The sequence below is a fragment of the Balaenoptera physalus genome, assembly GCF_965194825.1.
Source record: "Balaenoptera physalus genome assembly, chromosome: 1".
Classification (NCBI taxonomy): Eukaryota; Metazoa; Chordata; class Mammalia; order Artiodactyla; family Balaenopteridae; genus Balaenoptera; species Balaenoptera physalus.
In genome coordinates, this window is record NC_138882.1 from 73,309,039 (window position 1) to 73,381,127 (window position 72,089).

The following is a 72,089-nucleotide window of genomic DNA, read 5'->3' on the forward strand; positions in this document are numbered from 1 at the left end:
AGAACTGATAAACAAATTCAGCAAAGTAACAGGATACAAGATTAACATACATAAATTGGTTGCATTTCTTGGTTTTTCTTTCTTTTTTTTAAAATTTATTTTGGCTGCATTGGGTCTTCATTGCTGTGCACGGGCTTTCTCTAGTTGTGGCCAGTGGGGACTAGTCTTTCGTGTGGTGCACAGGCTTCTTATTGCAGTGGCTTCTCTTGTTGTGGAGCATGGGCTCTAGGCACGCAGGCTTAAGTAGTTGTGGCACACGGGCTCAGTAGTTGTGGCTCTCTGGCTCTAGAGTGCAGGCTAAGTAGTTGTGGCACACAGGTTTAGTTGCTCCACGGCATGTGAGATCTTCCTGCATCAGGGCTCAAACCCATGTCCCCTGTATTGGCAGGCAGATTCTCAACCACAGAGCCACCAGGGAAGTCCCTGGTTGCATTTCTTTATACTAACAATGAAATATCAGAAAGGAACTGTAAACAAGCAATCCTTTTTTAAATGGCATCAAAAAAATAAATTCTTAGGAATAAACCTCACCAAGGAGGTGAAAGACTTATATGCTGAGAACTACAAAACGTTAGTAAAGGAAACTGAAGATGATTCAAAGAAATGGAAAGACATCCCACGCTCTTGGATGGGAAGAATTAATACTGTTAAAATGGCTATACTACCCAAAGCAATCTACAGATTTAATGTGATCCCTATCAAATTACCCATGACATTTTCCCCAGAACTAGAACAAATAATCTTAAAATGTATCTGGAACCATAAAAAGTCAGAACTGTCAACACAATCCCCAGGAAAAAGAACAAAGCAGGAGGCATAACCCTCCTAAACTTCAGACAATACTACAGAGTTACAGTAATCAAAGCCGCATGGTATTGGCACAGAAAGAGACACATGGATCAATGGAATGGAATAGAGAGCTAAGAAATAAACCCACACACCTATGGTCAATTAACATTTGACAAAGGAGGCAAGAATATACAATGGGGAAAAGAGAGTCTCTTCAGCAAGTGGTGTTTTGAAAGTTGGAGAGCCGTATGCAAATCAGTGAAGTCAGAACATACCCTCACACCATACACAAAAATAAACTCAAAACGGCTTATATGCTTAAATATAAGATAGGACACCTTATAACTCCTAGAAGAGAACATAAGCAAAACATTCTCTGACATAAGTCATACCAAAGTTTTCCTAGGTAGTTCTCCTTAGGCAGTACGAATACGGTAAGTCACCTACATACGAACCTTCAAGTTGCAAACTTTCAAAGATGCAAACGTCCATTTGCATGTCAAATCATGTAAGTTAGTTCACGTGTCTGGCATACATTGTCACGTGCGTGCTTCCTCTATATGTGGTTGTGCTTTTGCGTACTTTACAGTACTGTATAGAGTACAGTAGTACAGTATCTTTATTTCAAGCCCAAGATGTCTGGAAGCAAGCGTAAAAGCAGAGGTGATGTAGCTGGTACTGTTAAGAAGCGCCAAGCGATAATGATGGAAACAAAAGTGAAAGTAATTGAGAGAGTGGAGCGAGGCAAAAAGATGTTAGACATCGCTCATTCTTATAACATGAATCATTCAATCATTGTCAGGAATCTAAAGAACAGGGACAAGATCATGGAACATGTGAAGTCTGCTGTGCCGATGATGTTGACAAAATATCAAAGAAGCATGGAAAAGTGATGGAGGAGATGGAGAAACTTCTCAGTGTGCGGATGCAGGATCAACATCAGCGCTGAGTCCTGCTCAACTTAACACTGATTCAAGAGAAAGCTAAAAGCCTGTATGAAGACTTGAAGAAGAAACACGGCAAAGAATCAGAGGGCACATCTTTTAATGCCAACCATGGCTGGTTTCATCGGTTCAAGGCTAGAGCCAACCTTCACAATGTAAAAGTAAGTGGAGAGACAGCAAGTGCAGATAGGGTAGCTGTCCAGGAACATCCAGAAACACTTTGAGAAATTATTGATGATGGTGTGTATTTACCCAACCAGGTTTTTAACGTGGATGAGACACAACTGTACTGGAAGAGGATGCCAGACCGACGTTACATCAGTAAGGAGGAAAAGTTGATGCCGGGCTGTAAAGCAGCAAAGGACAGGCTAACTGTTGTTTGGTGGCAATGCTTCCGGTGAATTGAAGCTGAAACCTCTCTCAGTTTATCATTCAGAGAACCCAAGAACCCTTCCTGTTGTGTGGAAGCGTAACCCCAAATCCTGGATTACACAGGCCACGTTCCAGGACTGGTTTTGCCACCACTTTATCCCAGATGTAGAGAAATATTACTTGGAGAAGGACGTTCCAGCAAAACATTCTGTTGCTGCTTGACTATGCTCTGGGCCACCCCCCATTCATGGATGACTTTCATCCCAACGTCAAAGTACTGCATCTGTCACCGAATACTACGTTGCTCATCCAACCTATGGACCAGGGAGTTATAACGACTTTCAAGAAATATTATTTATGTCACACTTTTTGTCAGGCAGTAAAGGTAAGTAACAAATCAGGAACAACCTAGGGACAACTTTGGAAAGACTATAACATCTACAAGACCATAAAAAACATTGACTTTGCATGGTGTGAGGCTATGGCGGTCACCATGAATAGGGTTTGGAAGAACTTTTGCCCACAGTTTGTTCATGATTTTTGTGGATTTGAGAAGGTAGATCAGAAGTCCAAAGAGGTCTTCAGCAACGCAGTGAACCTCAGTGAGAAGCTGGAGCTAGATCTGCAAGAGGATGATTCCATTGAACTCCTTGCTGTGCAACATGAGGAGCTTACTGATGGAATTGGAGGCCCAGAGAAAGGATGAAGAGGGACAGGAGAAAGAAGAAGTAACTGAAGAACTGAAGAGATTCACGACACAGAAAATGGCAAGGGAATCTTCGTTATTTGAGGAAACACTGTTAGTTTTTGAGGCACAGGACCCGAACCTAGAATGGGACCCAAAGGTGGCAGCAGCCATTCAGAATGCAATCCAGTGCTACCTTGTCATCTATGATGAGAAAAAAAGAGCTACTACTCAGACATCAATGGATCATTCTTTCAAGAGGGTAGATAGAATTAAATCCAACAAGGAACCAGAACATTTGCCATCAACGTCAGGTATGAGTGAAATTGAAGCTTGCCCTCTGTCTCCTACTACTGATAATCCTTCACCTCTACCATCTCCCACCTCCTCTCCCTCTTGAATCAGTAACTCTTCTCGCCTATTCCCTCGATGCCAGCCCGAGTATGCCAGCTGTTGTACTGTATTACTGTAATTTTCAAGTTACTGTACTGTAAGATTAAAAATGTTTTCTTTGTTTTTGTGCTTGTTTTTAATGTATTGTTTGCATGAAAAGTATTATAAACCTATTACGGTACCATACCATATAGCCGACTGTGTAAGTTGTGTACCTAGGCGAACTTTGTTGGACTTACAAACAAATTGGACTTACAAACGCACTCTTGGAACGGAACTTGTTCATATGTAGGGGACTTACTGTAAAAGCAAAAAAGAAACAGGAACTAATCAAACTTATAAGCTTTTGCACAGCAAAGGAAACCATAATCAAAATGAAAATACAACCTATGGACTGGGAGAAAATATTAGCAAATGATGAGACTGACAAGGGCTTAATTTCCAAACTATACAAACAGCTGATACAACTCAATAACAAAATAACAAATAACTCAATGGAAAAATGGGTAGAAGATCTAAATAAACATTTCTCCAAAGAAGACATACAGATAGCCAATAGGCACATGAAAAGATGCTCATCATCACTAATTATTAGAGAAACGCAAATCCAAATTACAATGAGGTATCACTTCACACTGATCAGAATGGCCATCATTAAAAAAAATCTACAATTAACAAATGCTGGAGGGGATATGGAGAAGAGGGGACCCTTCTACACTGTCGGTGGCCATGTAACTTGGTGCAGCCACTGTGGAAAACAGTATGGATGTTCCTCAAAAAAACTATAAAGAGAGTTGCCATATGATCTAGCAATCCCACTTGTGGACAAATATCTAGACAAAACTATAATTCAAAAAGATACATGAAACCCTATGTTCATAGCAGCACTATTTATAATAGCCAAGACATGGAAACAACCTAAATGTTCATTGAAAAATGAATGTATAAAGAAGGTGTGATATACGTATACAATAGATATTACTCAGACATAAAAAAGAATGAAATAATGCCATTTGAAGCAACATGGATGGACCTAGAGATAATGATACTAAGTGAAGTAAGTCAGAGAGAGAAAGACAAATACCATATAATATCACTTATATGTGGAATCGAAAACAGGACACAAATGAACATGTCAGCGAAACAGAAACAAACACACAGATATAGAAAACACAGTTGTGGTTGCCAAGGAGAGAGTGAAGGAAAGATTGGGAGCTTTGGAATAGCAGAAGCAAACTATTCTACATAGGATGGACAACCCACAAAGACCTACTGTATAGCACAGGAAACTATATTCAATATCCTGTGATAAAACATAATGGAAAAGAATATATATAGATATATAGATATACATATATATAGATATAGATATATATAGAGAGATAGATATATATCTATATATCTATATATATATAAAACTGAATCACTTTGCTGCACAGCAGAAATTAATACAACAATGTATAAATGCTGCAGAGGGTGTGGAGAAAAGGGAACCCTCCTGAACTGTTGGTGGGAATGTAAACTGATACAGCCACTATGGAGAACAGTATGGAGATTCCTTAAAAGCTAAAAATACAACTACCATATGACACAGCAATCCCACTACTGGACATATACCTGGAGAAAACCATAATTCAAAAAGATACATGTACCACAATGTTCACTGTAGCACTATTTACAATAGCCAGGACATAGAAGCAACCTAAATGTCCATCGACAGATGAATATATAAAGAAGATGTGGCACATCTATACAATGGAGTATTACTCAGCCATAAAAAGGAACAAAATTGAGTTATTTGTAGTGAGGTGGTTGGACCTAGAGTCTGTCATACAGAGTGAAGTAAGTCAGAAAGAGAAAAACAAATACCGTATGCTAACACATATATATGGAATCTAGAAAAATGGTACTGACGAACCTAGTGACAGGGCAGGAATAAAGACACAGACGTAGAGAACGGACTTAAGGACACAGGGGGGAATGGGAGACAGGGACGTAGTGAGAGAGTAGCACTGACATATATACACTACCAAATGTAAAATAGCTAGTGGTAAGCTGCCTCATAGCACAGGGAGATCAGCTCGGTGCTTTATGTCCCCCAGAGGGGTGGGGTAGGGAGTGTGAGAGGGAGGCTCAAGAGGGAGGGATGTGGGGAATATATGTATACATATAGATGATTCACTTTGTTGTAAAGCAGAAGTTAATACAGTATTATAAAGCAATTATACTCCAATAAACATGTATTTTAAAAACCCACAACACTGTAAATCAACTACACTTGAAAATATTTCTTAACTGCAAAAAATTTTCTGAATGTAAGTTTTATTGTGTGTGTGTGTACCACAGGTTCAATATATGTGAATTATGTCAAATTGGTTACATTGCTTTGCAAAATAAAGAATTTTTGATACGTTACATCAGCTTCATATTATAAATGCAGAAAAACTATATTATTTGTTTCTAACGTTCAGAAATAGCCATTTTGCTCATTCGGTATACTATAAACCAATAACTATTAAAAAGGGATTCGTGACCTCTTCCTTCCAAAGAAATATTTCTCCACTCACACAAGTTTAATAGAATGTTCCGCCATGAACTGACTTCCCACCTTAGAGACACGAGATTTGCATCCTGAAATCTCTTTCTTGCAAAAATGTCCAATTAGCATCCTAGCATTACAGAAAAGAGATGCTTTTTTTTCCAGATCTCAAATTCCATACAACTTTAGTCAAGAAATCATGTATTTTTTTTTCACACACACACACTGTATTTTATTTTTACAAGAGATAAATCAACTGACACTAAGCATTGTAAATGGATGACCACAACAAAAGCAACAATGATTGCCATTACCAAAGACGAAACACACTCATACTGTGTCGTAATATTGACATTCAGTCCAGTAATCCTCCACTGTAACAGCTCCTTTACTTTGCAGTGAAAGACATCATGTGTTTTTAAATTATCAGCACTCACCTGAGGTCTTTAAAAATCAACAAAAACATAATTTTGTGTTCTCTTTCATTTATTCTGGTTCTAAGTGGTCATTTCTAAACGAAAGTATTTAAGTATGTTAACGTCATCTTATAACATCATATTTCCAATGACTACCATGTCTCCAAAGATGAAATATGAGGAACTCACAATTAGGCTCTACAAAGTTTTACTCTCTGAATCTGTATGACCCTTCTGCTGAACTCCACACTGTTCATTATTCTGTGAGAATATTCTTTTTCTTGTATGGCCATCTCACATGCTCTTTCATTTCATGAAGTTTTTTCCTACAGTTTTATGCCTAGTTTACTTCTGAGAAAATGCATTATTTCAGAGTGATATTTATAGACACAAAGACTTCTCTATAATTCCCTCAGAGTTTCAAGAACTCCTTCTTTTTTTTTTAATACCTAGATTCTGAAGCTCTCCACAAAGCATTACTAAACTTGCATTTACATAAGTATCTACATATTAATCACACATTAATGCATTTACAATTGTATTATGATTTATTGCTAATTTTGGAGCATAAATGTAGCTGTCTTATTTACCACCCTCTTGGAAATCACTTTAATATTTGCACTTAGGACTTGAAAGAGAATGGATAAATAAAAACCTGAAGAATATGCAAATACATTTTATATATTTGTCATAAAATTAGGTGATTATCTAACCTTTATCCAGAAAAAAAGAAGAGCCCAGATACTCGGCAGGCATGATACTCGAGAATGTGTGGTCTTCCAGCAGGAAAACATGCAGTAATCCATGTGGCAGAGTTTACCTGTGACCAGCTGGGATTAGTGACCTATGCATTCCTTACATGCAACATATCAGGAGTGGAAAAAGGGAATTTGTCAGTTGTGGCAATAAGTATAATGAAGATTTGTAGCAGGTCATGCTCATATATTCAACACAGGTATAATCAAAAATTTGCTCAATTCTGGTAGATCTAAGTCGATATCTGTTACCTTGTCTTTAACGAGGAAGTGTCAGAACTGACTTACAAAAAAAGTATTTTGTTTGTTTGTTTTAATTAGAGTCACGGTGAGTAAGACGTAGTTCAGAACAGCTAATGTGACTTAGTGATTCTCTCATCAGGAAATACAGTTTCTACTTCCCTGTTTATTCTCCACACCCTGTAGTCAGTAAAGTTTCAATGAAAGATAAATCTACGGGGTGAAAAGATAAGAAAACTTACATGTGTGGATAAGATCATTTTGACAGGTTGTACCACGTATGTCAGTGTTTCTGGGGATGGACACAAGCCAGAGCTCCCTACTCTGACATTTTCACTGATGACATTCCCCATGATCCTCAATTTGAAAGTGGATAAAAATGTTTTCTATGTTTTCTTCTTTAAGAAATTAAATAAGGAATGCTTTCTAGACATGATCCTCTAATGATTTTCAGTCAGTGGTCATCAACGGAGGAAAAGCACAGAATCTCATCCCCACAGAAGGGTGACATTCAGTCAGGTAAGAAAATTCTCCCCGAAATCAGAGCTTCATCTTTAACATGCAATCAAAGGCTTTCACAGGTTCTTCATTACTCTGCACTCAGCCCTACCATAAGGGATTGGCTCTCAGAATCTCACATCAGATGACTGACAAACATGTCATAGTACACTGATCTGGTACCAGATCCTGCCTCTCTTAATGATCTCCCGCAGGGACATTGGAATATTCTAGGATATTTCCTGGAGCCCTCTATTCTACACAGGTACACTTCCAAGTAGAAACAGAAGCTTGGATTCTCACTGGGACCCCTGCTCTGTCCAACCAACCTCTCTAGAAATATGATGTTCTAATCTCTCCTGATTAGAACATTTCAAGGTCTCTCCCTGTGCTAATTTAGTAAAGAGAAAAGAGAAACAAGAAAGAGCAAACTATGCAGGGAGCAATATATAAGATTCCTTTACTTAATGTATTTATCTGATATACCCAAATATTAAGAAATATAGATTCATTTCATAATGGTCAAGAAAAGAGGAGGAGGAACCTCCATGCCAACAGTATATATAAAATGGAATCAATATTGCATAAGCTCCAGCTTAAGCTTAGCTACGAGGTACTAACTCTTCTCATAAAGAAGCAATAGTTCTCCATCATTTGAAGCACACTGAGGACTCAGACAGCTGGACACTGAGGGTGTAGTCTCCTCACTCGAATTCTGTACCTGCATCACAGAGCCATGAAATATTCCCAAAGAATTATTAAGGATGAGGGGGGGAGCCGAAATGAAAACCATGAACCCATAGTCTGTTCTACCATCTGTTCTGCTGGATATTACCACCATCTTGGCCCAATATGACCTTCCCACTTCTCTCTGGGCCTCCCTACTTTCCACCTCCATCCTCTCATTATATCTTACCTACACTTGGGAACGATTCCAGTTGTTCCACTTATCTTTATCAACAAGTAATCCAAATAGCAACTGTGTATATAACTCCTTAGAAACCTCAGGTCTGACTCAGTAATAATACATGACCTTCGAAGTCCACAGTTTTCCTAATTCCTTTTATTTTTTTTTTCTAATTTCCATGTACTTACACTCTTAAGACCTCCACTGTTCTCAGGTTCGTCTTCCCTGCAAAATCTGTCAACCTAGACATAGACTTAAGTACCACCCTCTAATTATCTCCTAGGGAATCCAGTTTTTAAAAAAGCCTCAGCAAGCCTTATGGACTTTATTAAAGACTCTTTAAGATAACCCATGGGAGATAGCAGTGCACCCATAGATATCTATTTAATACACCCTCAGAGTAATTTTTTTTTAATAAAGATTCTTCTGGCCAATGAAGACTCTCAGTTCTTCTTCTTCAACATATGCAGGGTCTCACCCTTCTGATTACTCTCTGCTCTATCCCAGGTCCACTCCCTTTCCTGATATTACATTCTTTCCCAATTGTGTAAGTTGGTAAAATCAAATAACATAAAATATAACATGTTAATTATTATAATGTGCACCGTTCAGTGATATTAAATACATTCATATTATTGGGCAATCAACATCACCATTTATCTTTCTAATAATTTTCTACGTTTTAAAACTGTAACTCTGTATCCTTTAAACATAACTTTCCTTCTTGTTCCATAACCACCTGAAAAGCATCATTACCCTCCCAATTTCTATGGTTTTGACTACACTAAGTACGCCATATAATTGAAATAAGTAGTTGTATTGTTATGACTCACTAAAAGTCACAAAAATGGCATTTTTGGTAGCTCAATTTCCTCAAGATTCATCCATGTTGTAGCATATTCCTAGATCTTTTCCTTCTTAAGGCTGAATAATATTGTATTATATGGGTATACCACACTTTGCTTATCCAGGAACTAGTGGATGAACACTTAGGTTGCTTTCATATTTTAGCTACTGTGATTATTACTGCTCTAAACACTGGAGTACAAATATTTCTTTAAGACCCTGATTTCAATTCCTTTGGGTATACCTCATAGTAAAATTCTTGGATCATGTAGTAATTCTATTTTTCAATATCTGAAAAATTGCCATACTCTTTTGCAAAGCAGCTGTATCATACTACATTCCCACTGACATAGCACAATGGTTCCAACTCCCTCGCATCCTCACCAATACTTGTTTTCTGCTTGTGTATGTGTGTGTGTGCTTGTGTGTGTATGCATGCACACAAATATATAAACATGCATTTAGTGATATGGAGCATCTATTCAAGTGCTTAGTCATTTGTACATCTTTTTGAAGAACCATCTATTCAAGTCTTTTATCCATTTTTGAATCAGGGTGTTTGCTTTTTGTTGAGGTGTAGGAGTTCTCTGTATATTCTGAATAGACATCTCTTGTCAGATACATGGCTTTCAAATATTTTCTCCCATCTTGTGGGTTGCCATTTTATTCTGTTTACATTTCTTTGATACACATTTTTTTAAAATTATGTACTGCAAATTGTTAATTTTTTTGTCAGCTGTACCTTTGTTGTTCCTTCGTTTCATATTGAGGAAAACACTGCCAATCCAATGTCATGAAGCCCTTGTCCTGTGTCTTCTTCTAAGACTTTTTATTTTATTAGGTCTTATATTTAGTTTCTTGATACGTTTTCATTAATTTTTGCATATGATGTTAGGTAAGGGTCCATCTTCCTACTTTGCATGTCGATAACATGACTTCTCAGCACCATTTGTTGAAAATACTATCCTTTCTACTTTGAAAAGCCTTGGCAACTTGTCAAAAATCATTTGGCCATATATCAGGGTTTATTTCTAGGTGTTCTATTCTATTCTATTGGTCTTGAATAAGGGAGAAAATAGTATAACCTATCCAGGTTGATGAAGAACATAAAGAAAGACCAGGACTGAGAATTAGGAGGGCAATATAAAACAGCAGGGAGTAAAAGACAGTGTGAGAGAAGATCTTGTATTTGCGAGTTCATGGAAATAGGATCATGCTAAAACCACTAAACGCCTGACTTTGAACAATACGGTAAATGTGCTAGCAAGAAACGTAACACTTACCCATCTCTGGGAAATATAGTATGGGCATAAAGATAAACTACACACAAATATAGTAAACAGGGAAGGGTTTTCATGGTGTGAAAATATTGTGGGATTTGAAATACAATTTACTTCTGTTCTACCATTGTCTCTAAAATTTATCAAAGTGTGTATACAAGCAATTCCAATTCTGGTAATGTGCTTGACAGGTTTATATATGAACTTCAGCAGACCAGTAAATGTACATTCATAGTAGGACTGTTCCCTAAACCAAAAAACAAAACTCAAAAACTGGAAAGACTAGAGTTCACTTTGTCAACACACATAAAGATGCAATGATGGTTAACGGTCCGAAAACAGAAGGTGTGAGCATGGGTGTAAGAGGTTAATTGCCAAGCTGGGGTGGGGTGCAGAGTTTGAGGGTAACACAGGTCAAAAAGGCTTTTGTCCTATCCTTGATTTTTGAGGTATGGAAATTCACAGGTCACTACCTTCATTTCAAAATGAATGAATGCACTATTCAATTTCTTTAAACAGGCGAAGTAAACATGAGTGATAATAAATTTCAAACTGTCACTAATCAAATAAGATACTAAGAAAACTTAAATAATATGATTTAAGAGTGAAGTAGAGAGATTGTCCAACATGGTAGCATTCAAAGACCCGGAGCTTGATGCCTCTCATGGGCACACCAAAGTCACAACTGTTTACAGATCAGCAATTGATGAAACAGGCCGGGACCTACCGTAAAAGATGTTTTACAGCTAAAGATATAAGGAAGGCACCTCGACAAGACAGGAAAGAAGGGCAAAATCTCAATAGAGTCAAGACCCATACCACCAGGTGGGTGGCCCACAAATGTGAGAATAATTACAATTTCAGAGGTGCTCCCAGGTAGCAAGGGGTATGAAGCCAACATCAGGCTCCCAAGCCCAGGGATCCTGTTCTGGAAAGAAGAGTTCCTAGAAAGTTGGGCTTTGAAGACCAGTAGTGCTTATTTTCCAGAGAGCCAGAGGGTTGTGGGAAATAGAGATTCCACTCTTAAAAGATGCTCACAAAATCCCACATGATCCGAGAATCAGAACAGAAGCAGTCATTTGAAAGGATCCCGGGTCACACCTACCTCCTGATCTTGGAGAGTCTCCCAGAGAGGCAAGAGGCAACTACAGCACAGCCTCAGGGACAGAGACACTGGCAACAGCCATTCGGGGGAGCTCCTTCTACCTCGTGGACACTGGTACCAGCAAGCATAACTTGAGAATCCTCCCTCTATCTTTTTAGCCTCAGGACCTAGCCCTACCCAGTTCCACCAGACTAGAGACACAAGTACTAGGATGCTGCAGGGCAAGCAACTAACTGAGCAGGGGCATAGCCCCACCCACCGGCAAACAGGCTGCCTTCAGGCCCTCTCAATGCACAGCTGCCCCTGGACATGGGCCCAGCCACCAAAAGCCCCAGGACCAGCCTCCACACCTCAGTGGACAGGCACCAGCCCCAGAGTCCCTGGCCCCTCTGACAAGTGAGCCTACTCTGGCCTTGGAGTCAGCCTCACCATCGGCAGGTGATAACTGCACAGGGACTGGATGGAGCTTGGACCTACCCAACAGCAAACCTGCTCTAGCATTGGGATCAGCCTCATACACCAACAGGCACACACCAGCTCCAGGAATACCACAGCCCAGCAGCCTGTGTGACCAGAACACTCACTTGCAGGCCAGAAGCAGCCATGGACTCAGCTGGGTCCTGACCCTGCCCATCAGAATGCCAACACAAGATTAGGGACACCCCAGACCCTGCAGATAGCTGTGTCAGGAACAGTGATCCAACACCAACTCTGTGACTCCTGGGCCCTGCAGCCAGAACTCAGGACCTGTCTCTTCCTCCCAGTAGCCAGCATAGCCCCAGGACCAGTGACTGGGCACTAGCCCTGATTATCACCTGGACTGCAGTTCTACCCATAAGTGAACCAGCACTAGATTTGGTGTCCCCCAGAGTTGTGCAGCCAGCTGCCTTATGATTTAGTCTCACCAAGCAGCACAGACAGCCTCCATGCAAGGCAGAACCTGGCAAACAAGCAGTCTGGGGGCAGCCAAGCCTACCAGACCACCCACAGTAGTCAGCCCACCACAACAGAAGAGCCCAAGCAGCCCACATAGGGGGTACACCTAGAACATATAGTTCTAGTGACCAGGGGACACTGGGTTGCTGGGACACATAGGACCTCTCCTACAAAAGGCCACTTCTCCAAGGTCAGGAAATGTAACGAACCTACTACATACATAGCAATAAAAACAGCAAGTTAAGAAAAATGAGGTGACACAGAAACACGATCCAAATGAAGGAACAAGATAAGAACTCAGAAGAAGATCTAAGTGAAGTGGAGATAGCCAATCTACTCAAGAAAGAGTTCAAGGTAATGACGGTAAAGATGATCAGAGAACTCAGGAGAAGAATGGACGACCAGAGCAAGAAGTTAGAAGTTTTTTAAAAAGAGATAGACCATTAAAGAACAACAAAACAGAGATGAGGAATGCAATAACTGAAATGAAAAATACACTAAAAGGAAACTACGGTAGACTAAATGATACAGAGGAATGAATCAGAAAACTGAAGGACAGAGTACTGGCAATCACTGAAGATGAACGGTAAAACAATAGATTAAAAGGACATGAGGAAAGTTGAACAGACTTGTGAAATAACATCAAGTGTACTAATATTTGCATTATACTGGTCCCAGAAGCAAAAAGGAAAGAGAAAGCGGTTTAGAACAAACCTGAAGACATATGAGCTGAAAAGTTCCTTAATCTGGGAAAGAAAACAGACATCCAAGTCCAGTAAACACAGTAAGGCCAAAACAGGATCAACCCAAAGAGGACTACACCAAGACTCATTGTAATTAAAATGGAAAAAATGATTAAGATAAAAAGACACTATTAAAAGGAGAAAAGGAAAAGCAACAAGTTACAAACATGGGAAATTGCATAAAGTTATCTGCTGACTTTTCACAATAACCTCTGCATGCCAGAAGGGAGTGGCATGGTATATTTAAAGTCATGAAAGGGAAAAGCCGATAACCAAAAATACTCTACCTAGCGAGGCTCTCCTTCAGATTTGATGGTGATATCTAAAGTTTTACAGAGAAGCAAAACTAAAAGAGCTCAGCATCGCCAAACCAGCTTTATGAGAAATCTTAAAGGGGCTTTTCTAAGTGAAACAGAAATGGTCACGACTGAAACATAAAAATTAGGAAAGGAAACTTACTAAAGGAAAAAGCTCATTTGTTAAGGCAAATATTCAACAAAGGTAGTAAATCAACCATGTACACAGCTAATAGGAAGGATGAAAGAAAACGGTAATAAAATCATCTATATTCACAATAAGAAGTTAAGGCACACACAAACAAGTAGATGTAAAATATAAGGTCAAATTCAGTAACTGTGGGGGAGGAGAGTAACAATGCAGGGTTGGTAGTTTCCATGTGAAATTAAGAGCTCAGCAACTTAAATAATCACACACACACACACACACACGCAAATACACAAAACTGAAAGAAATCCAAACATAATATTAAAGATAGTCCTCACATCACAGATGAAGGGAATAAAAGGGGAAGAAAGGAACACTGAAGAAATTAAAGAGGGATTCCAAAAATACCAAAGACAAATGAAAACGAACACACAATGATCCAAAATCTATGGGACACAGCCAACACAGTTCACGGGGGGAAGTTATAATGATACAAGCTTATTCTTAGGAATCAAGAAAAATATCAAATAAACAACATAACATTACACCTGAAGGAATTAGAAAAAGAAGAAAAAAAAAACTCAAAGCTGTCAGAAAGAAAAATTAAGAAAACAACACCATATGCAATCACATCAAAAAGAATAAGATACTTACGAATAAACACACCTAAGCAGGTAAAAGACATGTGCTCAGAAATCTATCAGCCATTGGTGAAAGAAGTTGAAGACAACACAAAATGATGGGAAAATATAGCATGTGCATAGACTGGAAGAATTAATACTCTTAAAATAACCATACTACCAAAGACAATCTACAGATTTAATGCAATCCCTATCAGAATACCAAAGCATTTGCACAGAACTTGAAAAAGTAATTTTAAAATTTGTATAGAAACACAAAGATCCCAAATAGCCAAACAATCTTGAGAAAGAACAGAGCTGGAGGCATCACGCACCTTGACTTCAGACTATACTGCAAAGTGACAGTAATCAGAGAGAATCGTACCGGAGCAAAAACAGACACAAAGATCACTGGAAGAGAACAGAGATCCCAGAAATAAGCCCACACACTTATATTTAATTGATTTATGACAAAGCTGGCAATATGGAGAAAAAACTGTCTCTTCAATAAGTGGTACTGGGAAAACTGGACAGCTAGATGGAGAAGAATAAAATTAGATTATTTTAGCACAGCATATATAAAATAAATGCAAAACTGAATAAACACCTAAATGTAGGACCAGAAACCATAAAACCCCTAGAGGAAAGTATACAACATTCTTCAACATAAATGATAGCAACAGTTTTAGGTTCAGTCTACTAAGGCAAATGAAACAAAAGCAAAAATAAACAAATGGGACTTCACTAAACTTAAAAGATTTTGCACAGCAAAGGAAACCAAAGACAAAATGAAAAGACAACCTGCTGAAGGAGACACAATATTTGCACATGATAAGAGGTTAACACCAAAAAGATGACCAAGCAAGGGTTCATATCTAAACTACAGAAACAGCACATACAACTCAATATCAAAAAAACACCCAAAATCTTTTTTAAAAAAATGAGAAGACCTAAATAGACATTTTTCCAAGGAAAAAATACAGATAGACAGCCAGAACTCACAAAGATGCTAAACATAGCTAATCGGCAGTAAAATGCAAATCAAAACTACGAGATATATCACCTCAGTCTTGTCAGAAAGGCTGTCATCAAAAAGATCACAAATAACAAAGGTTAGTGAGGATGTGGAGAAAGGGAAACTCTTGTACACTCTTGATGTGAATGTGAAGTAGTGCAGCTACTGTGGAAGGCAGAATGGAGGTTCCACAAAAAACTAAAAATAGAACTACCATAATATCCAGCAATTTCACTGTTGGGTATATCAGAAGAAAACAAAAACACTATTTCAAAAAAATAACTGCACCCCAATGTTCATAACAGTGTTATTTGCCATAGCCAAGATATAGAGTCAAAATAAGTGTTCATCAATAGCTTAGTGGATAAAAAAGATTTTTTATGATGACCAGCAAAAAATGAAATTTTGCCATTTGCAAGAACATGGATGGACTTGGAGGGTATTATGCTTAGTAAAATAAGCTGCAGAGAAAACAAGCATGGTATGTTATGAGAAAAAAAGCATGGTATGTTATGAGAAAACAAGCATGGTATGTTATCACTTACACGTGGCATCTAAAAATTTGAATACAACACAAACAACAACAACAAAAAAACAGACTCACAGATTAAAGAACAGACTAGTGGTTACCAGCAGGGAGAGATAGGGTGGAGGAGCAAAATAGTGGTAGGAGATTTTGAGGTACAATCCACTATGTATAAAGTCAATAATCTACAGTGGTGTATTGTATAGCATGGGGAATATAGCCACTCTTTTATAATATCTATAAATGAAGAAGAACCTAAACATTTATGAATCACTGTTGTACCTCTGAAACTAATATAATAATGTAAATTAACTATAGATCAATAAAATATAAAGTAAGAAACAATAAAGGGGAGACAGATTATTAGATAGAAATCAATTAAATAAACACAAGTTTTGGAAATCAAGAATTAAAACACAACATGTAAGACACAACATTGGCATTTAAAGTGTACAAATCTATTCATTTAAAAGAAACTATTTAAGTGGTAAAAAAATGGTACCCATTCTCACAATTTTGTATATCTAGGATAAATTATTATCTACAAAAATATGTTACAAATATTCACTCAAAAAGAAAGAGAAAATTTGGATAAACCCATTTTAGTATACAAATTTAATATCAAAGTCTCTAGGTAAAATTGATTTGAATAAGTTCTGTTAGCCACTTCTAGTTTCTTTGTGATGTAAAATCTTTTAAAGCATAAAAATCAGCCTTTCTACATTATTCCGTTAGACATACATAGAAGTTAAAAGAAATGAGAAGACAGAACAATCAACCAGGAAGGTGAATTTACTGAGAAACAGTCATTCGTTCTCCCTCCTCCTTTTCTTTTCCTCCTTTTCCAGGTCTCTTTCGGTTCCAATTAAGAGAAGTCTTGAGAGTTCTGAGAATATTTCTTTGACGGCTTCAAATCACCATACCTACATCCTCTGACACAACTACACACACGGGAACAAAAATAAACCTCTGTTATCTACTCATGTAGGAGGGATTCATGCAAAATAAACTCCTACATGGAGACCAACAGGTGAGTTTTCTACTTGTTCTTTATAATGTCCTTCCATTATAGTAAATCTCACACATTATGAGGAAGAAGCGGTTATGTGAGCGTTTCCTTGAAGTCAAAAAACTTGCATTCATTTCAAGTACCTGGTGATCATAGGGTACAGCCAGGGAAGGTGTCATCCCCTTTGGAGGGGAGGGGCGGTGAATGGGCTCCCGCACCCATGAACCTCCTGATGTACAGATTCTGGAGAAACAAAGGGCGGTCACACTGCAGTCAGCCTGTCAGGCTGTCGGGTCACTGGGCAACCCGACCAGCCTGGAAGTGCCCATCAGTTGCTGAAAGCAAAACTCTGTCCCCCCTGTGAAGCCAGGCAATTTGGGTCAGAGAGTCAGAGGAGACCGGTAATCAACTCCTCCTCTCTGCTCACCTCCTTGGGGTTACAGCAACCCCATCTCCAAACCCAAATCTGACCCTGGAGTGCCAAACTGGGAGTGGCAGGTGGGCTCTGCTTGTGCTTCAGCGCCCTCTGGGGGTTGTCTGCTCTAAAGCCAACTCTCAGCCCTTCCTCCCCCTCCTTCCCTAATCCTGGGGGCTGCCTTGGCCTCCTGCAGCTGCTGGCCTGAATTCATTCTTCTTTTTTCTCCAATTACAATGACGTGTCTTACAGAGGTTTGGAATCTCTTGAAGAAGGAAGATCTTTTAGCCAATACACCTTAACCGTGAGAAGTTGGTTTCAAGAATGAACCTGAAATACTGTATTTTTCTCCTGATGATTCCAAGGAGAGACAGCTCAAGTTTTCTAAATCATAAGAAAAACCAAGGTAGGTAAATATGATATTCTGAGCCAGAGATGAAAAAGCAGTTTTTAGCACCCCCTTCTCATGTCATATGACCGGGACTTAAATCAATCAACTGCCACTGGTTTTTAAATCACATGACCCAACTTTAAATCAATCAGCTGTTTCCCTGTAACTCACGTGACTTGGCTTTGAATAGTAAGAAATGCAGAGGTATAAAAAGGATGTTCTGAACAATAAATGGAAAAACAACATTTTAGAAAGTTTTTTTCTTTTCGAATGGACCATTCATTGCCTACAGAATAAAGGATTCTCTTGTGGATTTCTTGAACTGTAAACACATACATTGTCTGCGTTGGCTTGATTGACTTAGATTTTGGGGTTCTTTTGTTGTTGTTGTTAACATCTTTATTGGAGTATAATTGCTTTACCTTTTTGTGTTAGCTTCTGCTGTATAACACAGTGAATCAACTATTCGTATACATATATTCCCATATCCTCTCCCTCTTGTGTGTCCCTCCCACCCTCCCTATCCCACCCCTCTAGGTGGTCACAAAGCACTGAGCTGATCTCCCTGTGCTATATGCAGCTGCTTCCCAATAGCTATCTATTTCACCTTTGGTAGTGTATATATGTCCATGCCACTCTCTCACTTCATCCCAGCTTACCCTTGCCCCTCCTCAAGTCCATTCTCTACATCTACGTCATTATTCCTCTGCAGCGACTCCTGCTAGGGATGGACACTTCCTTTTATGCTCAGGGAAATCCCCTAGTTTGAATATGATTTGAGTTTGATGCTGTGAAACCATCAGAACTTCCCACCAGAGATAAATGAGGAGATTCTGGCCTTTATTAGTATGCACGATGAACACGGGTGTCCTGGCTGTACTTGCCAACCCTCCTATTTACCTACCTATTTTTATCCACCTTCCTCCCTGTGAGTACCTTTGACCAACCCTGAGCTCAGACTCCTGACCTATTCCAGTGACTTTGTCAGTCTTTCTTTAAAAATGGACAGGTAATAAAATGAATTTAACCTAGAAGCAGCAGCTCAGTAAGGGAAATAAAATCATCAGAAGTTATCTAATCACAGCCACAGCCATCCAGGGCTCTGTCTTATCTCCTGGGTCATAAGAATGGTACCTTCCTAAACTTGAAGGACATCCAATCAAATAAGCAAAGGTGTTGCTCACCTCTGGCTCTTGGAGGGATTGCTAGGCAGTCTACCCAGTGTATACTAACTGCAAAACACTGTCATGGTTTTGAAACACCTATGATCCAGGAAAGCTTTTTGGGGTGCATGGGGAAGGTTTCTTTTTGACATCAAGCAAAAAATAAATCACCAAGCTCTTTGAGCACAGGGGTTGTTAAGAGGGCAGTAGAAGGAAGGAATGGGCAGAAAAGACGATCTCCAATGAAGTTAAGGACATTTTTCCAAAAGAGTAGGATTTAGTTTCAGTTTAAGGAGAACACTTTTAAATAGCTGGGACAGCTCCAAACTGCAGTTTAGGGAACGAGTGCTTCAAAAGAACAGTGCTTTAAAAGTCCTGGCAAGGCAGCAAGAGGATGAAGAGTTGGTTTTGCATAGTTTTGAACACAGGAGTAAAGAAGCAGAAGCATCTCTGACTAAAAGGCCCTGAGATCCTATGGCATCAATGGGTCAGTTGCAGGGGCAGGGGTGTGGGGGGCGATATTTCTCTCTCAATGTCTCCCAGGGCAGCCACCCCTCCCTACCCTAACCCCCAGTCCCTTCACCCTTCCTCCCTCCACTGTTGGGTCCCCAGGGACAGCACTTCTTACGCTGGAGTGCTCAGGCACCATTTCTGCAGTCTGGATTCTTCCTGGAGCCTGGCAAGTTCTGGGACAGGAAGACAGGTCTGCAAGCCCGCTGCGGTGCAGTCGGACCTGGAGGCCTGGAGAGGAACTGGAGCCCTGAAGCCCACCCACGTCCTTGAAGCCGAGGGAGGAACACATCCTCCTAACAGTACTTCTCAGGGGTCAGTGTGCTCCCCACCCGACGGTGATCCATACTCACTTGAGGCAGCAAGCACTGCCTCTAACTGGCCCCCTCGATTCCGCCTTAAGGGTCCTCGCACATGTGTGATAGCGCAGGCCCTGGATCTCTTTAGTCAGCTGAGGCCAGTGCTGCCGGCATCCCTCCAGTCCCATCCCCCAGCCCCTCCCTCTCGGACTGTATGTAGTAGAAGAAAGAGCACAGAGGAATAGGCTGAATCAAGGGACCTGGGAGCCTGGGTATGAGTTTGAAGACCGAGAACCTAAGGCGCAATTACATATTATTGGAAACTCTTGTGGGGTGTGTGGGGGGTAGGTTAGGAGGCTGAGAGGCTGAGTCGACCTGGTGAGTCCAGCCCCAGGATACCAAACAGCCCCGCCCCCCTTTCCCTGCCATCAGACAAGGGTGCCGCAACTCCAGCTGGGACTCTGCACTTCCCCCCCCACCCCTGATGCTCCAGAAGAGCAGGTGGCCCCCCTCTGAGGGCAGGGGCAAGACCACGGACCAAGTCCCCCTGCACTAAGGCACTGCTGGAAGCTCTTCCTGAACAGCATTGTTGGCTTGGAGAGAACCCATGCACCGCCAAAGCTGGTGTCGTCCTGCAGCTGAGGGACACAGGCTTTAAGTCAGCTGCCTTGGCTTTAAATCAATCAGTCCCCCCTTGAAGTCAGGTGACCTGATTTTAAATCACTGTGTGCCCCTCAAGCCTGCAACTTCAAAAGTTGGGAACTTCACTTTGATCCCAGCACCTCACACAGCTGAATGCACACTGTAGTCACCCCCAACCCTGGCTTAGAGGCAGGATATAAGGATGGGCATGCACACATGGTGATGAGGGTGTACTTCATGTACCAGAAGGGTCCAGGTACTCTGGGCACAGCAAGCAGTGCACGATACAGCAGCTCCCTGGCAAAGCTGGTGATGCACAGGGGGAGCAGGCACACCCAGGCATGCAGAGGCTCCAGGGCGGGAGCTGGGGCACAACCAGCTGGGAGGGTGTGAAAGCGGAGGATCTGAGCCTTCTTGAGAAAGGCAGACACAGAGGATGGATGAGAAGCAAAGATGGATGAGAAGCAAAGACCAGATGAAACATGGATTTGAAAAACACACTCTGCTCTTGAAATTGGGGTGAGGGGCACTCCAGATTTGAGTCTTCTTACTCCCCAGTAGCTAGTGCTTTGGCATTTGCCCAATTACTTATAAAATGTGACTGATAATATCTAACCCATAGAATATAGCATTTGGAGTGGTTTTGCGTGTTTATGTTTCTATAGTGGAATAACCTTTTCTACAAGAAAAATGTACACAATCTGAAATAAATTAAAACCCCTTTTTAAAAAGTAGTATATTGGACTTCCCTGGTGGCACATTGGTTAAGAATCTGCCTGCCAAGGCAGGGGACATGGGTTCGAGCCCTGGTCAGGGAAGATCCCACATGCCGCAGAGCAGCTAAGCCCATGCACCACAACTACTGAGCCTGCAGGCCACAACTACTGAAGCCTGCGCGCCTACAGCTGGTGCTCCACAACAAGTGCAGCAAGAGAAGCCACCGCAATGAGAAGCCCACGCACCACAACAAAGAGTAGCCCCCGCTTGCCGCAACTAGAGAAAGCCTGTGCATAACAACGAATACACGACGCAGCCAAAAACAAATTAATTAGTTAGCTATTTTAAAGGAGTACTATATTCTTCTGTACAACTTCTCTGGGAAGAACAGAGAGATGGTGTAGGAGAGTGAGAAAGACCAATATTTAGTGCACATCTCTCATGCAGGTGCTCTGCTGGCTCAGATAGATTTATCCTCACTTTACAAAGGAGGAAATAATCTCAGAGAGGTTTAGTAATTTTCCCAAAGCCAAACAGCTATTGAGTGGCAGAACCAGGATCTGAACCAAGTCTGTTACCTTCAAAGCCTAAGTCCTCATGACAACAAAACTCAATATTTACATTTATCGAATTACATCGCAACCTGGGGAGTTCTTGGCACAATCCTGAATAAGAGTGAGAAAGAAAGAAATAGCATTGTTCCTACAGTCAACCAAAATTTTTGGAGCAGCTGCTAGATGCCTGGCCCTTTTTGGGGTTCAGCAGTGATCAAGGCAGGAAGAGTCCTGCTTTCATGAACCATGTAGTGGGGAGGAGAGACAGGTGAAACTTGGGTGAGGGATTTCACCTTGCTGGGCCTCTGTTTTCTCATCTGGAAAATGGGATGGGTGTTTCTCATTTTCTGGGATTGTCCCGCCCTCATATTCTCTGATTCCATAAGAAGCATTTGTTTTCCTGTTTCTATAAAATTCAGTCAGGCCATGAGCTGTGATGAATGTCGTTAGCTGCTCCCCAAATCACTCTATTTCCACCCATTTCCTGTGATCAGGTCTTTCCCCCAACATGACTCACAATCAATCAAGTCACAGAAGCTAAGGGGCACCCAGCAGAAGAATTCCAACCCTGGCTTCTCAGGAGCTCTGCGGTCTACCTGGCCAGGTAAACTTCATGCACCTGGCACAAGGTGGCCATCCCTGGTTTCACATCAACATGATCTCAGGCACAAACCTCCTTGTTTTTCCATTTTGTCTTTAAGTTACTTGCTGAAACAACTGCACAAATATGACAAAGATATAAAATCAGGCATCTTCTGCCCCCAGTGCCTACTAATAAATGATCTTCTGCCACTTTAAGGATAAAGATAGAACATTTGAACATTCTGCTGCCCTTATTATTTGTCATTTTTGTTGACATTTCTATTGAATACATCTTTCAATATTTTAACAATGGAACATTTATTTAGGTTGTTCCAGACCCAGCCTTTAATGGTAAAGGTTTTGTTGTTATATTTCTATTATGTTTCCTTTAAAAATCATTATCCTATTAAAATGGATTAAGTGAATTCTATACGCATTTATCGTACGATATTGATGAAATTGATACATAAAGGGCAGTAGTACAAGTTGATTGGACTTGAGAACCTCTATTAGCACAGTTAAGTATAAATATTATCTATATGTAAACCAAAGTACATGCCGAGATTCTTCTACTCTTTTTCACTGTCTGCCCCTCAAACCTGTGAGAAATGGAATATTTCTTGCCATATCAGTAAACAAAGGATGTCACAGACATCAGCACTTGCAGCCCTCCAATGTGAGCCGGCAGGCCCTGAGGAACTCAGGATATGCAAATACAGAATGCAGGACCCAGAGAGCTGAGGTGCATATCAAAGGAAGGATTTCAGTGAGCCCAGACGCTTGCATCTTCCCATACAAAGAAAAGCATTCCATTCCTCACCTTAGGAGAGCTGGTTTTCCTTAGTTAACAGTCACCTTTTGATGTTCCCCATTACCTGCGCCATTCCACTCCCCTGTCCCCTCCCCCCAGTACTTTAGCTCAGGGAGGAAGGAGCGCAGAGAGACTCGGCTGAACAAGGGGCCTGCGAGCCTGGGGATGCGTTTTCAGCCGCTTTCCCCGCAGTCAGGAGGAGGGGCGCTGACGCTCCAACTGGACCCTGCGCCTCCCTTGCCCCGTTTCCCCTCAGGACGCTCAGGCCGACCCCCCTCCCCACACCCACCAGGCCCCGCAAGCCAGGCCAAGGGCAGGGGCGAGAGGAGGGACTGAAGTTCCCCGGGACCAGACGCAGGGGGCCGCTCTTTCTGCCCAGCAGCGGCGGGTGGCAGCGAACCCCTGCCCCTCAGAAGTTGGTCTTGCGCTGACGCCCGGGCACCGCACCAGGAGGAGGGTCGGTGCCCACTTACCCGGCCCGCCGTCCCCACGACTGTCGCGGCTTCGCCCGCCGGGGCCCCTCCAGAGCCGGCAGCCTCAGTGAGGCCGCCCTCCCCTCGGGCTCCAGGTCAGTTCCGTGACGGCGGAGGGAAGAGACCCCGAGCCGGGAGTTCCAGCTCTGCGGAAACGCGGGCTCCGTTCTGGGCGCAGGGGGTGGGACGGCTCTGCCCAGAGGCCTTCCGGGAGGGAGGAGGACGCTGGGGAAGGGAGCCGCCAGGAGCGTAAGGCCTCAACGGGGGTCCTGGAGGGGCAGCCCGGCCCGGGGTCCACGCCCACTGTGACCGCAGCCCAGGCCTTTTTCCTGGAATCCTACACACAAAAGTTAGAAAGATACACGGTCTATAGTAAATATTCACAAATGATTGTTGCTGCTGTGTTTACTATTCTATTAAAGGTGTAAAATCCATAAAACACTTTAAGTTCAAAATTAAATATGAATTTTTACCTTTCTAATTATGTCTCTGATATTCACAATTGTGGTTAATGAATCAGAGACTGTGGCATCACCAGTTAAAAATGAGCTTGAGAAAAAAATAGAACTCAGGCCCACCGGACCTACTGAATCACAATCTGCACTTTTACAATCTCCCCAGTGTACTTGTGTACCCATGAATAGTTGAAAGGTACATTTCTACCTCGACATGTCTTTTCTATCTGAGAAATACACACATTTTATCCAGTTTGATATAAATAAAACACTCAAAAATGCATATGCCTGTGTTGAAACCATCATTTTATCATTTTTCCAGACAAGTATAGTCTCTATACTGGATTTGTGGATCACATGCCATACTCTTTCTTGTAGTTAGAAATAAGGTAGAGAAAGTTACTTTGTAAAAAAATAAAAAATATATGTATATATATATATGTATATATATTAGTGGATAATTGAAGACAGACTTCTAAATTAAAACCAGTTCTCTTAACTTGCTGTTTTCTTCTTGGGTCACATTATGAACTCTTCCTGTGGCCACATGGCATGTGTACTTTTAATTTCAGGGGCTGCTGGCATTCCAGGATGTGGCCATAGATTTCTCTCAAGAGGAGTGAGAATGACTGGACCAAAATCAATGGGAATTGTACAGGGATGTGATTTTAGAGAAGTATAGGAACCTGCTCTCCTTGGATGAGGATACCTTCCTTCCAGAATTCCTTATCCAACCACAGGGTTTAGAGTCCTTCATTTGTAGAATGTCTCCTGGAATCTTCTGCTTCGTACAATAGGGTTTCAGTTTGCAACGTTTCAGGAAAGATTGGGAGTTTGTGGATATAATTTATCTTATTCTTTTAAAATTGCAGCCTCCCTTTTAATATACTTTGTAACTGCTTGGGATGTGTCTATATGAACTGTGTACTATATGCTTCTGTTATAGTCCTTACAATATTTTTTTGCCTTATTTTCTGTAACACATTTCCATGGATTCTTTGGGCTTAAGGTATATTAAAAAGGAGACTGCGATTCTGGGACTTCCCTGGTGATGCAGTGGTTAAGAATTCTCCTGCCAATGCAGGGGACCCGGTTCGATCCCCGGTCCGGGAAGATCCCACGTGCCACGGAGCAACTAAGCCAGTGGGCCACAACTACTGAGCCTGTGCGCCACAACTACTGAAGCCAGCGTGCCTTGAGCCTGTCCGCCATTTATTTTTTGGAGAATAAAACCGCCTCCGAGTGATTAAAAGTTTGACCAGCTAGTCAAAATGCTTTATCACCTGTTCTTCCAAAACACTGATCAACGGAACAAGTTTTACTAGGGATAACAGTGTAATTGTATTCTGGAGTTCATATGGGCAATATGGTTTATGACCTTGATGCTGGATCACGACATTTCAATGGTATAACTGCTATTAATTGTCTGTTTGTTCAATGATTAAAGTCTCACGTGATCTGAGTTCAGACTGGAGTCATCCTGGTTGGTTTCTGTCTATTGCAGATTTCTTCCAGTATGAAAGGACAAGAGCAATTCGGCTTACTTTACAAAATGTCTTCAAACTAAATGATGATATAATCTACATTCAATTAATTTATACATACCCTACTGTAGAACAGAGTTTGTTACGGTGGCAGAGCCCGGTAATTATGTAAAACTGAAACCTTTATCTGCAGTGGTTCAAGTCCTCTTCCTAAGAATATGTTTATAATCAACATTCTTTCACAAATTACCCAATTTAATTCACCATAGCATTCCTCATATTAACTAAATGGAGAATCCTAGGCTATATACAAATCCAGAAAGGGCCAAAAATCATCAGCCCCCATGGATTATTACAACCCATTGCTGAGGCATTCAAATTACTTATTAAAGAACCACTATGTCCATCAACATCATCAATTTATATATTATTGCCCCAATGCTAGCCTTAACCCTGGCTCTCACAACATGAATTCCTCTTCCCATATCTTATCCACTAATTAATATAAATGTAGGCATACTATTTATATTAGCCATATCACACCTAGCCATCTATTCCATCCTCAGATCTGGATGAGCTTCACGTTCAAAATACTCACTCACTGGAGCTCTAGGGACAGTAGCACAGACAATCTCATATGAAGTAATGTAACAGTTATTCTATTCTCAGTCTTACTGATAAATGGATCATTTACACTTTCAACAGTAATTATTACACAAGAACACCTATGACTAATTTTCTCCTGACCCCTACCCAGAATTTGATTATCTCCGCAGTAGCAGAAATCCAATGAAGCCCCACTTGATTTAACAGAAGTAGAATCAAAACCTGTATATGTCTTCAATGTAGAAAATGTAGCAGGCCCATTCACCCCGTCCTTCCTAGAGAATATGTCAATTTCCCTATAATAAACATTTCCACAACAATCTATTTTTAGGAGCATTCAACAGTCCCTAGGTGCCAGAATTATATACAGCCCAAGTCATCATTAAAACACATCTAAAAATCTCCTTTCTATGAATTTGAGCATCGTACCCACAATTTTGATATGATCAACATATACATCTCTTATAAAAAGTTTTTTTACTACTAACATTAGCCCTATGTATATGAGAGTTTTCTCTACCTGTCATCATACCAGGCAACCCACAGCAAACTTAAGAAATATGTCTGACAAAACAGTTATTTTGATAGAGTAAATCATAGAGGTTTCAATGCTCTTATTCCTGGAATTGAATTCTTCCTAATAATTTTACATTCTCCATGCTACCTACCACATTACACCACATGCTATATAGTAAAATTCTCTAAGTAAGCTTCCGGCCCATACCCCCAAAATATTTTTGTATATCCTTCCTGTGCTAATAAACTCTCATTGTTTTTACCATCATTCTACTGACCATTTTCTCAGGAAATATAATTGTATAACAAGCTCACACTGGTTAATGGTATCCCCATTCTAATAAAAAACATGAACCCATAAGCTACAGAAGCATCCAACAAATATTTCCTAAAACAGTCCACCACATCAATGTTACTTATAACGGCTATTATCATTAATCTAATATACTCTGGTCAAAGAGCACAATGAATAACAAGAATCTTTAATCCACCAGCATCCACCCTCATGACAATCGCCCTTGTCACAAAAGTAGGACTTTCCCCATTTCACTTCTGAGTGCCTGAAGTCACACAAGGCATCCCATGAACAGCAGACCTGATGCTATCAACATCACAAAATTGCACCCCTATCAGTTTTATACCACATGTCACCATCCATCAACCTAAATAAACTATTAATCATAGTGATATTATAAATCATAGCTGGAGGCTGAGGCAGACTTCGCCATACTCACCTGGAAAAAATTACAGCCTCCTCATCAATTGCCCATATAGGATGAATAACAGATATTATAATGTATATTCAGATTATAACAATCCTAAACATACTAATTTATATCATAACAACACTATCTTCTTCTTATTTATGCCCAGATCATGTACAAGAGTATCACTGTCACACACATGTGATAAAACACCTCCCATCACAATCCTTTTCCTCACCATTATAGTATCATTAGGACATCACCCATCACTATCAAGGTTTTTAACCAAATGAATAATTATCCAAGAGATAACAAAAATGACATCATTCTCCCAACACTAATAGCCATCATAGCAGTCCTCAGCATATATTTCTACTTGCAGCTAACATACTCCACATCAATAACTATATTCCCTTCATTAAACAACACAAAGACAAAACAATTTGAACATACAAAGAAATAACCTTCCTATCATTACCAATCCTAATACCCACACGATTACTACACACAACACCCATTCTATTGGTGCTGGACTAGGAATTTAGGTTAGTTCAGACCAAGAGCTTTCAAAATCCTAAACAAGTAAAATTTACTTAATTCCTAAAAATAAGGATTGCAAGACTTTATTCTACATCAATTGAATGTAAAGCAAACATTGTATTTAAGCCAAATCTTTATGAGATTGATGAGTTTTAACCCCAGGAAACTTTAGTTAACAGGCAAATCCTCTAGTCAACTGGCTTCAGTCTACTTCTCCTTCATTTGAGAAAGAAAAAGAGAAAAAAAGGCAGGAAAATCACCGGCAGAATTGAAGCTGCTTCTCTGAAGTTACAATTCAATTTGTTGATTCACCACAGGGTTTGCCAGAAAGAGGGCTCAATCTCTGTCTTTAGATTTAGAGTCTAATGCTAACTCAGTCATTTTACCTCTGTTCATACACTGCTGATTATTTTCAACAAATCACAAAGATATCGGCATTTTATATTTACTATTTGGTGCTTGAGCTGGAGTAGCAGGCAGCACCTTAAGTATATTAATCCAGGCTGAGCTATGCTGACCTGGAGCGCTACTTGGAGATGCCCAAACCTGTAAGGTAGTCATAACAGTCCCTGCACTTGTAATAATTTTCTTTATAGTTGTACCCATTATGATTGCAGGCTTTGAAAACTGACTTGGACCACTAATAACTCGGACACCTGAAGTAGCATTTCCCCAAATAAATCATATAAACTTTTGACTACTTCCTCCATCATTCTTACTCCTACTCATATCACCAGTAGTAGAAGCTGGTTCTGGTACCAGTGGAACCGTGTATTCAGCTCTAGCCTGCAATCTGGCCCATGCAGGAGCCTCTGTCGACCTAACTGTTTTCTCCTTACATTTAGCAGGTGTCTCTTCAACTCTTGGTATTATTACTTTTATTACTATAGTCTTTAATACAAAACCAGCAGTCATATCCCAATACCAAACACCATTATTTATTTAATCTTCCCCAACTATAGCCATATTACTATAATTACCAATCTCAGTCCGAGCAGCCAGAATTGCCATATTGTTAAGAGATAGAAATCTAAACACTACTTTCTTTGACCCTGCAGGAGGGGACTGAATCCTATACCAACACCTATTTTGATTCTTTGCTCACCCTGAAGTCTGTATTCATGGCCTACCAGGGTTTGTTGTAAACTCACATATCATTACATACTATTTAGGACAAAAAGTGCCTTTCAGCTAATTTGGAATAGTATGAGTCATGTTCACTGGTTTTTTAGGATTTCTCTTGTGGGCCCATCATATGTTTACCATAGGGATAGCTGTCGACTCAGGAGCATACTTTGCATCAGCTACCGTAATTACTTCTATCCCTACAGGAGTAAAAGCATCTAGCTGATTAGCAACTCTTTATTTAATTTCTCTTTTTTTTTTGGCTGCGTTGGGTCTTGTTTGCTGCACATGGGCTTTCTCTGGTTGCGGTGAGCGGCAGCTACTCTTCGTGCGGTGTGCGGCCTTTTCATTGCAGTGGCTTCTCTTGTTGCAGAGCACGGCCTCTAGGCGTGTGGGCTACAGTAGTTGTGGCTTGTGGGCTCTAGAGGGCAGCTCAGTAGTTGTGGTGCACGGGCTTTTTGCTCCGCGGCATGCGGAATCTTCCCAGACGAGGGCTCGAACCCGTGTCCCCTGCATTGGCAGGCGAATTCTTAACCACTGCATCACCAGGGAAGTCCCTGGTTAGCAACTGTTCACGGAAGTAATATTATATGACCTCCCACTATATTATGAGTTTTAGGCTTTAGTTTTTCTTTTTACAGTAGGTGGTTTGACAGGAATCATCTTAGCCAACTCATTGCAGACATTGTCCTCCAGGATACATACTATGTAGTAGCACACTTCCATGACCTAATGTCCATGGGAGCAGTCTTCACTATTATAGGAGGCTTCCTACACTGATTCCCACTATTCTCAGGTTATACAGTTAACTCAGCATGAGCAAAAATTCACTTCACAAGTATATTTGTAGTAGTAAATATGACTTCCTGCAGCACTTTCTTGGCCTCTCAGGGATGTCACTACGTTAGTCTGAGTACCCTGAGGCACACACAACATGAAATATTTTGTCTTTAGGCTCATTCATCTCAGTAGCAGCAGTAATGCTAATAATCTTCATACTTTGAAAAGCATTTGCGTCTAAACAAGAAGTCTTAGCAGCGGAAACTGCTACTCCTAACCTAGAATGGTTACACGAATGTCCTTCACCATATCCTATGTTTCAAGATCCTACCTATGTAAATGTAAAATAAGGAAGGACTCAAGTCCTTTTCAACCAGTTTCAAGCCAACACCATAACAATTATGTCTTTCTCAATAAATGAGATAAAAGTAAAAAGTGATGTAGCTTTGTCAAAGTTAAATCATAGGCTAAAATCCTGTATATCACTAAGGCATATCACTTTCATCTCGGCTCTCAAGATACAACATCACCGATTATGGAAGAACTTTTACATTTTCATCATCACACATTAATAGTGATTTTTAAAATAAGTTCTCTAGTCCTCTATATCATTTCACTAATATTGACATCTAAACTAACTCACTTGCATACAATAGATGCACAGGTAGAGAAAATGTGAACAATTTACTAGCCACTATTGTAATCTTAATTGCCCTATCATCATTGTGAATCCTTTACATGACACATGAAATCAATAACTCTTCCCAAACCATAAAAAACTATGGGTCAGTAATGATACTGAAGCTACAAATACACAGATTATGACGATTTAAATGTTGACTCCTCTGTAATCCCCACATCAGAGCTAAAACCAGGAGAATAATGACTAATAGAAGTCAACAACCGAATAGTTAGAGATAGTCATTGAATATTAGTTTCATCTGAAATTGTTGTACACTCCTGAGTTGTTCCTTCTCAGGCCTAAAAAGAGCTATCCCAGGATGCCTAACTTAAAGAATCCTAATACCAACAGGACCAGGCCTATGTTGTGGACAAGAGAGCTCGTTTTCCTGAGTTCAAAGACAGGACAGAGGGATATGGCTGAGATATGGGGTGAATCTGGAGCCCATGGGGATGCACTCTCCAAGCTCCAGGATAGGAATGGGGCCTCTAGGGTCCCAGGCCACCCACCACACCCTCCCGAGCAGGATCTGGACAACATTCCCTGTCAGTGATGAGGCAGCCCTAATACTGGTCATGCCCCGATGTTGTGTCCTATGTGGGCCCCATGCTCTTGGGATCACATCCCACACTCTGCAGGTCCATGCTACAGGGTCCTTCGTGCCTCAGGAGTACAGACCACACAACAAGCAGTTCCCTCCACAACCAGCAGGAGGAGGGGAGGAGAGCAGGGGCACCAGGGGAGTCTCACTCAGACAACAACACCCCAGGGGTGCCAGCGGGGACAGTGATGATGCAGATGAGGCACAGACCAAGAGATGGGACCAGAGGACCCAAAAGGCAGCTGGTCAGGTCCTGGCTCATCTGCACCCCGGACACCTTTGTCCCTCATACACCCCCTTCCTCATACACCCTCTCCTTAAATGCAGAATCTTCAGATGCAAACAGGCAGAGCTTCAGACTGAAAGTCAGCTCTTCCAAAATGACCCATCAGCAAACACTTCAGGATTCCACTCCAGTGGGTGCCCTGGAGTCGACAACTCAGTGACTGAAGTGGATATCGGTGCCAGGGGCGGTGGGAGGGAATGGGAAGTGAGACTTTCATGGTTGTGGAATTTTCGTTTTGCCAGATGAAAAGTTCTAGGGATGGTGGTGATGGCTCCACGAGAAAGTGAATCTATCTGATGCCTCAGAAACGTGCACTTAAAATGGTGATGATGGTAAAGGGTATGTGATGTGTGTGTTTTTTTGTTTTTTTGTGATGTGTGTTTCATTTCACTTAAAATAAATTCTTAAAATAATGTCTTGTTAATTGAGATTCCATTTCGACTCCCCTTCATCACAAATGTCAGAGGCCCAGACACAGTCCCCTACCTTAGGGGCCATCATGGTACCCTCACAGAGCACGTGGGAGACCATTCTTAGGGGGGGGCTAGTCTGTGCTCACCTGACCTCTGTCCAGGGGGACCCAGGCAGTGGTGACTCCCATAGATTAGACATATGATATGCTATGATATTAATATGATACCACCAAGTGCTGTCACTCACCAGAACACAAAGCAGCAACCCACTCAAACATGTCTGACCTCATATGATTGTGACAAGATGAAGAGAAGAAAAGGAACCACAGGTTAATCAGGGCAACACCCTTAATGCAGAGGTTGGAAATCTCAAAGGGGACAGGACACACTGCAGGCAAAGAGCGCATATGCGGTCTCCCCGTACATGTGATCCTGACCCATGCAGGTATGGTGAGACCCACACAGTCCCCGCACCCTATACCTGGGGTCACACATCCACACTCACCAGGGTGACCCACCTCCCCATACCCCTCCACCTGGGTCACATGTCCACAGTCCCAGGGTGACCTCACCTCCCCAGACCCTGCACCTGGGGTCACACGTCCCCTTGGTCAGGACACCATGGCTCTGCAGGGGGCTCCCCCAATGTGGAAACAAGCTGGGTCCCTGGGACCTCCTGGGATGGGAAAAAGTGTCAGGTGGGTCTCCTTTCCCCACACTTGTCCCACAGGAGTCCTCCTCTTCTCACTTTGGTTCTGTGTGATTTTAACTGTTTTTAAAGCTTTCAGGCTAGAGTTGAACACACGACCTTGGCGCTGGCAGGCTCAGTCCTTTCTCGTCTCACTTACGTGTTGAGAAAACTCACAGGACAGCAGGGCTGAAAGCCGAGGGGCAGCTCTGGACTCTGCTGAGTAGGGACGGTAGACTGGAAGGAGTGCTCAGCAGCAGCCTCAGCTGTTACCCATCGGCCTTTTGCCCAATCTGCGTGCCCTGCAATCAATTCACCAGCTAAACCTGCCTATCGGGCTTTTGCCCAATCTGCGTGCCCTGCAATCAATTCACCAGGTAAACCTGCCTCCCTATGCACCATGCACGTGCTGGTAAATTGGAATTATTGCCAGGTAGCCTCCCTGAGGATTCTCCACGAACCCCAGGGAAGGTGAACCTTGCAGGGATTAAGACTAAGGCCCCGACCATAGCACTGACCCTTGGGAGGACCAGGTCACCACACTCAGAGGAGAGGCTGTTACGTAGACAAACCCACCTCAGCTCCAGACCCCAGACACCTAAGCACTGACATTCAGATGCAGTCATGGAGCTTCCCAGTACTGAGGCCAGGCCGGGTCTCTACCCAGGTCCCCATAGTCCTAGCGTACACAGAACATGGTCAGGTCTAAATCTTCTTATTATAGACAACACATGGTCAGCTCTAAACATAATCGGTAGACAAGACATGCAGAGGTCTAAATCTACCATGTAGACAGAACTTGATCATGTTTAAACTAGCTTAGGGCTGATCTCATAGGACGTACAGATCACACACATGGGTCTCTCATCTTTGGACACCCACATCAGGAAACTGAACAAAATCTTTGTCATTAAACATTTCAACAGGCAAAACAGAAATGTTCCCAATTTCTCTGGCCACCTGATGGTCAGGATCCATGGGTGAGCCACGAACTTCTTACAGTGCAGCCCAGTCTGCTGCCAAGACAGACAAGAAGTGGACTGATTCCAGCCTCCCAGGCTTCCAGAAGGAGGCGACCACACTGGAAGCCCAGGCAGGAGAGTCCTGTATGGTCCGGGCCGGGAGATCCGGTCTGTCCATTCGGCTGGCCGATTCCGGGCGTGGCGCTCAGGGCTGCTGAGAGCCCTACACTCAGGTCCTGCTTCCCTGCAGCATGTGCGTGTGCATGTGCGTGTGTGTGTGTGTGTGTGTAGAGGGGGCGGTGGCTGACGGCTCCCATGGCTCCCGTCCCAGGCACCGCGCTGTGTTCCAGGGGAGGCACGGGGAGATGTAGGGACACAGAAGCCGTTGGAGAGGAGAACCTACCGCGGAACTCCTTGCACGCTGGCTAGCCCCACCCGGGGACCCGCCTGCCCATCGTGGGCCGCATGTCACCCCCCAGCCCCCCACCCCCGAGGACAGGGTGCCTGATCTTTCAACAGCACAGGGTCTCACATGAAGGAGACCCAGTGGGGACTGTCACCACCCTCCCCACTCCTGATACTGTGTTTGGGGAGAATGAACCCCCTTGACTGGGCGATGGGACCCTGTGAGGAAAGAGGTGGCGGCCTCATCCAAGTCGGGGCCTGGCTGAGAGATGGAAACACAGGAGCCAAGTACAGGGCCTGGAGGCCAGGCCAACAGGAGGGGCACCCCCATACTTGGCCGGGCTCCCCAACTGTGACATTGTTGCTTTAGGGGACCTGGAGCAGGTGACTGAATGTAATGGGGGTCTAAACTGGACCCTGAATGGGGTTTAAAGAAGGTGTGAAAGAAGTTACTGAGACGGTGACAGTCATTGGAGGACAGACTCTGTGTCAGGACATCCTGCTCCATCCATTTAAATCCCTGAGATCTGTGACCTTTACGTGGCTACGCAGGATTGTTGGAGCAGCTGCGTGCGGATATATCTGGGGCACAATTCAGTCTGCAACCAACTTGCAAGTGCAAGTGGTTCCAGCAAACACACAGGTGTGCGCACAGGCAGGCACAGGACACACACAAACATATGCACGTGCACAGCACAAATATATTCACACACTAGCATATGAACACACATGCACGCATATGCCCATGGACACACTAACGTGTGCAAGTGCACATACCTGTGCACATTCACAGCATATGTATGCAAACAGGCACATGCACAAGCATAGCACACACACAGGGAATAAAGTGAATCCGTAAAGTATTAATTCCTGAACACAAGTGAAGCTGACATGTATTTTTCCCTTTTCTTAGCTTTGATGTTTTTCACAATAAAAAGTTTAAGAAAAAAGTTAATGACAAATGACTTTTGATTCATAGGACTTTCTGACATTATTCCACAAATATTATGACAGGAGAAATGAATGTAGATATTACATGTGTCCACTAATGGATGAATGGAGAAGAAAAACACAGTCCATCAATACAAGGGAATGTTATTCAGCCTAAAAAGGAAGGCAATTCTGACACGGGCTGCAGCAGGGATGAACCTTGAGGGCATTATGCTCAGTGATGTAAGCTAGACACAAAAAACAAACAGTGCTTGATCCACTCATACAAGACCCCTAGAGCAGTCGGAAACATAGAGACATAAAGTAGGATGTTGAGTGCCAGAGGCTGAGGGAGGGAAAATGGGGAGTGAGTGTTTAATGGGGACTGTTTCAATTTTGCAAGATGAAAAAGTTCTGGAGGACGATGGCGGTCAGGTTTGCACAACAGTGCGAATTACTTCTTGACCCTGAAATGTGCACTTAAAAATGGTTAAGATAGTAAATTTTATGTTATGTGTATTTGACCACAATTTTAAAAACTTTTTAAAAAACAACAGGAAATAGTCCATGAATACCACAAGATGCACAACTTCACTAACAACCGAGGGATTAAAGCCATAAGAAAAATACTGTGCATACACCTACCAGAGTGGCAGACATGAAACACATAGTATCAAATATCAGCAGGATGTGGAGCAATGGAAAGCCTGGTACGCAGCGGGGGGGATGCAACCACTTCTGAAACAATCGGGCCTCAGATAGCGAAGTCCGTGCACACAGACCCACAGTGCTTCTCCCAGTTGAACACAAACCCACCAGCCCTGCACCAGGACACACGGACATGGACTCTGCAGCCACAGGAGCCAAACCTGAAAGAACTTGAAGGCCATCACAAGCGGATGCAGAAATGAATCATGAACGCTCCTATGAAGGAATATTCCACAGCAATGGAGTACATTTTGTTTAAAGGTAGTAAAACTATAAAAATTATTAAAAAAAAACTATATTCACAAGATGAAAGAATCTATAATTCTGGCACCTAGGGATTGTCAAATGCTCCTAAAAATAGATTGTTGTGGAAATGTTTATTATAGGGAAATTGACATATTCTCTAGGAAGGACGGGGTGAATGGGCCTGCTACATTTTCTACATTGAAGACATATACAGGTTTTGATTCTACTTCTGTTAAATCAAGTGGGGCTTCATTAGATTTCTGCTACTGCGGAGATAATCAAATTCTGGGTAGGGGTCAGGAGAAAATTAGTCATAGGTGTTCTTGTGTAATAATTACTGTTGAAAGTGTAAATGATCCATTTATCAGTAAGACTGAGAATAGAATAACTGTTACATTACTTCATATGAGATTGTCTGTGCTACTGTCCCTAGAGCTCCAGTGAGTGAGTATTTTGAACGTGAAGCTCATCCAGATCTGAGGATGGAATAGATGGCTAGGTGTGATATGGCTAATATAAATAGTATGCCTACATTTATATTAATTAGTGGATAAGATATGGGAAGAGGAATTCATGTTGTGAGAGCCAGGGTTAAGGCTAGCATTGGGGCAATAATATATAAATTGATGATGTTGATGGACATAGTGGTTCTTTAATAAGTAATTTGAATGCCTCAGCAATGGGTTGTAATAATCCATGGGGGCTGATGATTTTTGGCCCTTTCTGGATTTGTATATAGCCTAGGATTCTCCATTTAGTTAATATGAGGAATGCTATGGTGAATTAAATTGGGTAATTTGTGAAAGAATGTTGATTATAAACATATTCTTAGGAAGAGGACTTGAACCACTGCAGATAAAGGTTTCAGTTTTACATAATTACCGGGCTCTGCCACCGTAACAAACTCTGTTCTACAGTAGGGTATGTATAAATTAATTGAATGTAGATTATATCATCATTTAGTTTGAAGACATTTTGTAAAGTAAGCCGAATTGCTCTTGTCCTTTCATACTGGAAGAAATCTGCAATAGACAGAAACCAACCAGGATGACTCCAGTCTGAACTCAGATCACGTGAGACTTTAATCGTTGAACAAACAGACAATTAATAGCAGTTATGCCATTGAAATGTCGTGATCCAGCATCAAGGTCATAAACCACATTGCCCATATGAGCTCCAGAATACAATCACTAGTAAAACTTGTTCCGTTGATCAGTGGTTTAAAAGCACAGGTGATAAAGGATTTTGACTAGTTGGTCTAAATTTTAATCACTCAGAGGCGGTTTTATTCTCCAAAAACTAAATGGCGCACAGGCTCAAGGCACGCCGGCTTCAGTAGTTGTGGTGCGCAGGTTCAGTAGTTGTGGCCCAATGGCTTAGTTGCTCCGTGGCACGTGGGATCTTCCTGGACCGGGGATCGAACCGGGTCCCCTGCATTGGCAGGAGAATTCTTAACCACTGCATCACCAGGGAAGTCCCAGAATTGCAGTCTCCCTTTTAGTATACCTTAAGCCCAAAGAATCCATGGAAATTTGTTACAGAAAATAAGACAAAAAAATATTGTAAGGACTATAACAGAAGCATATAGTACACAGTTCATATAGACACATCCCAAGCAGTTACAAAGTATATTAAAAGGGAGGCTGCAATTTTAAAAGAATAAGATAAATTATATCCACAAACTCCCAATCTTTCCTGAAACGTTGCAAACTGAAACCCTATTATATGAAGCAGAAGATTCCAGGAGACATTCTACAAATGAAGGACTCTAAACCCTGTGGTTGGATAAGGAATTCTGGAAGGAAGGTATCCTCACCCAAGGAGAGCAGGTTCCTATACTTCTCTAACATCACACCCCTGTACAATTCCCATTGATTTTGGTCCAGTCATTCTCACTCCTCTTGAGAGAAATCTATGGCCACATCCTGGAATGCCAGCAGCCCCTGAAATTAAAAGTACACATGCCATGTGGCCACAGGAAGAGTTCATAATGTGACCCAAGAAGAAAACAGCAAGTTAAGAGAACTGGTTTTAATTTAGAAGACTGTCTTCAATTATCCACTAATATATATACATATATATATATACACATATATTTTTTATTTTTTTACAAAGTAACTTTCTCTACCTTATTTCTAACTACAAGAAAAGAGTATGCCATGTGATCCACAAAACCAGTGTAGAGACTATACTTATCTGGAAAAGAAATGATAAAATGATGGTTTCAACAAAGGCATATGCATTTTTGAGTGTGTTATTTATATCAAACTGGATAAAATGTGTGTATTTCTCAGACAGAAAAGACATGTCGAGGTAGAAATGTACCTTTCAACTATTCATGGGTACACAAGTACACTGGGGAGATTGTAAAAGTGCAGATCGTGATTCAGTAGGTCTGGTGGGCCTGAGTTCTATTTTTTTCTCAAGCTCATTTTTAACTGGTGATGCCAGAGTCTCTGATTCATTAATCACAGTTGGGAATAGCAGAGACATAATTAGAAAGGTAAAAATTCATATTTAACTTTGAACTTAAAGTGTTTTATGTATTTTACACCTTTAATAGAATAGTAAGCACAGCAGCAACAATCATTTGTGAATATTTACTATAGACTGTGTATCTTTCTTTTATGTGTAGGATTCGAGGAAAAAGGCCTGGGCTGCAGCCACAGTGGGCGGGGCCCGCAGGCCGGGCCGCCCCTCCAGGACCCCCGGAAGGGCTCCTGGCGGCTGCAGGCGGCTCCTCCCCTGGCGCCGCCCTCACTCCCGGAAGGCCTGGGGGCAGAGCGGTCCCACCTCCTCGCCCAGAACGGAGCCCACGTTTCCGCAGAGCTGGAACTCCCGGTTCGGTGTCTCTTCCCTCCGCCGTCACTGAAGTGCCCCGGAGCCCGAGGGGAGGGCGGCCTCACTGAGGCTGCCGGCTCTGGAGGGGTCCTGGCGGCTGAAGCCACGACAGTCCTGGGGACCGCGGGCCAGGTAAGTGGGCGCCGACCCTCCTCCTGGTCCGGTGCCCGGGCGTCAGCGCAAGACCAGCTTCTGAGGGGCAGGCGTTCGCTGCCACCCGCCGCTGCTGTGCAGAAAGAGCGGCCCCCTGCGTCTGGTCCCGGGGAACTTCAGTCCCTCCTCTCGCCCCTGCCCTCGGCCTGGCTCGCGGGGCCTGGTGGGCGTGGGGAGTGGGTCGGCCTGAGCGTCCTGAGGGGAAACGGGGCAAGGGAGGCCCAGGGTCCGGTTGGAGCGTCAGCGCCCCTCCTCCTGACTGCGGGGAAAGCGGCTGAAAACGCATCCCCAGGCTCGCAGGCCCCTTGTTCAGCCGAGTCTCTCTGCGCTCCTTCCTCCCTGAGCTAAAGTACTGGGGGGAGGGGACAGGGGAGTGGAATCGCGCAGGTAATGGGGAACATCAAAAGGTGACTGTTAACTAAGGAAAACCAGCTCTCCCAAGGTGAGGAATGGAATGCTTTTCTTTGTATGGGAAGATGCAAGCGTCTGGGCTCACTGAAATCCTTCCTTTGATATGCACCTCAGCTCTCTGGGTCCTGCATTCTGTATTTGCATATCCTGAGTTCCTCAGGGCCTGCTGGCTCACACTGGAGGGCTGCAAGTGCTGATGTCTGTGACATCCTTTTTTTACTGATATGGCAAGAAATATTCCATTTCTCACAGCCTTGAGGGGCAGAGAGTGAAAAAGAGTAGGAGAATCTCACTCAGCATGTAATTTGGCTTATAAATATATATATATATAATATTCATATTTAAGTGTGCTAATGGAGGCTCTCAATTCCAATCAATTTGTACTACTGCCCTCTATGTATTAATTTCATCAATATCATATGATAAATGCCTATAAAATTGATGTAATCCATTTAAACAGGATAATTATTTTTAAAGGAAACATAATAGAAATATAACAACAAAACCCTTACCACCAAAGGCTGTGTGTGGAACAACCTAAATATATGTTCCATTGTTAAAATATTGAAAGATGTATTCAGTAGAAATATCAACAAAATGAAAAATAATAAGGGCAGCGGAATGCTGAAATGTTGTATCTTTATCATTAAAGTGGCAGAAAATCATTTAGTAGGCACTGAGGGCAGAGGATGCCTGATTTTATATCTTTTTCATATTTGTGCAGTTGTTTCAGCAAGTAACTTAAAGACAAAATGGAAAAACAAGGAGGTTTGTGCCTGAGATCATGTTGATGTGAAACCAGGGATGGCCACCTTGTGCCAGGTGCGTGAAGTTTACCTGGCCAGGTAGACCGCAGAGCTCCTGAGAAGCCAGGGTTGGAATTCTTCTGCTGGGTGCCCCTTAGCTTCTGTGACTTGACTGATTGTGAGTCATGTTGGGGGAAAGACCTGATCACAGGAAATGGGTGGAAATAGAGTGATTTGGGGAGCAGCTAACGACATTCATCACAGCTCATGGCCTGATTGAATTTTAAAGAAACAGGAAAACAGATGCTTCTTATGGAATCAGAGAATATGAGGGCGGGACAATCCCAGAAAATGAGAAACACCCATCCCATTTTCCAGATGAGAAAACAGAGGCCCAGCAAGGTGAAATCCCTCACCCAAGTTTCACCTGTCTCTCCTCCCCACTACATGGTTCATGAAAGCAGGACTCTTCCTGCCTTGATCACTGCTGAACTCCAAACAGGGCCAGGCATCTAGCAGCTGCTTCAAAAATTTTGGTTGGGCTTCCCTGGTGGTGCGGTGGTTGAGAATCTGCCTGCCAATGCAGGGGACGCGGGTTCGAGCCCTGGTCTGGGAAGATCCCACATGCTGCGGAGCAACTCGGCCTGTGAGCCACAATTACTGAGCCTGCGTGTCTGGAGCCTGTGCTTGGCAACGAGAGGCCACGATAGTGAGAGGCCCGTGCACCGCGATGAAGAGTGGCCCCCGCTTGCCACAACTAGAGAAAGCCCTCGCACAGAAACGAAGACCCAACACAGCCATACATACATACATACATACATACATACATAAATAAAAAGAATGTAAGCAGACAAGAATAGCATTAAAAAAAAATTTGGTTGACTGGATGAACAGCGCTATTTCTTTCTTTCTCACTCTTATTCAGGACTGTGCCAAGAACTCCCCATGTTGCAATGTAATTCGATAAATGTAAATATTAATTGAGTTTTGGTGTGATGAGGGCTTAGGCTTTGAAGGTTACAGACTTGGTTCAGATCCTGGTTCTGCCACTCAATAGCTGTTTGGCTTTGGGAAAATTACTAAACCTCTCTGAGCTTACTTCCTCCTTTGTAAAGTGGGGATAAAACTATCTGAGCCAGCAGAACACCTGCATCAGGGATGTGCACTAAGTATTGGTCTTTCTCACTCTCCCACTCCTTCCCTCTGTTCTTCCCCAAGAAGTTGTATAGAAGGATATAGTAGTTTTAAAAAAAAATTAATTTAATTAGTTTTGGCTGCGTTTGGTCTTCGTTGCTGCGTGTGGGCTTTCTCTAGTTGCAGGGAGCGGGGGTTATTGTTTGTTGCGGTGCGTGGGCTTCTCATTGCGGTGGATTCTCTTGTTGCGCTTGTTGTGGAGCACCGGATTTAGGCGCACAGGCTTCAGTAGTTGTGGCCTCCAGGCTCAGTAGTTGTGGCACATGGGCTTAGCTGCTCCGCAGCATTTGGGATCTTCCCTGACCAGGACTCGAGCCCAGGTCCCCTGCCTTGGCAGGCAGATTCTTAATCACTGCGCCACCAGGGAAGTCTGATATAGTACTTTTTAAAAAGGGGTTTTAATTTATTTCAGAAAATATACATTTTTCTTGTAGAAAAGATTATTCCCCTATAGAAACATAAACACGCAAACCACTCCAAATGCTGTATTCTATGGGTTAGATATTATCAGTCACATTTTATAAGTAATTGGGCAAATGCCAAAGCACTAGCTACTGGGGAGTAAGAAGACTCAAATCTGGGGTGCCCCCCACCCCAATTTCAAGAGCATGGTGTGTTTTTCAAATCCATGTTTCATCTGGTCTTTGTTTCTCATCCATATTCTGTGTCTGCCTTTCACCAGAAGGCTCAGATCCTCCGCTTTCACACCCTCCCGGCTGGCTGTGCCCCAGCTCCCGCCCTGGAACCTCTGCATGCCTGGGTGTGCCTGCTCCCCCTGTGCATCACCAGCTTTGCCAGGGAGCTGCTGTATCGTGCACTGCTTGCTGTGCCCAGAGTACCTGGACCCTTCTGGTACATGAAGTACACCCTCATCACCATGTGTGCACGCCCATCCCCTTACCTTATATCCTGCCTCTAAGCCAGGGTTGGGGGTGACTACAGTGTGCATTCAGCTGTGTGAGGTGCTGGGATCAAAGTGAAGTTCCCAACTTTTGAAGTTGCAGGCTTGAGGGGCACACAGTGATTTAAAATCAGGTCACCTGACTTCAAGGGGGGACTGATTGATTTAAAGCCAAGGCAGCTGACTTAAAGCCTGTGTCCCTCAGCTGCAGGACGAGACCAGCTTTGGCGGTACACGGGTTCGCTCCAAGCCACGACTGCTATTCAGGAAGAGCTTCCAGCAGCGCCTTAGTGCAGGGGGACTTGGTCCGTGGTCTTGCCCCTGCTCTCAGAGGGGGGCCACCTGCTCTTCTGGAGAATCAGGGAGGGGGAAGTGCAGAGTCCCAGCTGGAGTTGCGTCACCCTTGTCTGATGGCAAGGAAAGGGGGGCGGGGCTGTGTGGTGTCCTGGGGCTGGACTCACCAGGTCGACTCAGCCTCTCAGCCCCCTAACCTCCCCTCACACACCCCACAAGAGTTTTCAGTAATATGTAATTGCGCCTTAGGTTCTCGGTCTTCAAACTCATACCCAGGCTCCCAGATCCCTTGATTCAGCCTATTCCTCTGTGCTCTTTCTTCTATTACATACAGTCCGAGAGGGAGGGGCTGGGGGATGGGACTGGAGGGATCCCGGCAGCACTGGCCTCAGCTGACTAAAGAGATCCGGGGCCTGCGCTATCACACATGTGCGAGGACCCTTAAGGCGGAATCGAGGGGGCCAGTTAGAGGCAGTGCTTGCTGCCTCAAGTGAGTATGGATCACCGTCGGGTGGGGAGCACGCTGACCCCTGAGAAGTACTGTTAGGAGGATGTGTTCCTCCCTCGGCTTCAAGGACGTGGGTGGGCTTCAGGGCTCCAGTTCCTCTCCAGGCCTCCAGGTCCGACTGCACCGCAGCGGGCTTGCAGACCTGTCTTCCTGTCCCAGAACTTGCCAGGCTCCAGGAAGAATCCAGATTGCAGAAATGGTGCCTGAGCACTCCAGCGTAAGAAGTGCTGTCCCTGGGGACCCAACAGTGGAGGGAGGAAGGGTGAAGGGACTGGGGGTTAGGGTAGGGAGGGGTGGCTGCCCTGGGAGACATTGAGAAAAATATCGCCCCCCACACCCCTGCCCCTGCAACTGACCCATTGATGCCATAGGATCTCAGCGCCTTTTAGTCAGAGATGCCTCTGCTTCTTTACTCCTGTGTTCAAAACTATGCAAAACCAACTCTTCATCCTCTTGCTGCCTTGCCAGGACTTTTAAAGCACTGTTCTTTTGAAGCACTCGTTCCCTAAACTGCAGTTTGGAGCTGTCCCAGCTATTTAAAAGTGTTCTCCTTAAACTGAGACTAAATCCTACTCTTTTGGAAAAATGTCCTTAACTTCATTGGAGATCATCTTTTCTGCCCATTCCTTCCTTCTACTGCCCTCTTAAGAACCCCTGTGCTCAAAGAGCTTGGTGATTTATTTTTTGCTTGATGTCTAAAAGAAACCTTCCCCATGCACCCCAAAAAGCTTTCCTGGATCATAGGTGTTTCAAAACCATGACAGTGTTTTGCAGTTAGTATACACTGGGTAGACTGCCTATCAATCCCTCCAAGAGCCAGAGGTGAGCAACACCTTTGCTTATTTGATTGGATGTCCTTCAAGTTTAGGAAGGTACCATTCTTATGACCCAGGAGATAAGACAGAGCCCTGGATGGCTGTGGCTGTGATTAGATAACTTCTGATGATTTTATTTCCCTTACTGAGCTGCTGCTTCTAGGTTAATTTCATTTCATTACCTGTCCATTTTTAAAGAAAGACTGACAAAGTCACTGGAATAGGTCAGGAGTCTGAGCTCAGGGTTGGTCAAAGGTACTCACAGGGAGGAAGGTGGATAAAAATAGGTAGGTAAATAGGAGGGTTGGCAAGTACAGCCAGGACACCCGTGTTCATCGTGCATACTAATAAAGGCCAGAATCTCATTTATCTCTGGTGGGAAGTTCTGATGGTTTCACAGGATCAAACTCAAATCATATTCAAACTAGGGGATTTCCCTGAGCATAAAAGGAAGTGTCCATCCCTAGCAGGAGTCGCTGCAGAGGAATAAAGACGTAGATGTAGAGAATGGACTTAAGGACACAGGGAGGGGCAAGGGTAAGCTGGGATGAAGTGAGAGAGTGGCATGGACATATATACACTACCAAAGGTGAAATAGATAGCTATTGGGAAGCAGCTGCATATAGCACAGGGAGATCAGCTCAGTGCTTTGTGACCACCTAGAGGGGTGGGTTAGGGAAGGTGGGAGGGAGACACAAGAGGGAGAGGATATGGGAATATATGTATACGAATAGTTGATTCACTTTGTTATACAGCAGAAGCTAACACAACAAGGTAAAGTAATTATACTCCAAGAAATATGTTAACAATAGCAACAGCAAAAAAACCCGAATCTAAGTCAATCAAGCCAACGGAGACATTGTATGTGTTTACAGTTCAAGAAATCCACAAGAGAATCCTTTATTCTGTAGGCAATGAATGGTCCATTCGAAAAGAAAAAAACTTTCTAAAATGTTGTTTTTCCATTTATTGTTCAGAACATCCTTTTTATACCTCTGAATTTCTTACTATTCAAAGCCAAGTCACGTGAGTTACCGGGAAGCAGCTGATTGATTTAAAGTTGGGTCATGTGATTTAAAAACCAGTGGCAGTTGATTGATTTAAATCCCAGTTAAATGACATGAGGAAGGGGTGCTAGAAACTGCTTTTTCATCTCTGGCTCAGAATATCATATATACCTACCTTGGTTTTTCTTATGATTTAGAAAACTTGAGCTGTCTCTCCTTGGAATCATCAGGAGAAAAATACAGCATTTCAGGTTCATTCTTGAAACCAACTTCTCACGGTTAAGGTGTATTGGCTAAAAGATCTTCCTTCTTCAAGAGATTCCAAACCTCTGTAAGACACTTCATTGTAATTGGAGAAAAAAGAAGAATGAATTCAGGCCAGCAGCTGCAGGAGGCCAAGGCAGCCCCCAGGATTAGGGAAGGAGGGGGAGGAAGGGCTGAGAGTTTGGCTTTAGAGCAGACAACCCCCAGAGGGCACTGAAGCACAGGCAGAGCCCACCTGCCACTCCCAGTTTGGCACTCCAGGGTCAGATTTAGGTTTGGAGATGGGGTTGCTGTAACCCCAAGGAGGTGAGCAGAGAGGAGGAGTTGATTACCTCTGATTATCCTCTGACTCTCTGATTTGATTATCCTCTGACTCTCTGGCCCAAATTGCCTGACGTCACAGTGGGGGACAGAGTTTTGCTTTCAGCAACTGATGGGACACTTCCAGGCTGGTCGGGTCGTCCAGTGGCCCGACAGCCTGACAGGCTGACTGCGGTATGATCGCCCTTCTTTTCTCCAGAATCTGTACATCAGGAGGTGCATGGGTGTGGGAGCCCATTCACCGCCACCCCCCACCCCCAGGGGGGATGGCACCTTCCCTGGCTGTACCCTATGATCACCAGGTGCTTGAAATGAATGCAAGATTTTTGACTTCAAGGAAAAGCTCACGTAACCACTTCTGCCTCATAATGTGTGGGATTTACTATAATGGAAGGACATTATAAAGAACAGGTAGAAAACTCACCTGTTGGTCTCCATGTAGGAGTTAATTTTGCATGAATCCCTCCTACATGAGTAGATAGCAGAGGTTTATTTTTGTTCCCGTGTGTGTAGTTGTGTCAGAGGATGTAGGTATGGTGATTTGAAGCCGTCAAAGAAATATTCTCAGAACTCTCAAGACTTCTCTTGATTGGAACCGAAAGAGACCTGGAAAAGGAGGAAAAGAAAAGGAGGAGGGAGAACGAATGACTGTTTCTCAGTAAATTCACATTCCTGGTTGATTGTTCTGTCTTCTCATTTCTTTTAACTTCCATGTATGTCTAGTGGTATAATGTAGAAAGGCTGATTTTTATGCTTTAAAAGATTTTACATCACAAAGAAACTAGAAGTGGCTAACAGAACTTATTCAAATCAATTTTACCTAGAGACTTTGATATTAAATTTGTATACTAAAATGGGTTTATCCAAATTTTCTCTTTCTTTTTGAGTGAATATTTGTAACATATTTTTGTAGATAATAATTTATCCTAGATATACAAAATTGTGAGAATGGGTACCATTTTTTACCACTTAAATGATTTCTTTTAAATGAATAGATTGTACACTTTAAATGCCAATGTTGTGTCTTACATGTTGTGTTTTAATTCCTGATTTCCAAAACTTGTGTTTATTTAATTGATTTCTATCTAATAATCTGTCTCCCCTTTATTGTTTCTTACTTTATATTTTATTGATCTATAGTTAATTTACATTATTATATTAGTTTCAGAGGTACAACAGTGATTCATAAATGTTTAGCTTCTTCTCCATTTATAGGTATTATAAAAGAGTGGCTATATTCCCCATGCTATACAGTACACCACTGTAGATTATTGATTTTATACATAGTGGATTGTACCTCAAAATCTCCTACCACTAATTTGCTCCTCCACCCTATCTCTCCCTGCTGGTAACCACTAGTCTGTTCTTTAATCTGTGAGTCTGTTGTTTTGTTGTTGTTGTTTGTGTTGTATTCAAATTTTTAGATGCCACGTGTAAGTGATAACATACCATGCTTGTTTTCTCATAACATACCATGCTTTTTTTCTCATAACATACCATGCTTGTTTTCTCTGCGGCTTATTTTACTAAGCATAATACCCTCCAAGTCCATCCATGTTCTTGCAAATGGCAAAATTTCATTTTTTGCTGGTCATTATAAAAAATCTTTTTTATCCACTAAGCTATTGATGAACACTTATTTTGACTCTATATCTTGGCTATGGCAAATAACACTGTTATGAACATTGGGGTGCAGTTATTTTTTTGAAATAGTGTTTTTGTTTTCTTCTGATATACCCAACAGTGAAATTGCTGGATATTATGGTAGTTCTATTTTTAGTTTTTTGTGGAACCTCCATTCTGCCTTCCACAGTAGCTGCACTACTTCACATTCACATCAAGAGTGTACAAGAGTTTCCCTTTCTCCACATCCTCACTAACCTTTGTTATTTGTGATCTTTTTGATGACAGCCTTTCTGACAAGACTGAGGTGATATATCTCGTAGTTTTGATTTGCATTTTACTGCCGATTAGCTATGTTTAGCATCTTTGTGAGTTCTGGCTGTCTATCTGTATTTTTTCCTTGGAAAAATGTCTATTTAGGTCTTCTCATTTTTTTAAAAAAGATTTTGGGTGTTTTTTTGATATTGAGTTGTATGTGCTGTTTCTGTAGTTTAGATATGAACCCTTGCTTGGTCATCTTTTTGGTGTTAACCTCTTATCATGTGCAAATATTGTGTCTCCTTCAGCAGGTTGTCTTTTCATTTTGTCTTTGGTTTCCTTTGCTGTGCAAAATCTTTTAAGTTTAGTGAAGTCCCATTTGTTTATTTTTGCTTTTGTTTCATTTGCCTTAGTAGACTGAACCTAAAACTGTTGCTATCATTTATGTTGAAGAATGTTGTATACTTTCCTCTAGGGGTTTTATGGTTTCTGGTCCTACATTTAGGTGTTTATTCAGTTTTGCATTTATTTTATATATGCTGTGCTAAAATAATCTAATTTTATTCTTCTCCATCTAGCTGTCCAGTTTTCCCAGTACCACTTATTGAAGAGACAGTTTTTTCTCCATATTGCCAGCTTTGTCATAAATCAATTAAATATAAGTGTGTGGGCTTATTTCTGGGATCTCTGTTCTCTTCCAGTGATCTTTGTGTCTGTTTTTGCTCCGGTACGATTCTCTCTGATTACTGTCACTTTGCAGTATAGTCTGAAGTCAAGGTGCGTGATGCCTCCAGCTCTGTTCTTTCTCAAGATTGTTTGGCTATTTGGAATCTTTGTGTTTCTATACAAATTTTAAAATTACTTTTTCAAGTTCTGTGCAAATGCTTTGGTATTCTGATAGGGATTGCATTAAATCTGTAGATTGTCTTTGGTAGTATGGTTATTTTAAGAGTATTAATTCTTCCAGTCTATGCACATGCTATATTTTCCCATCATTTTGTGTTGTCTTCAACTTCTTTCACCAATGGCTGATAGATTTCTGAGCACATGTCTTTTACCTGCTTAGGTGTGTTTATTCGTAAGTATCTTATTCTTTTTGATGTGATTGCATATGGTGTTGTTTTCTTAATTTTTCTTTCTGACAGCTTTGAGTTTTTTTTTTCTTCTTTTTCTAATTCCTTCAGGTGTAATGTTATGTTGTTTATTTGATATTTTTCTTGATTCCTAAGAATAAGCTTGTATCATTATAACTTCCCCCCGTGAACTGTGTTGGCTGTGTCCCATAGATTTTGGATCATTGTGTGTTCGTTTTCATTTGTCTTTGGTATTTTTGGAATCCCTCTTTAATTTCTTCAGTGTTCCTTTCTTCCCCTTTTATTCCCTTCATCTGTGATGTGAGGACTATCTTTAATATTATGTTTGGATTTCTTTCAGTTTTGTGTATTTGCGTGTGTGTGTGTGTGTGTGTGATTATTTAAGTTGCTGAGCTCTTAATTTCACATGGAAACTACCAACCCTGCATTGTTACTCTCCTCCCCCACAGTTACTGAATTTGACCTTATATTTTACATCTACTTGTTTGTGTGTGCCTTAACTTCTTATTGTGAATATAGATGATTTTATTACCGTTTTCTTTCATCCTTCCTATTAGCTGTGTACATGGTTGATTTACTACCTTTGTTGAATATTTGCCTTAACAAATGAGCTTTTTCCTTTAGTAAGTTTCCTTTCCTAATTTTTATGTTTCAGTCGTGACCATTTCTGTTTCACTTAGAAAAACCCCTTTAAGATTTCTCATAAAGCTGGTTTGGCGATGCTGAGCTCTTTTAGTTTTGCTTCTCTGTAAAACTTTAGATATCACCATCAAATCTGAAGGAGAGCCTCGCTAGGTAGAGTATTTTTGGTTATCGGCTTTTCCCTTTCATGACTTTAAATATACCATGCCACTCCCTTCTGGCATGCAGAGGTTATTGTGAAAAGTCAGCAGATAACTTTATGCAATTTCCCATGTTTGTAACTTGTTGCTTTTCCTTTTCTCCTTTTAATAGTGTCTTTTTATCTTAATCATTTTTTCCATTTTAATTACAATGAGTCTTGGTGTAGTCCTCTTTGGGTTGATCCTGTTTTGGCCTTACTGTGTTTACTGGACTTGGATGTCTGTTTTCTTTCCCAGATTAAGGAACTTTTCAGCTCATATGTCTTCAGGTTTGTTCTAAACCGCTTTCTCTTTCCTTTTTGCTTCTGGGACCAGTATAATGCAAATATTAGTACACTTGATGTTATTTCACAAGTCTGTTCAACTTTCCTCATGTCCTTTTAATCTATTGTTTTACCGTTCATCTTCAGTGATTGCCAGTACTCTGTCCTTCAGTTTTCTGATTCATTCCTCTGTATCATTTAGTCTACCGTAGTTTCCTTTTAGTGTATTTTTCATTTCAGTTATTGCATTCCTCATCTCTGTTTTGTTGTTCTTTAATGGTCTATCTCTTTTTAAAAAACTTCTAACTTCTTGCTCTGGTCGTCCATTCTTCTCCTGAGTTCTCTGATCATCTTTACCGTCATTACCTTGAACTCTTTCTTGAGTAGATTGGCTATCTCCACTTCACTTAGATCTTCTTCTGAGTTCTTATCTTGTTCCTTCATTTGGATCGTGTTTCTGTGTCACCTCATTTTTCTTAACTTGCTGTTTTTATTGCTATGTATGTAGTAGGTTCGTTACATTTCCTGACCTTGGAGAAGTGGCCTTTTGTAGGAGAGGTCCTATGTGTCCCAGCAACCCAGTGTCCCCTGGTCACTAGAACTATATGTTCTAGGTGTACCCCCTATGTGGGCTGCTTGGGCTCTTCTGTTGTGGTGGGCTGACTACTGTGGGTGGTCTGGTAGGCTTGGCTGCCCCCAGACTGCTTGTTTGCCAGGCTCTGCCTTGCATGGAGGCTGTCTGTGCTGCTTGGTGAGACTAAATCATAAGGCAGCTGGCTGCACAACTCTGGGGGACACCAAATCTAGTGCTGGTTCACTTATGGGTAGAACTGCAGTCCAGGTGATAATCAGGGCTAGTGCCCAGTCACTGGTCCTGGGGCTATGCTGGCTACTGGGAGGAAGAGACAGGTCCTGAGTTCTGGCTGCAGGGCCCAGGAGTCACAGAGTTGGTGTTGGATCACTGTTCCTGACACAGCTATCTGCAGGGTCTGGGGTATCCCTAATCTTGTGTTGGCATTCTGATGGGCAGGGTCAGGACCCAGCTGAGTCCATGGCTGCTTCTGGCCTGCAAGTGAGTGTTCTGGTCACACAGGCTGCTGGGCTGTGGTATTCCTGGAGCTGGTGTGTGCCTGTTGGTGTATGAGGCTGATCCCAATGCTAGAGCAGGTTTGCTGTTGGGTAGGTCCAAGCTCCATCCAGTCCCTGTGCAGTTATCACCTGCCGATGGTGAGGCTGACTCCAAGGCCAGAGTAGGCTCACTTGTCAGAGGGGCCAGGGACTCTGGGGCTGGTGCCTGTCCACTGAGGTGTGGAGGCTGGTCCTGGGGCTTTTGGTGGCTGGGCCCATGTCCAGGGGCAGCTGTGCATTGAGAGGGTCTGAAGGCAGCCTGTTTGCCGGTGGGTAGGGCTATGCCCTTGCTCAGTTAGTTGCTTGGCCTGCAGCATCCTAGTACTTGTGTCTCTAGTCTGGTGGAAATGGGTAGGGCTAGATCCTGAGGCTAAAAAGATAGAGGGAGGATTCTCAAATTATGCTTGCTGGTACCAGTGTCCACGAGGTAGAAGGAGCTCCACCGAATGGCTGTTGCCAGTGTCTCTGTCCCTGAGGCTGTGCTGTAGTTGCCTCTTGCCTCTCTGGGAGACTCTCCAAGATCAGGAGGTAGGTGTGACCCGGGATCCTTTCAAATGACTGCTTCTGTTCTGATTCTCAGATCATGTGGGATTTTGTGAGCATCTTTTAAGGGTGGAATCTCTATTTCCCACAACCCTCGGGCTCTCTGGAAAATAAGCACTACTGGTCTTCAAAGCCCAACTTTCTAGGAACTCTTCTTTCCAGAACAGGATCCCTGGGCTTGGGAGCCTGATGTTGGCTTCATACCCCTTGCTACCTGGGAACACCTCTGAAATTTTAATTATTCTCATATTTGTGGGCCACCCACCTGGTGGTATGGGTCTTGACTCTATTGAGATTTTGCCCTTCTTTTCTATCTTGTCGAGGTGCCTTCCTTATATCTTTAGCTGTAAAACATCTTTTATGGTAGGTCCCGGACTTTTTTTATCAATTGCTGTTCTGTAAACTGTTGTGACTTTGGTGTGCCCATGAGAGGAATCAAGCTCCGGGTCTTTGAATGCTACCATCTTGGACAATCTGTCCACTTCATTCTTAATCATATTATTTAAGCTTCCTTAGTATCTTATTTGATTAGCGACAGTTTGAAATTTATTATCACTCATGTTTACTTCGCCTGTTTAAAGAAATTGAATAGTGCATTAATTCATTTTGAAATGGAGGTAGTGACCTGTGAATTTCCATACCTCAAAAATCAAGGATAGGACAAAAGCCTTTTTGACCTGTGTTACCCTCAAACTCTGCACCCCACCCCAGCTTGGCGATTAACCTCTTACACCCATGCTCACACCTTCTGTTTTCGGACTGTTAACCATCATTGCATCTTTATGTGTGTTGACAAAGTGAACTCTAGTCTTTCCAGTTTTTGAGTTTTGTTTTTTGGTTTAGGGAACAGTCCTACTATGAATGTACATTTACTGGTCTGCTGAAGTTCATATATAAACCTGTCAAGCACATTACCAGAATTGGAATTGCTTGTATACACACTTTGATAAATTTTAGAGACAATGGTAGAACAGAAGTAAATTGTATTTCAAATCCCACAATATTTTCACACCATGAAAACCCTTCCCTGTTTACTATATTTGTGTGTAGTTTATCTTTATGCCCATACTATATTTCCCAGAGATGGGTAAGTGTTACGTTTCTTGCTAGCACATTTACCGTATTGTTCAAAGTCAGGCGTTTAGTGGTTTTAGCATGATCCTATTTCCATGAACTCGCAAATACAAGATCTTCTCTCACACTGTCTTTTACTCCCTGCTGTTTTATATTGCCCTCCTAATTCTCAGTCCTGGTCTTTCTTTATGTTCTTCATCAACCTGGATAGGTTATACTATTTTCTCCCTTATTCAAGACCAATAGAATAGAATAGAACACCTAGAAATAAACCCTGATATATGGCCAAATGATTTTTGACAAGTTGCCAAGACTTTTCAAAGTAGAAAGGATAGTATTTTCAACAAATGGTGCTGAGAAGTTATGTTGTCAACATGCAAAGTAGGAAGATGGACCCTTACCTAACATCATATGCAAAAATTAATGAAAACGTATCAAGAAACTAAATATAAGACCTAATAAAATAAAAAGTCTTAGAAGAAGACACAGGACAAGGGCCTCACGACATTGGATTGGCAGTGTTTTCCTCAATATGAAACGAAGGAACAACAAAGGTACAGCTGACAAAAAAATTAACAATTTGCAGTACATAATTTTAAAAAAAATGTGTATCAAAGAAATGTAAACAGAATAAAATGGCAACCCACAAGATGGGAGAAAATATTTGAAAGCCATGTATCTGACAAGAGATGTCTATTCAGAATATACAGAGAACTCCTACACCTCAACAAAAAGCAAACACCCTGATTCAAAAATGGATAAAAGACTTGAATAGATGGTTCTTCAAAAAGATGTACAAATGACTAAGCACTTGAATAGATGCTCCATATCACTAAATGCATGTTTATATATTTGTGTGAATGCATACACACACAAGCACACACACACATACACAAGCAGAAAACAAGTATTGGTGAGGATGCGAGGGAGTTGGAACCATTGTGCTATGTCAGTGGGAATGTAGAATGATACAGCTGCTTTGCAAAAGAGTATGGCAATTTTTCAGATATTGAAAAATAGAATTACTACATGATCCAAGAATTTTACTATGAGGTATACCCAAAGGAATTGAAATCAGGGTCTTAAAGAAATATTTGTACTCCAGTGTTTAGAGCAGTAATAATCACAGTAGCTAAAATATGAAAGCAACCTAAGTGTTCATCCACTAGTTCCTGGATAAGCAAAGTGTGGTATACCCATATAATACAATATTATTCAGCCATAAGAAGGAAAAGATCTAGGAATATGCTACAACATGGATGAATCTTGAGGAAATTGAGCTACCAAAAATGCCATTTTTGTGACTTTTAGTGAGTCATAACAATACAACTACTTATTTCAATTATATGAGGTACTTAGTGTAGTCAAAACCATAGAAATTGGGAGGGTAATGATGCTTTTCAGGTGGTTATGGAACAGAAAGGAAAGTTATGTTTAAAGGATACAGAGTTACAGTTTTAAAATGTAGAAAAGAATTAGAAAGATAAATGGTGATGTTGATCGCCCAATAATATGAATGTATTTAATATCACTGAACGGTGCACTTTATAATAATTAACATGTTATATTTTATGTTATTTGATTTTACCAACATACACAATTGGGAAAGAATGTAATATCAGCAAAGGGAGTGGACCTGGGATAGAGCAGAGAGTAATCAGAAGGGTGAGACACTGCATATGTTGAAGAAGAAGAACTGAGAGTCTTCATTGGCCAGAAGAGTCTTTATAAAAAAAAATTACTCTGAGGGTGTATTAAATAGATATCTATGGGTGCACTGCTGTCTCCCATGGGTTATCTTAAAGAGTCTTTAATAAAGTCCATAAGGCTTGTGCTGAGGCTTTTTTAAAAACTGGATTCCCTAGGAGATAATTAGAGGGTGGTACTTAAGTCTATGTCTAGGTTGACAGATTTTGCAGGGAAGACGAACCTGAGAACAGTGGAGGTCTTAAGAGTGTAAGTACACGGAAATTAGAAAAAATAAATAAAAGGAATTAGGAAAACTGTGGACTTCGAAGGTCATGTATTATTACTGAGCCAGACCTGAGGTTTCTAAGGAGTTATATACACAGTTGCTATTTGGATTACTTGTTGATAAAGATAAATGGAACAACTAGAATCGTTCCCACGTGTAGGTAAGATATAATGAGAGGATGGAGGTGGAAAGTAGGGAGGCCCAGAGAGAAGTGGGAAGGTCATATTGGGCCAAGATGGTGGTAATATCCAGCAGAACAGATGGTAGGACAGACTATGGGTTCATCGTTTTCATTTCGGCTCCCCACCTCATCCTTAATAATTCTTTGGGAATATTTCATGGCTCTGTGATGCAGGTACAGAATTCGAGTGAGGAGACTACACCCTCAGTGTCCAGCTGTCTGAGTCCTCAGTGTGCTTCAAATGATGGAGAACTATTGCTTCTTTATGAGAAGAGTTAGTACCTCGTAGCTAAGCTTAAGCTGGAGCTTATGCAATATTGATTCCATTTTATATATACTGTTGGCATGGAGGTTCCTCCTCCTCTTTTCTTGACTATTATGAAATGAATCTATATTTCTTAATATTTGGATATATCAGATAAATACATTAAGTAAAGGAATCTTATATATTGCTCCCTGCATAGTTTGCTCTTTCTTGTTTCTCTTTTCTCTTTACTAAATTAGCACAGGGAGAGACCTTGAAATGTTCTAATCAGGAGAGATTAGAACATCATATTTCTAGAGAGGTTGGTTGGACAGAGCAGGGGTCCCAGTGAGAATCCAAGCTTCTGTTTCTACTTGGAAGTGTACCTGTGTAGAATAGAGGGCTCCAGGAAATATCCTAGAATATTCCAATGTCCCTGTGGGAGATCATTAAGAGAGGCAGGATCTGGTACCAGATCAGTGTACTATGACATGTTTGTCAGTCATCTGATGTGAGATTCTGAGAGCCAATCCCTTATGGTAGGGCTGAGTGCAGAGTGATGAAGAACCTGTGAAAGCCTTTGATTGCATGTTAAAGATGAAGCTCTGATTTCGGGGAGAATTTTCTTACCTGACTGAATGTCACCCTTCTGTGGGGATGAGATTCTGTGCTTTTCCTCCGTTGATGACCACTGACTGAAAATCATTAGAGGATCATGTCTAGAAAGCATTCCTTATTTAATTTCTTAAAGAAGAAAACATAGAAAACATTTTTATCCACTTTCAAATTGAGGATCATGGGGAATGACATCAGTGAAAATGTCAGAGTAGGGAGCTCTGGCTTGTGTCCATCCCCAGAAACACTGACATACGTGGTACAACCTGTCAAAATGATCTTATCCACACATGTAAGTTTTCTTTTCTTTTCGCCCTGTAGATTTATCTTTCATTCAAACTTTACTGACTACAGGGTGTGGAGAATAAACAGGGAAGTAGAAACTGTATTTCCTGATGAGAGAATCACTAAGTCACATTAGCTGTTCTGAGCTATGTCTTACTCACCGTGACTGTAATTAAAACAAACAAACAAGCAACACACTTTTTTTCTTTTTGGTGAGTCAGTTCTGACATTTCCTCGTTAAAGACATGGTAACAGATATAGAATTAGATTTATCAGAATTGAGCAAAATTTTGATTGTACCTGTGTTGAATATATGAGCATGACCTGCTACAAAACTTCATTATACTTATTGCCACAACTGACAAATTTCCTTTTTCCACTCCTGATATGTTGCATGTAAGGAATGCATAGGTCACTAACCCCAGCTGGTCACAGGTAAACTCTGCCACATGGATTACTGCCTGTTTTTCTGCTAGAAGACCATACATTCTCGAGTATCATGCCTGCAGAGTATCTGGGCTCTTCTTTTTTCTGGATAAAGTTTAGATAATCACCTAATTTTATGAGAAATATATAAATTGTATCTGCATATTCTTCAGGTTTTTATTTATCCATTCTCTTTCAAGTCCTAAGTGCAAATATTAAAGTGATTTCCAAGAGGGTGGTAAATAGGACAGCTACGTTTATGCTCCAAAATTAGCAATAAATCATAATACAATTGTAAATGCATTAATGTGTGATTAATATGTAGATACTTATGTAAATGCAATTTTAGTAATGCTTTGTGGAGAGCTTCAGAATCTAGGTATTAAGAAAAAAAGAAGAAGAAGGAGTTCTTGAAACTCTGAGGAAATTATAGAGAAGTCTTTGTGTCTATAAATATCACTCGGAAATAATGCATTTTCTCAGAAATAAAGTAGGCATAAAACTGTAGGAAAAAACTTCATGAAATGAAAGAGCATGTGAGATGGCCATACAAGAAAAAGAATATTCTCAGAGAATAATGAACAGTGTGGAGTTCAGCAGAAAGGTAATACAGATTCAGAGAGTAAAACTTCGGAGAGCCTAATTATGAGTTCCTCATATTTCATCTTTGGAGAGATGGTAGTCATTTGAAATATGATGTTATAAGATGACGTTAACATACTTAAATACTTACATTTAGAAATGACCACTTATACCAGAATAAATGAAAAAGAACACAAAATTATGTTTTTGTTGATTTTTTAAAGACCTCAGGTGAGTGCTGATAATTTAAAAATACATGATGTCTTTCACTGCAAAGTAAAGGAGCTGTTACAGTGGAGGATTACTGGACTGAATGTCAATATTATGACATAGTATGAGTGTGTTTCGTGTTTGGTAATTGCAATCATTGTTGCTTTTGTTGTGATCATCCATTTACAATGCTTGGTGTCAGTTGATTTATCTCTTGTAAAAATAAAATACAGTGTGTGTGGGGAAAAATACATGATGTCTTGACTAAAGTTGTATGGAATTTGAGATCTGGAAAAAAGGCAATTTCTTTTCTGTAATGCTAGGATGCTAATTGGACATTTTTGCAAGAAAGAGATTTCAGGATGCAAATCTCGTGTCTCTAAGGTTGGAAGTCAGCTCATGGTGGAACATTTTATTAAAATTGTATAAGTGGAGAAGTATTTCTTTGGAAGGAAGAGGTCGGTCACGAATTCCTTTTTAATAAAGTTAGTGGTTTATAGTATACCAAATGAGCAAAATGGCTATTTCTGAACTTTAGAGAAAATTAATATAGTTTTTCTGCATTTATATTATGAAGCTGATATAAAGTATCATAAATTCTTTATTTTGAAAAACAATGTAATCAATTTGACATAATTCATATATATTGAACCTGTGGTACACACACACAATAAATCTTACATTCTAAAATTTTTTTGCACTAAAGAAATATCTTCAAGTGTAGTTGATTTACAATGGTGTGGGTTTTTTAAATACATGTTTATTGGAGTATAATTGCTTTATAACATTGTATTAGTTTCTGCTTTACAACAAAGTAAATCAGCTATATGTATACATATATTCCCCATATCCCCCCCTCTTGAGCCTCCCTCCCACACTCCCTGTCCCACCCCTCTGGGGGACATAAAGCACCGAGCTGATCTCCCTGTGCTATGAGGCAGCTTACCACTAGCTATTTTACATTTGGTAGTGTATATATGTCAGTGCTACTCTCTCACTACGTCCCTGTCTCCCCTTCCCCCTGTGTCCTTAAGTCCGTTCTCTACATCTGTGTCTTTATTCCTGCCCTGTCACTAGATTCGTCAGTACCACTTTTCTAGATTCCATATATATGTGTTAGCGTACGGTATTTGTTTTTCTCTTTCTGACTTACTTCACTCTGTATGACAGACTCTAGGTCCAACCACCTCACTACAAATAACTCAATTTTGTTCCTTTTTATGGCTGAGTAATACTCCATTGTGTATATGTGCCACGTCTTCTTTATATATTCATCTGTCGATGGACATTTAGGTTGCATCTATGTCCTGGCTATTGTAAATAGTGCTACAGTGAACATTGTGGTACATGTGTCTTTTTGAATTATGGTTTTCTCCGGGTATATGCCCAGTAGTGGAATGCTGGGTCATATGGTAGTTCTGTTTTTAGCTTTTAAGGAACCTCCATACTGTTCTCCATAATGGCTGTATCAGTGTACATTCCCACCAACAGTGCAGGAGGGTTTCCTTTTCTCCACACCCTATCCAGCCTTTATGCATTGTTTTATTAATTTCTTTTTTTTTAAACTTCTAAAAAAAATTTTTATATTTATTTTTGGCTGTGTTGGGTCTTCATTTCTGTGCGAGGGCTTTCTCTAGATGCGGCAAGCGGGGGCCACTCTTCATTGCGGTGCACGGGCCTCTTCACTATCGTGGCGTCTCTTGTTGCAGAGCACAGGCTCCAGACGTGCAGGCTCAGTAGTTGTGGCTCACGGGCCTAGTTGCTCCACGGCGTGTGGGATCTTCCCAGGCCAGGGCTCGAACCCGTGTCCCCTGCATTGGCAGGCAGATTCTCAACCACTGCGCCACCAGGGAAGCCCTCCATCATTTCTTTTTCATTTATTTCTGATTTCATCTTTATGATTTCTTTCCTTCTGCTAACTTTGGGGTTTTTTTTATTATTCGTTCTTTAATTGCTTTAGGTGTAAGTTTAGGTCGTTTATTTGAGATTTTTCTTTTTTCTTGAGGTAGGATTGTATTGCTATAAACTTCCCTCTTAGAACTGCTTTTGCTGCATCCCTTAGATTTTGGGTCATTGTGTTTTCATTGTCAGTTGTTTCTAGGTATTTTTTTATTTCCTCTTTGATTTCTTCAGTGATGTCTTGGTTATTAAGTGGTGTATTGTTTAGCGTGCATGTGTTTGTATTTTTTTTACAGATTTTTTCCTGTAATTGATATCTAGTCTGATAGCGTTGTGGTCGGAAAAGATACATGATACGATTTCAATTTTCTTAAATTTACCAAGGCTTGATTTGTGACCCAAGAGAAGATCTATCCTGGAGGATGTTCCATGCGCACTTGAGAAGAAAGTGTATTCTGTTTTTTTTGGATGGAATGTCGTACAAATATCAATTAAGTCCATCTTGTTTAATGTATCATTTAAAGCTTGTGTTTCCTTATTTATTTTCCTTTTGGATGAATTGTCCATTGGTGAAAGGAGGTGTTAAAGTCCCCCACTATGATTGTGTTACTGTCAATTTCCCCTTTTGGGGCTGTTAACATTTGCCTTATGTATTGAGGTGCTCCTTTGTTGGGTGCATAAATATTTACAATTGTTATATCTTCTTTGTGGATTGATCCCTTCATCATTATGTAGTGTCCTTCTTTGTTTCTTGTAATAGTCTTTATTTTAAAGTCTATTTTGTCTGATATGAGAATTGCTACTCCAACTTTCTTTTGATTTCCATTTGCATGGAATATGTTTTTCCATCAACACACTTTCAGTATGTATGTGTCCCTAGGTCTGAAGTGGGTCTCTTATAGACAGCATATGTACGGGTCTTGTTTTTGTGTCCATTCAGCCAGTCTATGTCTTTTGGTTGGAGCATTTAATCCATTTCATTTAAGGTAATTATCGATATGTATTTTCCTATTACCATTTTCTTCATTGTTTTGGGTTTGTTATTGTAAGTCTTTTCCTTCTCTTGTGGTTCCTGCCTAGAGAAGTTCCTTTAGCGTTTTTTGTAAAGCTGGTTTGGTGGTGCTGCATTCTCTTAGCTTTTGCTTGTCTGTAAAGGTTTTAATTTCTCCGTCAAATCTGAATGAGATCCTTGCTGGGTAGAGTAATCTTGGTTGTAGGTTTTTTTCCCTTTCATCACTTTAAATATGCACAAAGATGCCCAAAGTGTATGCTCAGCTGTCCCTCAGAGTCAACAGCCTTTCTATTGTGATCTATTTATGATTTATTTCTTAAATGACTAATGAGGCTTAGTCAGATTTTTCTGACAGCTTTGGGTCTTCAGCTTTCTGCTTTCATCATTTGTCCTTAACAGCAAAATCTAGATTTAAAGTGTTTTAGTTTTCTATTCACTTATACATAGTTATATAGATAAAAGATGTCAACATCCCATACAAATGCACCCTTCCCTACTTCTACCCTCAATATTTTGTGGAGATTTCTGTCTTTATGCAGAGAGTGTATTTGGAGGGGGTGGGGGGAGGGGGTTCCCCTGTTTAAATAAAATTGCATTTAGTATAAACCCAAATCAATACTTTATACCATTAGTACCACCAATATGCCACTCAGGCTGTCCTAAAAGCATCCCCAAAGCAGTTCTGTGGGAAACAGAAAACAGGCTGTTTGCAGTTCATGAAGAACACCCCAATACTATTCCATTGTATTTTATGTCAAAAAAAAGCATGATCTCTATCAATTTGAGACATCATGTTTTAGAAAATTGGGATATAAGATACATTTTTTCCCTTTCCTAGCTAACCTAAATTAATAGCAAAAGTAATCATTTACTGAGCACCTACTGTGTTACACAAATTATTTATAATCTTTATAACACACCTACAATGTAGGCATTATAATTGCCATTTTTAAAATGAGGAAATTGAAACTCAGAAATACAATATAATCTGAGCAGAGTTACACAGCTATTGAATGGCAGAGCTAGTATTTAAACCTGTCTCGTCATGTTCCAAAGTCTATGTCTGTATTAAGATAGGAAGACTATAACTTTCTGATACTCAATACACCTAAAAAAGTGAAATTTAGAGAATGTGAAAATTCCCCCCATATCAGAAAACTAGTCTAAGTTTTAAAAGAAGTATCATGAGCAGAATCAGGCAATTAAGTAAGAGTACTATTCAAGTACACAAATCACTGTGATCATTGGAGAACATGTTACTGTCACATGAAAGGCAATGAGAGAAGAATAGTATTTACAGCGGTGGGAGAAAATTTCTATGTCTTTATGCTTCTTTGCCTTTTAAAATGTTAATCTCATAATGATAAAACTAAAGGAACAATAGGTTTTGTTTCCAAAAGCTGCTAATAATGATATGTTCACTATACCATAGGCTGTTTAGGCCAGTGTGTTTGTGCATTACTTGTTTATTTATGTATATACTTAATTTTTAAAATGTCTTTTATTATAAATATGATATACCTTCGTTGTTACATATTCAAGCCATAGAGAAAGGCATAGAATCGTTTTTCGTTATATTCTTCCAGATTTTATTATTTTTTCACTTCCTTTTCCTTTCCTCCCTTTATTTGAGGTTGTTATTTATGGAAAGGCTGGCCCAAAGCTTGAAGTTTCTAATGACTCTATTAAGCTTCTACCATCCCACTTCCTGCTTCCAAGTGGCAACCACTTTGAATTTTTCAACTTGATCTTTTGGTGTTTACCTCTGTGTCTCCATGTAACATGTTTATACATGTTTCTACTTCCTGTATTTTCTAATTGAAATTACCTTTTGACTTCTCATTTTTGGAAGATGAGGATTTATATCTTTTCACAATCCCTTCTCAACCCCCACTACACACACACACACACACACACACACACACACACACACACACACACACATACACACACACACATCCTTTCAACTTGGTAAGAGTGAAATTTTGGTTTTGTTTTTTAGGACTGAATCCAGTATACTATGATCACTTTTTCTTGTACATTTTGTTTAACTTTGAGCTAATATTTTCTCTCTTTCATATTCTATCAACTTTATATGTACTCTTCACTAATTCAACTCCAAAGCCTCCTTCTGTTGTATAATAAACTTCTTATTATATCCAAACACATTAGGTCTTCTCCAAATTTTCTCTTCTTACTAAAAAATAACTTTCCTGGAAACTTCTAAGCTGCTACAACCTGGACTCGTTCCTCTCTGTGCCCACCTTTGGTCCTGGACACACTTCACTATCATTTTAATTCCCTTCACCTGTCTCTTTTGTAGGATCTCCTATTTCCTGGGTTCCATCTCTTGTTGGGGAAGAAGGGAGTGTTTGTTTGTTTACTTCCTGTTTGGGTGGCATATATCCTCCAGCATATTCCTAATAAAGAGATGCATGTGAAACATTTTTTGAGAATTTACATATGTGAATATTCCCTTATTCTATCATCTTTCTACTTAATAGTTTGGCAAAGTATAGAACACTAGATTGGAAACTGGCGTCTCACAAAATTTTGAAGGTATTTCTCAGCTGTCTTCTAGGCCCAAATGTGACTGAAATCATTCAAATTCTTATCTTTTCTTTGAAACCTGGCTGTCTCTCTCTCTCTTTCTCTCTCACCTTGTCAATGTTCCTCTATTTCACAGGTATATACTTTGATGGGCTCTGTTTCCTTCCATTATGTTAGGCACTCTGTGTGTAAATCCCTTTTGAGTGCAAACTTATATTCTCCAGATCTGCTAATCTTTTGACAATTATTTTATTCATGACTTTATCCTTTCTATGGACTTTTTTCTCTTTTTGGAAATTTCTATCAGATCTCTTGGACTGTTTCCTTTCTTTTTCCCCCTCACTGTTTCCTATTTATTTGCTTCTTTACCCTAGTTTATGCGAGAATTGTTGACTTCATATTCTAAATCTTGTGAATTTTTCTTTTCTGCTCTAATAGTTTCAATTTTCAAAATATCTCTATTATTTCTTTGAATGTTACTTTTTCAAAGCATCCATTTTAGTTTATGAATGCAATATCTTATGGCTCTGAGGATACTTATGCTATTTTAATAATGTTTTTCTTCTCTCCACTTAATTCATATTTTCTTTTTCTTTTTTTTCTACCTGTTTTGTTGCTTGCCTGTTTGCTCATAGTTAAGAGTGGTACATTGGAAACCCAAATGGAAACTCTGAGAGCAGATGAATTTCTTAAACTGTGATCTTCATGTAGAGTGATCTGGCGGGAACATTTCCTTGTGGAAATCCTGATGTTGGCGTATTTAGAGATTTCCTCTGGGGCTGCCCAAATTCCCAAGCAAAGTCTTCCTCTGTCCTGCTTGGAGGGAATCCTCCTGGTTGCTACTTCGGGAATTTGTTTTTTCCCCAGCTTGCTAACACACATCCAATTTTGTGATTTATTATTAAAATTACATTCTCTTGGGACTTCCCTGGTGGTCCAGTGGCTAAGACTCTGTGCTCTCAGTGCAGGGGGCCCAGGTTCGATCCCTAGTCAGGGAATTAGATACCACATGCCAAAACTCAGAGTTCACATGCCACAACTAACAGATCCCTCATGTCACAACTAAGACCTGTCACAGCCCAATAAATAAATAAATATTTAAAAAAATAATAAATAAAATTACATTCTCTCACTTGAACACAATTTATGTGAAGGAACTAGGATGACTAGGAGGCAGAGGTGTCATGTACTTAAAAATTATCTCAGCGGAATTTTTCTTTTCAGTGATGCCCTTAATACTTTACTGTTTGTGAGGGCCTGTTACAAAAGCAAACTCTTGGAGTTAACAAAACTGTGTATAAGGTATGGGATTATGAAGTTGAGGTCAGCTGATAGAGAAAATTGAACCAGGTGGCATTAGCACCACAATTCAGGGTTATATTTTTTCTGTAAACTACAGCACCAAAAACTTAATTGGCTAAATCAAGTTGTCCTTCCTCATAGAGTTCACAGTCTATAATGTTGAAAGCTATTTTGGTGAGTGTTATGTTGCAATTTACAATAAAAAGTATATATTCAGTCTTCAAACCCTGCTCCTGCCACAAATCTCCTAAAAGTCTTGGAATTTCCTAAGTGATAAGGACAACAAAGGTGTGCTTTTATGTTAATGAGGTGACTTTTGGAAAGAACCTAAGGATGGGGGCTGGTTGCTAGCTGAGTCAAAGATTTGATTAGAATGTTGGAACTTTCACTTTCCTCCCCACCCCTGAACTTCCAGCCTCAGGGGAGGGGACAGGGCTGGAGACTGAGTTCAGCCAGCAGTGTTGTAATCAGACATGCCTTTCAGGAAGCCTCCATAAAAACTCAAAAGGAGGGGTTCCAAGAGCTTGCGAGTTGGTGAACACGTGGAGATTTGGGGAGTCACACCCAAAGAGGGCAAGGAAGCTCCATACCCTTTCTCATACCTTACCCTAGGCATCTCTTTTATCTGGCTACTTCTGAGTCATATTCTTTTATAATAAACCAGCAATCAGTTAAGTAAATGTTTCTCTGAGCTCTGTGAGCCACTCAAGCAAATTAACCCCAAACCAAGGAGGGTCGCTGGAATTGCTGATCTATAGTCAATCAGTCAGAAGCACAGGTGATAACCTGGACTTGCGATTCACATCTGAAGTGTGTGTGTGTGTGTGTGTGTGTGTTTGTAAGGAGGTGGGTGGCAGTGGAGGGCCATGTGGTCTGGTAGGACTGAGCCCATAACCTATGGAATCTGATGCTGTTTCCAAGTATATAGTGTTAGAATTGAGTTGAACTGTAGGACACCCTGTTGGCGTCCAGAAAACTTCTTGGTGGTGGGAAACACCCTCCCTCCACACATTAGAAATGGGGTGTTCAGAGGACCAAAGAGTGAGTTTCCAAAATAATTGAGATCGGTTCAAAAGTGACACTGAGATGCGTGTGCACAGACACACAAATCCTTCACTGTGTTCATGAAATTCACTTTTATTTAATAGAGTAGGAAGTTTGTCAGTGTGTGGGGGGAAGAAAAAAAATACAAACCTCATTAAGTAGAAGTAAATAAACTCATATTGAACATTTTTGCCATTTTAGAATCAGACAACAATCTGTGACTTCAGATATTGAATAAAAATGTAGTACATGTGCTGGTAAATTTAAGAGGCCCCCTACAGATGACTTTAAAATTATAAAATTACCTAATTTTATTTCCAAGTCAAAATCTAGAATAACTTTATGAATATCACCAACTAATTCATGGCTTCTTGGGATAGATCCTCAACCACATGACAACTTCTAATAACTGGAATATTACTTTTATGTGTCAGTTCAAATTCCTGGGAAAGTGGATCGGTTTGGTCTAGCTAATCTTAATGAGCCTGTCCACCGAGTTCACTGGTTACCTGCCACCTTTGGATCTGCTGCCCATTAGTCACATGCCCACACCTGAGCAATGAACTCTGGAGGAAGGACAACTGGAGATGGGCTGCACGTCATGGTCACTAGGCAAGAAGGAATTGTCTGAAGGAAAACTTTTACCTGGAAGGGAAATATCATCATTTCCTCCCTAGCTTTAAGATTCAATGTTTTTCCATTGCTTTTTAAAAAAAAATTTATTAGAGTATACTTGATTTACAATGTTGTGTCAGTCTCTGCTGTACAACAAAGTGAATCATATATATATATATATATATATATATATATATATATATATGCTCTTTTTTAGATCCTTTTCCCATATAGGTCATTACAGAGTACTGAGTAGAGTTTCCTGTGCTATACAGTAGGTCCTTATTAGCTATCTATTTTATATATAGTAGTCTGTATATGTCAATCCCAATCTCCCAATTTATCCCTCCCTCCCATCCTCCCTGGTAACCATAAGATTGTTTTCTACATCTGTGACTCTCTTTCTGTTTTGTACCATGATTTTAGATTCCACATATAAGCAATATCATATAATATTTGTCTTTCTCTGACTTAGTTCACTCAGTATGACAATCTCTAGGTCCATCATGTTACTATTTTTTGTCATTCTTTTTTATGCCTGAGTAATATTCCATTATATATATATGTATACACACACACACACACACACACACACACACACACACACACACACATATCATGTCTTTTTTATCCATTCATCTGTTGACGGACATTTAGGTTGCTTCCATTTCCTGGCTATGGTAAATAGTGCTGCAATGAACATTCGGGTGCGTGTATCTTTTTCAAATTATGGTCTTCTCTGGATATATGCCTGGGAGTAGGATTGCTAGAACTTATGGTAGCTCTAAAAACAATTAATGCTGGAGACGGTGTGGAGAAAAGGGAACCCTTGTACACTGTTGGTGGGCATGTAAGTTGGTACAGCCACTATGGAGAACAATATGGAGGTTCCTTAAAAACAAACAAAACCTGCGGGGTGGTGGTGGTGGTGGTGTGATGAATTGGACGATTGGGATTGACATGTATACACTGATGTGTATAAAATGGATGACTAATTAAAACAACAACAACAACAAAAACTACTAAAAATAGAGCTTCCATTGCTTTTAAGATCGATCCTACAAAGGCTGATGTGACTGGGCCCCTGCCTCGCCTCTTCTCTCATTACTCTCCGCTCTTTCTCTCTGCTGCAGCCATGCTGACTTTGCAGTTTCTCAAATCACCCTTGTTTCCATGTTGCCCCACAACATTTGCCTAGGCTTTTCCCTTTGCCCACCTAATAATCACCCTTTAGATCTCATTTCAAATTACATTCTCAGTGTCTTTGAAGAAGTCCACAGAACAACTTACTTCTGAAAATTAGAGCTGCCAATTAAATTCCATTTTGTTATGGAACTAATTGTGTGAATCTGTTGATCGGGGTTCAGGACACACTAACCCAAAATATGACACCGTGGCATACTGAATATTTTAAGCTGAAGGAATTTGAGAAAGAGCATATGTAGAAAGGACTCTCTGACCTTCCCCTGCAGGAGATCATAAGACCCTTATGTGAGGGGTGCCTTTTCTATACCCAGAGAAAATGTTCATCCTCATCTCCAAGACGTCAAGAGGAATTAGACTGAAAAGGCTTTGCTATTTCCCCTAATTTACCGCACTAAACTCATACCCCTTTTTGTCCTATCATATTTTCCATGACTTTCTACTCTTCTTCCAACCAAACAGAAACACTCTCAGGTTTAACCACTTCTTCAGGTCTTCATTTTCTAATGAAGCTTCCGGTGTCACGTGAAACTTACAATAAACGAATTTGTATGCTTTTCTCTTGTCAATCTGTCTTTTGTTAGAGGGGTCTCTGTCAAGAACTTAGAAGAGTAGAGGAAACAGCTCTTTTTCTTCCCTACTTCAGTAACCAGGTAAGAGGCTATCAAGGTAGTCAAAAAAGAGGAAGTCTCTAGATGGTGAGAAGGGTCACACTGTGTTGAGTAGTGATTAGCAAGCAGAGAAGAGTTAGTAGCAGGGGAGTAGTACTACTCTCAGAAGTCACCTCTCTCATCTCTGAAGTCTCCTCACATTTGCTACTTAGGCAGTGAATTGTTCCCATAGTATTTTTTTCTTCTCCTTATCTGAGATGCTCATTGAAGACCACATTTATAAGATACAACTTAATCAATATATGTGGATGGCTTGGTGCATTATACTTGGAAAGTTTTTAATTATTATTGAGTAATAAGTAAGCTTTGTTGAAGCCTTGTCTTTCCTTTTTTTTAGTGTTTGTAATATACTTTGATTTGATTGGATTTTTTACTGAAGTATAGTTAATTCACAATGTTGTGCTAGTTTCAGGTATACAGGAGAGTGATCCATTTTTATATATACATATGTTAAGATTAAGTTTTATATATATTATATAATATATATATATTCTTTTTCAGATTCTTTTCCATTATAGGTTATTACAAGATATTGAGTATAGTTCCCTGTGCTATACAGTAGTTGCCTTTTCATGTTCTTATTAGGTTTCATCTTCCTGCATTTTACTTTTTAAGATGCATTTTTTTTAAACGGGAAACTTTTTTCTGATTATGTTAGTCTATGGACTATCATGGTTCTCTAAATTCAGAAATATATATTAGTAAATGTTCCCTTCCTCATCCCTACATTCATGGGTAATCTCCTGCTAATTATTAGCACGGTGAAGTAAATTAAGGAAGCTATTATTGGGTGTATATGTTAATAGGGTGATAATTGGATACCAGTGGGTAAGAATTAAGTAGGAAATGTCAAGGTGAGTTCAGAGACGTTTCATTAAAGAAAAAAATAGGAAAATGCTGAGGAGCTTACAATCAATTGCTTATTTTACACCAAATGGCTTTTTAAAATTATGGTCACAAAAAGTGGATAAGCAGTAAAATGTACATTTGAGCTGATACAAATTGTCAGAAGAGAAATAAATATCGACACGTCTCACATTTGAGGTAGATTAGATAAATGTTTGATTTTTGAACATTCATTTCAAACAACAAAATTGAAATAACCTAAAATTTTCATGAAAGCTGTGCGGACATTCTAAATCAGTTATGCCATCATTTTGAAAATGGTCAAGATGGGAAGGGGAGGTAGGAAGATGGGATTCCACGTAAAATTCATCCGAAATATTTTTCTAAGAAGGTTTGAACAACACACTTAGGATTTCAGGGATGCCCATTCTGCGTATAACGTATCTATCTGCAAACATGTTACGGCAAGCATCACTTGGCTGACACACCTGCCCACTGTCCTACCTACAGCGAGCTGTCTGAGATGTCATGGGAGTTGCCTCTAACCAGGACCTGATACCCAATGCCCTGACAACGCTGCTTTTTCAAAGCTTGAACTGCGACTCTTCACTTGGCTCCACAGGCCCAGGGCAACTTGAACACCTGGCAAGACAGTAAGTTGGCAGATTCCTGCCTCTGAAAGATATGCAATTTTCAAGTGAGAGTTGCATTTCTCAATTTTACTTTTCTGTTTAGGGATTAGTTTGCTTATTTGTTCACTTATTCATTCACACATTTACATTTATCGACCAATATTTGTACAATTACGTTTTGTTTCCTCACTTAAATAAATAATTTTTTTCTCTGTGATGACTAAGGAACAAGCTGGTAAATGGTTGTTTGTTCTACAGTCATTTTGCCACAAGGTCGTGGTATAACTCTTTGAAGTTAAAAAAAAACTTGCAAAAAGTGTAATTTCAAGATTTATAAAAACATAACTCATGAGAACGGCTTATTTTTGTTTCATAGTTTAATTTCTCTACAGCTTTAATAATTGTAGAAATTAGATTTCTATTGCAAATGAATTTTTCTTAAATGATATATAAATTATAAGAATTGAAATCACTCTCATAATGATGATGATATGCAGTTATCACAGCTAACATTATCTAAGGCCTTATTTTGTGCCAGGCACTGTGCGAGGTGTTTTACGTACAGTGAGTCAGTGCTCGCTGTCCTATCATTACTTAAATACAGTCACTGCTACCCTCTTTGCAGATAAGAGGACCAACACTTATATTAACAGGGATTCTTATTTATCTGGTCTTTTAATACTGTGTCTTATGTTAGGTTTTATAGTTGAATTAGAGCTATGTTTCCTGAGTTAGCAGGACAGTAATCTCCAGGGGGTACATTTTTCCATAAGTAATTTTTGCAGAGTCCTAACCTGAAGATTCTAATTCCAAGGGTCTGGAATTGGGACCTAGTAAACTGTACTTTGAACAAATGTCCCTTATGATTCTTACTGTTAAACAAGTTTAAAAACTATTGATTGATAGTTGTCTTTGAGTTTCACTGCTCTGCTTAAAAGATGCTTAAAATCACCTATTTCCAGCACTGCATCCTTTACCTCAAGATTTTAAAATCAAGATTATAAAATTACAATAATGTTTCATTCAGGCTCTTCAATACTATTTTCACCCTGATTTTGAGGATTTGGGCAAGTCATGTATTATAAAGAGGTGAATTCTTTTGTATTTTATTGTAAAAAAAAAAAGTGATATGTAAAGAAAGTATTTTGTGCTCTGTTACAAATATCCCAGTGAAATTCATACTACACAATGTAGTAAAAACAGATATAAAATGCTTTATCAGTTTAAAAGTACTGAAAATTCTGATTTGTATTTTAGGGATGAATATAAACTATTAATTCAAATATGATATGGCAATATTGAGTTAGTAAAATCTCTTATAACATAACTGATCCCAACTTTTTTAAAAGCATGTAATATTTTGCCTCACCAGCTTTACACTGCTGAAGTTTATAAATGAACAAAGTACTGAAATCCAGTGACAACAGCTAGCAAAACATTTTCCTTTAAATCTAAAGTATTTATAGTGCTCTGTGTATTTAGATCTCTCTTCTCCTAGATATTAGGTATCCGTATTAGGTATCAGTATTTTCTTTTTTGCATTTTTTCAAAACAATTTAATTGTCTGCTCTTCAGTCATTTTACCACAAGGTGGTGGTATAACCTTCTGTCTTAGATTCCTTGACACTCCCAAAACCTTCTAACTGGATTAAAATTGCTTAGAGAAAAATATCCCATTACCTTTGTAACTATTTTAACAAACTTTAAGAGGTTTAATTAATTATTATGTGTTGCCAATGCACCTATAATTTATACCAATTTGACAAGTGATATTTTCTTAAAATGATAAAGAAAACCTAATGTTTTAAAACTCTTGTGTGCTATACCAAGAGATGACACTAATCACCAGAAAAACTTAAGCTAATTCTGGAACTAGCCAACATTAATGGAGATACTAAAATGGGAGTAGTAGGATGAGGTCTCTGAATGTTTTTCATTGCCTTGAACTTTACTTTTAGAACTTGGTAGCTTATCTATTTCATGTTTATTCTAAAACTGGATTTTTCAAAATTAATTTTTTCAATTCTTTTTTGTATTACTAGTAGCAGCCTTAATCCTAAGTGCCCCGTACTGAAACATTTATATAAGTTACTGTGGTAGATATTTGAGTGTACCTTTCAGATGTGGTCTGCAGACAGCCTCTAGCTATCAGCTCCTTCTGTCTCAGCTGCAGAGAACCACCTATGTGGAGGTTAGGCCCTTCCCAGGGCAGCCCACTTCTACTGACTGAGCAAAGTGGCAGTATAAAGACCTGGCCATTTGGGCTCTATGCAGAATTTTTTTATTGAGATATAAATGACATATAACATTGTATTAGTTTTAGTCATACGGTATAATTATCTGATACATGTTTATATTGCGAAATGATTACCGTGAGTTTAGTTAACATCCATTACAGCACATAATAACAATTTTTTTCCTTGTGACGAGAACTTTTAAGATCTACTCTCTTAGCAACTTTTAAATATACAAAACTGTATTGTTAACTGTAGTCACCATGCTGTATATTACATTCCCAGGACTTATTTATCTTACAACTGGAAGTTTGTACCTTTGCACCACCTTGACTCATTTCTCCCATTTTCCCACACACCCCCCTACCCCACACGCACACCTGCTTCTGGTAATCACAAATCTGTTCTCTGTATCCATGAGTTTGTTTTTTTAAATTTTAACTTATTTTTTAAGATTCCACATATAAGTGACATTATAAGTATTTGTCTTTCTCTGACTGTGTTATTTCACTTACCCTCCATATCCATCCATGTTGCCACAGATGGCAGGATTTCCTTCATTTTTATGGCTGAATAATATCTCGTTGTGTATATACACTATATTTTCTTTATCCATTCATTCATCCATGGACACTTAGTTTGTTTCCATGTCTTGGCTATTGGAAATAATGCTGCAATCTATATGGGGATGCAGGTATCTTTTGGAGACAGTGATTCTGTTTCTGTTAGATAAGTACCCAGAAATGGAATTGCTAGACCATATGGCAGTTCTAATTTTTATTTTTTGAGGAGCCTCCATACTGTTTTCCACAGTGGCTGCACCAATTTACATTCCCACCAACAGTGTACAAGGTTTCCCTTTTCTCTACCTCCTTGCTTACACTTGTTATTTCTTGTCTTTTTGATAATAGCCATTCTAACATGCATGAAGCGATACCTAATTATGGTTTTGATTTGCATTTCCCTGATGATTAGTGATGTTGAGCATCTTTTCATGTGCCTGTTGGCTTTCTGTATGTCTTCTTTGGAAAAACCTCTATTCAGATATTCTGCCCATTTTTAAACTAGATTGTTTCTTGCTTCCTTTTTCTGCTGATTTATATGAGTTTAAATACTTTTTAGATATTTACCCCTTATCAGATACATAATTTGCAAATATTTTCTCCCATTCCATAGGTTGCCTTTTCATTTTGTTGATGGTTTCGTTTGCTGTGCAGAAGTCTTTTAGTTTGATATAGTCCTACTTGTTTATTTTTGCTTTTTTGCCTTTCTGTTTAGTGTCAAATCCAAAAAGTCATTGTCACAACTGATGTCAAGGAGCTTACCTCCTATGTTTTCTTCTAGGAGTTTTAAGGTTTCAGGTCTTCTGTTCAAGTCTTTAATCTATTTTGGGTTAATTTTTGTGTATGGTGTATGATAGGGCTTCATTCTCTTGCATGTGGCTGTCTAGTTTTACCAACACAATTTATTGAAGAGATTATCCATTCTCCATTGTATATTCTTGTCTCCTTTGTTGTAAATTAATTGACCATA